Source organism: Malania oleifera, chromosome 11, assembly GCF_029873635.1.
Source record: "Malania oleifera isolate guangnan ecotype guangnan chromosome 11, ASM2987363v1, whole genome shotgun sequence".
Lineage (NCBI taxonomy): Eukaryota > Viridiplantae > Streptophyta > Magnoliopsida > Santalales > Ximeniaceae > Malania > Malania oleifera.
In genome coordinates this window covers 5,407,603-5,479,691 of record NC_080427.1, presented here as the reverse complement: position 1 = coordinate 5,479,691, position 72,089 = coordinate 5,407,603, and the positions used below count along the sequence as shown (strand labels likewise).

General features: G+C 36.2%; 1 protein-coding gene across 1 annotated transcript; it reads left to right on the top strand.

Moving 5' to 3' along the window:
- The first annotated feature begins 17,697 nt into the window (after nt 1–17,697).
- Nucleotides 17,698–69,725, top strand: LOC131168408 (uncharacterized). The gene is made up of 3 exons (XM_058127794.1): nt 17,698–18,039; nt 43,330–43,560; nt 69,636–69,725. The coding sequence occupies exons 1-3, from the start codon at nt 17,698–17,700 to the stop codon at nt 69,723–69,725; spliced, it is 663 nt and encodes a 220-aa protein (XP_057983777.1).
- Nucleotides 69,726–72,089: the final 2,364 nt, after the last annotated feature.

Here is a 72,089-nt window from a genome sequence, read left to right as displayed (position 1 = left end):
TTGTGATTAAGCAATATCCTCCACAATAAATCTTTACCATACTATGATCATATCCGGTAAAGATTCATTTATTATAGGCTCATACCCTTGCTTCAAATTGAAGACATACTTATAAGATACCGTCCAATAATCGGATAATTAGAAATAACTAAAGAGCATTATTCAAAAATTAATATTCTCCCAAGTTGCTCTTTGGCCTATGTAGTTGGATATACTCACTTTCAAGAAAATGTTTTGAATATTGTTCACTCACAATAAATAATCTTCTGAACTTAAAGATAATTAAATTATTAAGAGTATTTGCAAAATCTCACTTCACAAGCTTTCAAACTTCAAGCCAAATCTATTAGAAGATTTTGAATATGTCAAATGGCTAAGTTATACGCTTTCAATATATATGATAATGCAAATGACTAGGAAACATGTGCGTTGAGATCCATAAGAAAAGAAGCAATATAGACTTATGACCATGTAGTAAAATTGTTTATGACTTTTTGGTCCTCTGAGCTAAAGCAGGTAAAGTCAAGTATAAATCATTCAAAATCTTAGAACACTCGGCTAAATTGGTGAAGAATGATTACAAGGAAAAGACATAAGAATATGATAAGTGTATAACTGTAGGGGAGCTGAGCTCCATTCCTAGAGAAAGAGCATAAAGAACCCTTGTGCATCATAGTATTGCTCTGGTTGATCTAAAATAGTTTACAATGACTGCTTCTATGGTTTTGAACAAGTAGTGACATTAATCTTTGATAAGTATAAGCATTTCATTTCATCTACGCAAGTATTCAAATTCATAGGGGAAACATCACAAAGAATCGCATATTATGTTCACGAACTAAACATATAGAAATACGACATCATTTTCTTCGTGATCATGTGCAAAAAGGAGATGTGACACTTGAGTTTGTATGCACGGATGAACAATGGACAGACATATTCACGAAACCACTTGCGGAGGATAGGTTTATCCAAATTAGGCATGAATTAGGTTTGATGCATAGTCGAGAGGTTGCCTAGAATTATATTAGATGACATAATTCAAGGGGAGCAACGTAACTTGATATTCACAATTTGTTAAAAAAAAAAAAAAATTTCACTTTTAACTCATTTGTTCTCATTTGATACCACATTTGTTAACATTTGGTATCACATGTTAATCATCACATAATCTTTGAAAATTATCACACTATGTATGTTCACATTGAAATTTAAATTCGGCAACACAGGTGGTTGCACTAGCATGGGGGAGATGTAAATTAAAGTAACATAGGGAGATATGTTTCATAGTAAAATCCTTTCACAGATGTTGGTTGAATAAGTTCAAAACTTTAAGAGTTAAAGGGGGAGAAGAATATAAGACTATCACCTTTTTGTTGATGTCAAAAGGGGGAAAAAACTTAGGAGCAAAAATTGTTGGCAAAACTAATTGTGCAAAAGGGGATAAGGATAATAACAAAAATTTGTTGGAAAAATTAGGAGCAAAACTTGTTGGAAAAACTAATTGTGTAAAGGGGGAGAAAAATTAGGCTATCGGAGAAGAATCAGGCTACACAACTTGTGTATGAACAAGAGCATATCTCATTTTTGGAATCAGGCTAAACAACGTATGTATGAACATGAGCATATTTCATTTGGCATGAGCATATTTCACTTACTGAATATTTGATGCATTATTTGAGGGGTAGCCTTGTTAGGCGTAACTCATTTTATTCTATATTTTTGCTCTAGTATTTGTCATCATAAAAAAAGGGGAGATTGTTGACTCTATGAGTCCAATCCGGTTTTGATAATGACAAATTACTTGGTATTTGATCTGTGCATTGAGATTATGAACATGAACAATATTTAGCATGCACGGAAAGATAACAAGTCATGGAAGCCATGAAGATTAAAGCATACACATCTTGGAAAAATTTACATATCTTGGCACAATCCATGGAACTCAAAGAGTACAAGAATGAAGATGCAAAAAACAAGTTCAAGAATGTCATGGAAATGGGTATTTAGAACTTATGTATTCACATGTTTCATATGATTTAATTTGAGGCTCAACATATACCCTAGAATGACCTTAGGACTCATGCATTTCATGAACATCATTAGAGGATATCTATGGACTTGGATATATTTTCAAAACCCCGAAAAATATTTTTATAAAAAGGAAAAGAAAGAAAGCAAAACAAATTTTTGAGATTAAAAATAAAAATTCAGGTATTGGTCACTTCAGTAGACCAAACTCGACATTCAGTTGCCTGAAGTTGTAACGCTAGAAGACCGAAGTTAAGCTCAATTGTCTGAAGAATTTCTTCAGAAGACTGAAGATTAAGTTTAGTCACCTGAATAATTTATGGTAAAACACAGAACCTAACATAAGCACCTCAGAAGACTGAACTCAGACTTTAGTTGTTTGAACCCGACACTTCAGAAAACTGAACCCCAACTTTAGTCGTCTGACCCTGTGTCCAGGTTGAATTTTTGAAGCTCTAAGCAACTTCAGTCGTCTGGGCCTTTAACCTCAATCATTTGAACCTGCAAGAAAGTTTTAAAATTTTAATTTTTAATGAAAGAAGACGTGAGCTAATCTTTGATCCAACGGTTAAGATTTATCCTAAGGGAAAAACACCTATATATTGAACATCTAAACCCTAATTCTAAGGCTAATATAAACAAGAACAAGAAGAATGATAAGAAACAACTACAAGAGGAAGAAAATCAAATCTTGGGAATATGATTGAGCATATTAGCACAACTTGGGAGATCACACTACTGAGGTTGTGATTGGGATTTCAAATCTTATACTACACATTTGAGCTAAAGCTACTTTGATCCTCAAAAGGTTTTCATGTGATTATTGTACAAGTTTTCTTTGATATTGAGGTTTGGTAAATCACACTACTTGTTAATATTTCGCCTTATATAGTTCTTCGTATAAACTGATCTACTTATTGATATTTAGTTTTCAAAGAACTTTTCATCTCTAAATCCATCTTTGAATATTCGTTAAGAGGTTGTTCTTGAGTGTGCATATATAAAATTATTTTGATAAGATTATCACTTGAGAAAAGCTTTTGTCATTTGATTAGTTATTTTTGATTCAAGTGAGTTTTCATTCAAAGAATTGATATTTTCAATATTTCAAAACTATTTTATTGAATATCCTTAGTGTTCATACCTATATATATTATTGAGGGATATTTTCTAAAAATTATTACATTAGGTTTTTGATATTTGGAATACATATCGTATATATATTTGCATATTACAAAGATCGCATTGTGGTTGAATAGTTGGAAGTAAATTTCTTGATTTTTATCCTCATAATATTCAAGACAAACTGTTTTAACAAGATCATATTTGATATTTGAGCATTTTATCTTCAAAGCTATTACTCATACAAATATTTTGGAAGATTTGATAAAAGAGAAATTTGGTGAAGCATATTCATTCATTAACGATTGTATCGTTACATACATATTGAACTTCATGTTTTATCATATGATTATGTGTTAGGAATTTCAATTGTACTCACTAGCTTTATTTGAAGCAACATTGAGTGTTTTGGAGATTCGATATTATTTTGTAATCAAGGTTCGAGTTGTGAACCGGGTTTGAGGAGATAGTTGTATCTCTTGTAAGTAGTGGATTAGGAGGAAGCTGTACCTCTTGTAAGTAGCGGATGTAAGGAAAGCTCTATCCCAATTTAAGGAGCAGGGATTATAGTGGAATCCTTGAGTGGATTGCTCAAGGCGATGACGTAGGCCAGGTTGGCTGAACCTCGTTAAATCGTGTTTGCATTCTCTCTTCCCTTATCTTTGTGAAATTAGGAATAGCTTCCTAAAGGGGGGGGGGGGCGAATTGGATTCTTTTTTATTTTAATAGTTTTTGAGCTTTTGCTTATGATACCAAGAAAAACACAATTAATAACTTATAATCACACTGGAAAATTCTGAAATTTAAATTCACAAGCCAATCAATGAAATCAAAACAATTCAACCACTCAACCAAGAATACTTCTACTTTTGTCAATTTCCCTGTGATTGTTTACCACCTTCTTTGAGTAACTTCTTCGTATGCACTTCTCTTGATCACAATTTTCGCATATTAACCAACGTACTCCCTTTTGGGTTTCCGCAAATGATTAATCAACACGTACTTTTTAAATATCAAGAGTCTTTGTTTCTTTCTTACTTTAAAACCCGCAACCTGCACTTTTAAATCATACAACAACAGCAAGTAAAAAATATAGAAAGTAAACAAAAGAGAAAGACACAAGGTTTTTATGAGGTTTGGTTTCAACACAGCCTACGTCCTTGCCCTTGGCAAAACACCGAAGGGTTCCACTATAGCAGTTTCGTTACCAGGTTGAACAACGCCTTTTTACAATCACTCCTTGGCTAAGGCTAGAGCCCGCCTTCTCCAAACAATATACCCTTGTTTGGTCAACAATCAAACAACCTGGATAGTCCAAAATCTACAAGAGAGATATCAAAAAGCTGGTGTACAAGAGAGGCTCACACAAAGAGCGGATTAGTACAAATTGAAACTATGTACTTCAAAAGATAAATATCAAGAAAGAAATACACTTTTGAAGCTTTACAATAATTTCACCAAATTCCTTTTCTCCAGATGAGAAATCAATAATTTTTCTTTAGGAATTGATGAGCAAGAGTATCTGAACAACAATACTTTCAGCTTGCAAGAGATTGATCAAGGAGAGATTTTGAGAGCAAAAGAGCTTGAGAGATTTTCAATGCTTGGTGTATATATTTATTTACAAGAACCATGTATTTATAGGCTTTAAAGCAAGTTTCCTTGTTGCAAGAGTTTCCCAAGTTGTTAGAAAATTTGGGGTTCAAACGGCTATAATTTAAAAAATAAGATTTTTAAAAAATTTACCCGTTGAATAGTGTTCAGATGTCTGAGGATTCGAGGTCAAACGTCTGAAGTTCCTGAAACCCTTTGAAAACTTAACTAGACACAGGGTCAGATATCTGAAGAGGAGTTCAGACGTCTGAGGTGCTAGGATCAGATGTCTAAAGTTGTGAGTTCAGACGTCTGAACTGCAACTGCCTATTTCTATTTTGTTCCATAAAATCTTCAGATGTCTGCACTTAATCTTCAGATGTCTGAACATGAGTGTTAGTCATCTGAAGTTGTCACTTCAGATATCTGAACTAAAAAGCTCAATCATCTGATCTGCCAAGAACCTGTTTTAAAAAATATTTTTCTTTAAAAACTGATTTGCTTTCCTATGACTTTAACAAGACTTGTTTCAATATAATTAAATAGGTATTTAAGTCCTTATAATCTCTTGAAAGAGTTTCAAAAAATATTTCGAACGATATTTTAGCTTTTGAAATACTTAAAATATATTTCCTAAAAACTTTGTATGACAAGCTTGATATTCTCCTCAATCTGGCTTTTAAAATCCTCTGCTTGAGCTGCAAATATCATAGTTTCTCCTTGTATCATTGATCAGTCTTGATCTTTACTTGAACCATACTTTGAGCTTTATTTGAACCATGCTTGAACTTTACTTGAACCATACTTGAACCATATTTCCTGAAACATAAAAACTCAACCTTTCCAAGTTAAATAGTCCTTTGTTATCACCAAAACCGATTGAAAGACCTTGTTACGCCAACAATCTCCCCCTTTTTGATGATGACAAACAAGGGGTAAAGATAAAGGTTTTATGAAAAATGAAGTACTCCCCCTTACTATGAACATTAATAAACAAGCCATATAAAAATGAAGTACTCCCCCTTTCTATAAGCCATAGAAAATTTATCATGTGTTCCATGTGTCATATATCCATCCATTGTTTATATCAAGTTCTTTCATTTGTTCATATGTGGTTCATTAAGTGTTGTTCATATGTGGTTCATCAAGTTCTTATATATAGTTAATTCTTAATTCTATTTATTTTATCTTTACTAAACACTCTCTCCCTCTTTTTCATTAGTCAAAAAGAGTACCAAGAGTTATGAAGAACCATCAAAAAGTCATTCTTATAAAAAAAGGTTATCAGTACAAAGAAGCAATACATAGAAGTTTCATATGTTCCTATACAAAAACAGAAATACAACAAAAAGTTGCATTGTAGCATGATTACAGACATTTGAGGTACATAAGACTTGAGACTTATGACAAACAAAAAGTTTCATAATATCCTAAGCTAGATAGCTTATCCTAATATTCTTCTTCAGAGCCATCTCCTTGCTCTTCTTATTCTTCTCCTTCTTCTTGAGTTCCTTCTTCTTTAGTATTTCCTTCATCACCTTCTTCTTCTTCTTCTTCTTCTTCAGAATTTCCTTCTTTTTTTGTAGAGTCGTCATCATCATCATCATCTCCACTTGGAGGAGCAGAACTAATGTCCATAGGATCACTTCCTTTAGAAGATTTTGCATGATATTGTTCTATATGAGTGACCCGCTTATCGAGTGATGTGACTTTTTCTTTAATATTCTGAAGTCTAGTGCTTACTTCTGAAGAAAAGTTAGAGAAATCCTTTTGAAAGGATAAGAACCATGAAGGTGTGTCTTGAGATGAACCAAGGTCCTGTGTAGAAGAAGATTGGGCAGCTGTTGATACTGGTGTAGAGGCTGAGGTTGAGGCTGAAGCTAAGGCTACTGCAGAGGCAGGTGGTGCATATGTAGTCCTTCCTGTTTTCAAGTACCATCCTGAACTTCCCTTGTCATACCCCATTTTCTTGAGAGAAGTCTCATTGAAAAGATTATATTGAGTTCTTTTTATGAAAAATTCAGAGATATTGGTAACATTAAGATGAGTAAAGAGTAGAGTAAGAATTCCTCCATAACGAAGAATAACTCGATTAGATTCCAGCTTGGTCCACATCCACCTAACGATTAAACTAGCCAAGTCTAGTTTCTTTCCTTTAAGCAGACACCAAAGAACAAAGCATTCAATATAAGACAAATGATCAAAAGAGCCTTGTTTTGGTATGATATTGTTTGAAACAAGTTTATGGAGAATTTGGGCTTTTAAGTTCAATTGCTTGTATAGCGGAGGATGTGCAAAATAGATAGGCTCATTTTCCATAATTATGGGAAGAAAAGCTTCAGGAGTGAATCCTTGTTCTAGGATCCAAGATTGAGCAAATATAGGACAGTTAAAATCTGTTGGAGTAATTTTGAAAATGGGAGACAATATTTCAGAATTCAACATAATTTTCTTTCCTTTAACTTCTGAAGAAAAAATCCCATTTTCATATGTCATATTAGCATAGAAGATTTTGACAAGTTGAGGAAAACAACCTTTGGGTTGTTGAGTGATGAAATCAAGCCAACCAATATCATGAAATAATGAAAGGATATTTGGAAACTTAGTAGTGAAGAATGATACATCTAGAATTTTACCTAAGATTGGTTCTACAGAACTCAGTGAATTTCAATAACGGATTCGAGCTCGAGGAGCAACCAACCATTTGTCAATATATTGAGCATCCTTCCCCAATGAAGAACCCTTGTTTGCAGTATGATTAATCCAAGGCATGAAGATACGAGATTTTGGATGCCCTAGGTTTCGTGAGGTGAATCCTTGTAGGGTAGAAGCTTCAGATTGAAGTGAGAATGAGAGAAGATGAAGAGAGAGGCGTTCGAATGAGTGAAGCAAACAACTTCAGAAGTCTAAAATTAGGGTTTAGTGTGCTAGAAGTATTTAAACTCCGCGACTTAAGATGTCTGAAGTTTTTAAAGCATGGAATTTTAAAAGTCAGTAGGCGCTCAGATGTCTAAAGTCCTAGGTTCAGTCATCTAAACCTGTCTGCTACAGTGCTCAGATGTCTGGGGTGTGAAGTTCAGACGTCTGAAGTGCATAAAAATTTTGAAAGTTCACTTCTAATACACTTCTTTGCTATGGATTAGCCCAAGTTCTCTCCTTATATGTATAAATCTTTCTTCACTTAAGGGTTTTGTAAATATGTCAGCCCATTAATCACTTGTATTTATAAATTCAAGAATTATATCCTCCTTTTGAACATGATCTCTCAAAAAATGATGTCTTATGTCTATATGCTTAGTTCTTGAGTGTGAAATTGGATTTTTTGATATATTTATAGCACTTGTGTTATCACACTTTATTGGTATTGTTTTATACTCTAGATTGAAATCTTTTAATTGTTGTTTCATATATAAGATTTGTGCACAACAACTTCCCGCTGCCACATATTCAGCTTTGGCGGTTGATAAAGTTATAGAATTTTATTTCTTTGAGAACCATGATACTAAGGATTGTCCTAAAAAGTGACATGTGCCACTTGTACTTTTTCTATCAATTTTACATTCGACTTAATCAGCATCGGAGTAACTTATCATATTAAAATCCATGTCCTTTGGATACCATAAACCTAGATCAAGTGATCCTACCAAGTACCTAAGAATTCTCTTAACAGCTATTAAGTGGGATTCCTTGGGTGTTGATTGAAATCTAGCACACATACTCACACTAAACATAATATCAGGCCTACTAGCAGTTAAATATAGTAAACTACCAATAATTCCTCTATAGTGTGTTATGTCTACTTGTTTTCCTTTTTCATCTTTATCAAGACTTGTGCTTGTACTCATTGGAGTTCCTATGGGTTTACTTTGTTCCATATCAAACTTTTTGAGCATATCCTTGATGTACTTAGTTTGATTTATGAAAGTTCCATTTTTAGCTTGTTTTATTTGTAATCCTAGAAAATAATTTAGCTCCCCCATCATACTCATTTCAAATTCTTTTTGCGTACATGTGGCAAATTCCTTGCATAGATCTTCATTTGTAGCTCCAAATATAATATCGTCCACATATATTTGAACTATTAGCATATTTTTGTTTTTGGATTTAATGAATAAAGTACTGTCAACCATTCCTCTTGTAAAATCATTTTTAAGTAAAAATTTACTTAACCTCTCATACCAAGCTCTTGGAGCTTGTTTCAAACCATAAAGACCTTTTGTCAATTTGAATACATGGTTTGGATTTTTAGAATTTTCAAAAACTGGAGGTTGTTTGACATACACTTCTTCATTTATATATCCATTTAAGAATGTACTCTTTACATCCATTTGATATAACTTAAAATCTTTATGAGCTGCATAGGCTAAAAGCATCCTAATTGCTTCCATCCTTGCCATAGGGGCAAAGGTTTCATCATAATCAATTCCTTCTTCTTGATTATACCCTTGTGCTACTAGCCTAGCTATATTTCTTACAACTCCATTTTCATCCTTCTTATTTTTAAACACCCATTTAGTTCCTATGATTGATTTATCTTTGGGTTTAGGAATAAGTTCCCATACTTGACTTCTTTCAAATTGATTTAGTTCCTCCTGGATAGCTATAATCCAAGAATCATCATTTAAAACATCTTCAATGTTTTTAGGTTCATCTTGGGATAAAAAGGCATAATGATTGCAAAAATTTTTTAGTGAGACTCTAGTGGTTATTCCTTTTGATGTTTCAACAAGATTTTGTTCTTTTGGGTGATTTTTGTCATATTTCCACTCTTTATGAAGTTTCATATTTTCTGTAAGGTTATTATTTGGAGCATCATCATTATTTTCTTCTTTTATTTAAAGATCTTCTTCTTTTTGTGAAGTATCTTCTTTTTCATCATTTATATCTTTAATGTCATAATTATTTCATTCATCAAAAGTTATATGAATTGATTCCATAATAGTAGTAGTTCTTTTATTATGAATCCTATAAGCTTTACTATTTGTAGAACAACCTAGGAAGATACCTTCATCTGACTTTGCATCAAATTTCCTAAATCATCTTTAGTATTTAGTATAAAGCATTTACACTCGAATACATGAAAATAGGAGATATTAGGTTTTCTATCTTTCCAAAGTTCATATGGTGTTTTATCTATTTTTGATCTTATTGATACCCTATTTACAATATAACATGTTGTATTTATAACTTCTGCCCAAAAATATTTAGGTAGATTATTTTCATTAAGCATTGTTCTTGCCATTTCTTGTAAAGTTCTATTTTTCCTTTCAACAACTCCATTTTGTTGTGGAGTTCTAGGTGCTGAAAAATTGTGAGTTATTCCATGTTCATTTCAAAAATTATCAGCTTCCTTGTTTTTAAACTCTCTTCCTTGGTCACTTCTAAAGCTTGTTACATTATAGCCTTTCTCATTTTGTAATTTCTTGCATAAGGTTATTAATTTGTTACAAGCTTAATCTTTGTTTGCTAAAAAGATTACCTAAGTAAATCTTGAATCTACTATTACAAAAGCATATTGTTTTCCACCTAAGCTTAAGGTTCTAATTAGACCAAATAAGTCTAGGTGTAAGAGTTCTACAGGTCTTTTGGTGGATATGTATTTTTTATTTTTAAAGCTTGTTTTTACTTATTTTCCCTTTTGGCATGCATCACACAACTTGTCTTTTATGAATTTAGTATTTGGTAGTCCTTTTATAAGATTTTTCTTAGATAATTTGGATAGTATGTCCATGCTGGCATGACCTAATTTCCTATGCCATAACCAACTTACTTCATCCATAGCTATTAAACAAGTTATGTTTTGATTTGCTAATTTCTCAAGATTTATGCAATAGACATTATTTATTCTATGAGCCATAAACAAAGTTTCTTTATTTTTAGGATTTTGGATAACACATTTTTCTTTCATGAAAATTACTTTGAACCCTTTATCACTTAGTTGACTAATACTTAAAATATTATGTTTTAGTCCTTCCACTAATAGCACATTTTCTATAGTGAGTGAAGGTTCTTTACCAAATTTTCCAATACCAATAATTTTACCTTTGGCATTGTCATCGAAGGTGACGACATATCCCCCCATCTTTGTGTTTTAAAGTGGTAAACTTGGTCTTGTCACAGGTCATATGCCTTGAGCACCCGTTGTCCAAGTACCATTTGTCCGTTGTTGTTGTTGTCCTAAGGCTAACCTACAATGAGGGATACTATGTGTTAGTTTTTGGAACCCAAATTCTTTTGAATTTCTTTGTTTTGTTGTTAGTTCCACTATTTGCTTACCATTCTCCTTGAACTTTAACATATTTTATTTTTAATGGGCAATTAAACATCACATGACCTTTAGTCTTGCACATATAGCAAGTGGTGTGTTCATGTTTGTTATTTGATGAAGCGCTAGCATAATACTTAGCTCCCTTAACAAAGTATCCAATGTATAGCTTTTTATTCCTTTTATTTGCTTTACCGTTGTAGCCTATTCCTTCTTTACTCTCATGAAGTCTTTGCTGTCCAATCATCTTTTCAAAGTTTTCTTTTCCTTTGGTAAAATTATAGATGATTTTTTATTATCCTTAACTACCTTTTTGAGTTCATTTATTTCTAGATCCTTCTTATTCAAGTTATCTTTATGAGTTTTATCTAACTCTTGTTTTGCTACATTTATTTTTTCTTCCAACTTCTTAATATAAGTATTTCTTTCTTCTTCAATAGTTTTGAATGATTCAAATTGCTTCACTAGTTCTTGATTTTGATCTTTCAAAGTTATATTTATCTTGGCAATTTTTATGAATCTTTTATGTAGTGAGAATAACTCAGCTTGTAATTCCTTATAAGAAGGCAAGCTATCACACGACTAATCACAAGACTCATTTTGAGATTCGGTTGAAGAGTAGTAAGAATTTACCTCTTCGTCATTCGCCATGAAGCATATATTTGTCATCTCTTGTTCACTTGATTCGATTTCAGTTTTGCTGGAGCTTGAGTCATCCCAAGTAGCCTTCATAGCCTCCTTCTTTTTCTTCTTGTCTTTATTGAACAACAGGCAGTCCGATTTGATATGCCCTGATTTCTTGCAATGATAACAAATTGGTAGTTCATTCTTACCTTTATTTTCTTTCCTACTTGTCTCTCCTTTTTCGGTTTTCTTTTTATTAAACTTTCTAGGAAATCTTTTATTTCTTCTGTAGAATTTTCCTAGTTTCTTGGTAATGAATGCCAATTCATCTTAATCTAAGTCACTTGTTTCATTTTCTTCTTCACTAGTGCTGTGGCTAGTTGCTTTTAGTGCTATAGATCTTTTATGCTTTGGTTCAGGATTCATTTCTTTCAAGGCCATTTCATAGGTGAGAAGTAAGCCTATGAGTTCATCCAAAGAAGTAGTCTTAAAGTTTCTACCTTCTGTGATAGCTGTAGCCTTTGGTTCCCAAATAGAGGGAAGGCCTCTTAGAAATTTTTTTGATCATTTCATAGGTAGTATAAGTTTTTTCCTAAGGCACTTAAGGAGTTTATTATGTGGGTAAATCTGGTGTACATGCTTGATATTGTTTCATCAAAATTCATCTTGAATGATTCGTATTCGCTTGTTAACATGTCTATCTTATTATCTCTAACATCAACAGTTCCTTCACAAGTTACTTCTAGTTTGTCCCAAATCTCCTTAGCTGTTTTGCAAGCCATGACTCGGTTAAATTCATTAGCATCTAATGCACAATATAATGCATTTATAACACTTGCATTTATTTGAAGCATTTCATAATTTGAGTCAATCATGTCTTTCTTGTCTTTTGGAATATGTTTTCCATAAACTATCTTAGTGGGAATAAGATTTCCATCCATAACAACTTTCCATGCTTTCCGATCCATGTTTTGGAGTTATATTTCCATTCTCTTTTTCCAAAAGGTATAATTGTGTCCACAAAAGATTGGTGGATGGGTTGAGGATTGGCCTTCACCAAAGGGTGCTACGCCAATGTTTGCCATTAGATCTTTTTATAGTTTCTTGTTAGGAATTTCTATAACTAGGCTCTGATACCAATTGAAACTAGGAATAGCTCCCCAAGAGGGGGGTGGGTGAATTGGATTCTTTTTTATTTTAATAGTTTTTGAGCTTTTGCTTATGATACCAAGAAAAACACAATTAATAACTGATAATCACACTTGAAAATACTGAAATTTAAATTCACAAGGCAATCAATGAAATCAAAACAATTCAACCACTCAACCAAGAATATTTGTACTTTTGTCAATTTCCCTATGATTGTTTACCACCTTCTTTGAGTAACTTCTTCGTAAGCACTTCTTTTGATCAAGATTTCCGCAGATTAACCAACGTACTCCCTTTTGGGTTTCTACAAACGATTAATCAAAACGTACTTTCTAAATATCAAAAGTCTTTGTTTTTTTCTTACTTTAAAACCTGCAACCTGCACTTTTAAATCATAGAACAACAGTAGTACAGAATATAGAAAGTAAAGAAGAGAGAAAGACACAAGGTTTTTACAAGGTTTGGCTTCAACACAGCCTACGTCCTTGACGTTGGCAAAACACTGAAGGGTTCCACTATAGCAGTTCCGTTATCGAGTGGAACAACGCCTGTTTACAATCACTCCTTGGCCAAGGCTAGAGCCCGCCTTCTCCAAACAGTATACCTTTGTTTGGCCAATGATCTAATAGCCTGGAATCGTCCAAAATCTATAAGAGAGATATCAAAAAGCTGGTGTACAAGAGAGGCTCACACAAAGAGCAAATTAGTACAAATTGAAACTATGTACTTCAAAAGATAAATATCAAGAAAGAAGTACACTTTTGAAGATTTACAATAATTTCACCAAATTCCTTTTCTCCAGATGAGAAATCAGTAATCTTTCTTCGGGAATTGATGAGCAAGAGTATCAGAACAACAATACTTTCAGCTTGCAAGAGATTGATCAAGGAGAAATTTTGAGAGCAAGAGATCTTGAGAGATTTTCATTGCTTGGTGTATATATTGATTTACAAGAAACATGTATTTATAGGCTCTAAAGCAAGTTTCCTTGTTGCAAGAGTTTCCTGAAAGAGTTTCCCAAGTTGTTAGAAAATTTGGGTTCAAACGGCTATAATTTAAAAAATAAGATTTTTAAAAAAATTTCCCGTTGAACAGTGTTTAGATGTCTGAGGATTTCGAGGTCAGACGTCTGAAGCTCCTGAAACCCTTTGAAAACTTAACTGGACACTGGGTCAGATATCTGAAAAGGAGGTTCAGACGTTTGAGGTGCCAGGTTCAGATGTCTGAAGTTGCGAGTTCAGAAGTCTGAACTGCTACTGCCTGTTTCTGTTTTATTCCATAAAATCTTTATACGTCTGCACTTAATCTTCAAATGTCTGAAGTAATTCTTCAGATGTTTGAACATGAAGTTCAGTCATCTGAAGTTGCCACTTCAGATATCTAAACTGAAAAGTTCAGTCATCTGATATGCCAAGAACCTGTTTTAAAAAATATTTTTCTTTAAAAACTGATTTGCTCTCCTATGACTTTAACAAGACTTGTTTCAATATACCTAAATAGGTCTTTAAGTCCTTATAATCTCTTGAAAGAGCTTCAAAACATAAAGTAAGAAAAGCTTGAAGACCAATTTATTCTTCAGCATTGTAATATATTTATATTGGTCTGTAATAGTAAGTAGGTATTTGGTTTGTAATAAGCTCACACACATCACATGTATAATTTACTACGTAAGCTCAAACAAACCATGAATGAGAAAATGACCATAGAAAGACCTTAGGGTTTTCCCTTGGTCGACCGACACTGGACTTTTTTGGTGTCTTCAAATTGGACCCCAAGTGCCCATAGGACACACACATTTACACATATGTTTTGTTAGGCACTTGAATAGGACTTGTTTGGTTCAATACGGGACCAAAATGCACACTTGGTGCACCTTCCGTCGACCGGCCAATACAGTTCACTTTGGCCTGGTCGACCGAACCAACCCTGGGTCAACATTTTGACCAAGGCTCGGTCGATCGAACTTCACAGTTCATTTCTTTCCGGTCTACAAAAACCCTCCTGGGTCAACAGTTGACCATCTGGTCGACCGAGAACATTTGTTCTCCAACTACCTGGTCGACCGAAGGGTCCTCGGGAGAATTCCCAGCAGCCTGGTCGACTGAACCAGGAAGTTCAAAATGCCCTGATCGACTGGAACTCAAAAAATTAAGGAATTGCTCTATTCTGGTCGACCGAGCCTTCAGTTCAAAAGTCCCCTGGTCGACCGAACCATTTGAGACTTGGTCGACCAAACCTATTCTGGTCGACCGGACCTCTCGAGTTGCCCTGATTTTTTACCGCAGTTAATATTTTTTAAACAGGGTTAAAATACTTTAAACATCATTAAACTTTTCTAATAATACCCAATAGGTCCCCAACGGTCATATTTTCTCCCATGTCTATATATATGAGTTCATTTAAGAAAATTAAATATAGATTAGCCACTTTGATTAGGGAAAATTCTCTGAAAATTCCAAAGTTTATAATACTCATTTATTGAGCCTCCAACACTTATTCTTACCAGATCTTCCACTCAAACATATTTTGTAAGTGTGATTTAAGTGTTGTTGCTTTCTATGGTTGCTCTCCCAAGTGTGTTAATTGTTTGTGACGATTTTAATTGAGAGCCAACCCGAGTATTCTTAGGGGACTTTGTTAATAAGTCTCTCCTAAGAAGACTTATATTAAACTTCCAAGTATTGCACATTCATTGCAATATCTTGTGAAGTTTGTATTTGTTTTTGGATTGCAAAATCTCTTCAAACATTTCCAAATATCTTGTGGGATTTATCTTGATATAAATTTGAATAAATATTTTTTTATGTGATATTGATCTATGTTGCAATATTCATTGACCTACATATTATTTGCTGAATACAAAGATTGAATATCTTTTTGCAAACCAAACATATACATTACTAGAGCATCATACGATTGAGAAAACCCGCTTATTGAAATATACACACACACACACACATATATATATATATATATATATATATTGTTTGGCTAGCATCTTTGTGTGAACATCTTGCCTGAATATCTTGTGAAACAAAGATTGCTTGATTATTACTCTCACGCACTCATTACACTGATAGTAAATACATATATCTGAGAGTTGAAATATTGGACCACACTGAGCTTACATATTATTTCATATTGTGGTGTATGTGATTGAATGTAATTGGGTACAAATATGCTTTACTTGAAAGCTTATTCATTGTACCATTTGATTGTATTTCAAATACTATTGTATTTCCAGGCACGGGCATAAAGAGGGAAACTAGCCTTGGAATAGTCCCGGATTGGCTTTGACTCGGTTAGGAAAGCTAGGTGCGTCGTCCTGTTAAGGCGTGTAGGTTGAGGTCAGCCCCGCTAATTGACCTGGTTAAGGTTGAGGTCAGCCTTGTGTTAATTTGACCTGGTTGTAAACAGTGACGCTCCACCCTTAAATGAGCTATTAGTGGAATCCTATGGCTTGCGAGCTAGAGGCGGGGACGTAGGCACAGTTGGCCGAACCCCGATAACATATCGTGTGTCTATTTACATTTCAGCACTTTATATTTATCGCACGTATATGTTATTGTATGAATGACGTGCATGATTTAAATTCCATGTATTTTACTTATCAGCACATTTGGAATTGTGTAGAAAGACCCTAGGTTACCAAAACTTATTGACTTCTGACTTAACCTAGGATAAAAGTTAAAATTTCCAATTCACCCCCCCTCTTGGGAATACACCTTTTCTAACACATCTATTTTTAAACTTCTTATTGTATTCCATCTTATTCTTAGGGATAATTATTTATGAATCAACTATAACCTTAGTGTAATTAGCTTCCCCATGTACATTGGTAGATTGGAGTCATAATATGGTTTGATTCCATTTTCACATACACTTGAAACTTAGCTTGGGGATACAAGAGAAGAAAATATAGGGCTTAACTAATTTGGGTAGGAGGCTTCCTGCCTAAGAGAGCTGAGAGACCTTAATGAAGAGACTAAGTGAAAACAAAATCAAAAATTTGGGCTAGTGACATAACAACCTAAAGTTTGGGGACTAATACGCAATAAAATGGCACAGCGGGGGCCATAGTTTGGGGAATGATGGAGCAATTTATCCATAAAGTTTTTAAAAATTAAATACAAGTAAAAAAATCTTATTTTTTATCTTCTATTTTATATTCAGTGCTTCAAAAATGGGGCAGATTAATAGGGTAGTTTGACTTTTATTATTCGGAATGAATTTGAATTGACTTTCAAAGTCAAATCTGCAACATGGGCATGCACTTTTAGGATTCATATGGTGAGAGAATTTTGAATGCATTCTCTTTAGGTTTTCCCCTTCCTCATAGATCTATTTCCAATTTTAGTAACACCTATGATCATTATATGATGGTTGTCCCTATCATTGCACCGATTCTTATTATTGTCATTTATATTACTTATTACTAACGCATACCAATTGTGTTGAGTTAGCTATTCTAGGATGCATTTGTACATGCCAAATTTTTTGGGCTATGTAGATTGGTTTGATCTCTGAATTAGTTGTTGATCTTTTGCTGAAACCGTTGACAACTTGGCTTGGGAATCCAGCACAGATTTTCAAAATTTGAATGTGCACGTTACGTTAGTTGGGTGTTTGGAGGAAAAGCCTTTGTGATGTTTGTATATACATCAGTTTGGGTGTTTTTTCATTGAAAGAAAAATCTTGTAAGTGTATTTGAGACAAGATAGTAAAAGTTCTTTACCAATTGCTCCTGTGGATGTAGGCATTACTGAACCACGTAATTCCTTGTGTTGTTCTTGCTTTCATTTGATTACTGTCGTTGTGTTATATATTTGTACTTTATTGATTGTTGTGTTGGACTTATGCTATGCAAATTCATATGTTTTATACAACAAATTGATATCAAAGCAATTTTTGTTATGGCATCAGGTACTTCATCTGCGAAATTTGATGTTGTCAAAATTTATGGAACTAGTAACTTCGGTTTATGGCAGAAAAGGATGAAGGATTTTTTTGTGCAGCAAGGGATGGTGAAGGTCGTGTATGGTGTTCAATTGGATGGCATGAATGGGGCTAATTGGAAGGAAATGGAGGCGAAGATGGTGCCTACTATCAGATTATGTATGGCGAATGATGTGTTGTACAACATCATGGAAGAGGATTCTCTTGTGGCTATTTGGAAAAAGCTTGAAAGCTGGTACATGTCTAAATCTCTTGCGAATAAACTTTTTCTTCAGCAAAGGCTTTATTGGCTTAAGATGGTGGAGGGTTCTAATTTGAACCAACACATCAACACATATAGTCAAATCATAAGTGATTTAATGTGGGTTGATGTGGGATTCGAAGAAGATGATAAGACATTGATGTTATTGAATTCCCTTCAAGCGACTCACACGTATGAGAACCTGGTTACGACTTTTTCTTCGGGTAAAGAGACCCTAAATTTGGAAGCGGTGACAAGCACATTGTTGGGGTTTCATCAAAGAATGAAAATCTACGATGACATCTTACATGGGGAAGGGCTTCTATGAAAGGTAACCATGATTGTGGGAGAGGAAAATTTAAAAATGGATCAAGCAGAAAATCCCAATCTCAATCTATTGGCCTAACAAGGCTTAATCTCAGGTTTTGATAATAACAAATTAAGAATACTTAATTTATTTGTTTAAGTAAGGTTTTAGGCTTCAAAAGTGTTCATGAGATCAAGTTCAAGTGTTTAAAGAGAATGATTGAAGCTTGTGCTTAAAGCCCTGAGTAATGATAAAGTTAAAGCATATTGAAGAAAGATTTCAAGCTGGACACAAAATGGAAATCGAAGTTTGAAGACTTAGTGATAAAAAAGTTTTATTTTAAAAAGTCTCATGTAAGTACTTCACAATTTCAATATGGATGTTTGATGCTCTTAGGAAACATCAGTGACTTAGACACCTATTTTTAAATCATGGAAAATGTTTTCATAAAGTTTTAAATAAGTTCTCCAAGTTCAAAGTTGATATTTGAAATCAAATTTTGAAAAACAAAGTAGAAACAAGCAGGACAGGCGACTAAAGTTTTAACAACAGGCGACTAATATATTGCTTTGGTTATTTATCAAAAAACAGAACCAAAGCAGTCGACTGACCTTTTAAAGTCTGAATTAGCACTAGTTTTCAAAATACACTGAATTTGAGAAGCTCAGGCGACTGACTCTCGGGCCTTAGTCGACTAAAGTACATGTTTAAGTTTTAAACAGCGCTGATAAAAGTTTCCAAAATTGATTTCTTAGCTCCCAAACAAAGAGGAAAATTGGGGAAAATGTTAAGAAACTTTATTACTCTATATATACTTGATATTTTCAAAAATTAGGGTAACTCACAACTCACATACAAATCATATTTTTGAAATTATATTGCTGAAAGTTTTTGCAAGAGTTGTGCCCTTGCTAAAGTTTCATATGAAATTCTGATTCAAATCTTTCGATTTCTTCACTCTTAAATTAGAACCCTGGTGATATTATTCCAAGCTTCAATTTCTATATTGTATTTTGATTGAAGTATACCGAATTTCAATTGTACAAATCTACTTTAACTGAGAGTATTGCTTGTATTTGATTGATGATTCAAGATTGTTGGATCGTTGCCTAGTGAGAGGGGTTTTCTTGTTAGAGAGGGATCTCCACCTTGAATGGAGAGAGGTTGTAACTTCATCTGATAACGAAGTTGGAAAGGAATCCTCACAGCATGTTGCTTGAGGCAAGGACGCAGGCCGTTGGCCGAACATTGTAAAAAATCTGGTGTTCCTTTCTTCTTTCCTTAATCTCTTTACATTATTACAAGTATATAAACTGAGTGTATGCTTATTTAATTGTTGAAAACTTGTTGGATATTGAGAAATTATTGGAATACTGATTTGATTATCTTTGAATCAAAGAACTATATTGGTTGTTATTGTTTGGATTAAATTTTCCAATTAGATTTAATTACTGAATTTCTAAATATCACATCTGAGGTAAATATTGTGAAATTAATTATTCCATTGAAGGAAAGTTGCAGGGTACTTAAAATCAATCTTTTGAAATTAAAAATTGATATTATCATTGTTCATTATTGAAAAGAAATTCTAATTCTAAAGTTTGTTTATCTATTGAAGTATTGAAATTAAGAATTGGTTTATTATCTTCATACATAGGATTGTTGGTTGGTTTAAGTAAGGTGGTTGATAAGAATTCTTGTGATTGTGTGATTGTATAAAATTATATTGAAAAAGGTTATACTAAACTAAAGTTTTTGCAAATAAATTTTTAAAACCCAATTCACACTCCCTCCTCTTGGGAGTACACCTTTATTCTCAATTGGTATCAGAGTCAGGTTATAGTAAATCTTAAACTAGAAGCTACATAAAGATCCCTATGGCACACGTAGGTGTATCCCCATTTGAAGAAGGCAAATCTTCATCTAGACCACCTATCTTCTGCGATGTTAACTACACTTTCTTAAAATAGCAAATGAGAATATTTTTATAAACCATGGATTGGAAGGTCTAGAAGTTGTCACACATGGTGACCTCATTCCCACTAAAACTATAGACAATAAGGAGATATCTAAAGAAGAAAAAGAATTTACTGATAATGATATTAAGTTGCTGTAGATAAACTTAAGTGCAATGAATGCACTATATTGTGCCCTAGATTCCAATGAATTCAATAGGATCATGGGATGCAAATCAGCTAAAGAAATTTGGGAAGAGCTTGAAATTACTTATGAAGGAACAGATGACGTAAGGGATAGTAGAATTGACATGCTCACCTGTGAGTATTAGGCATTTAGGATGAACCCTGAAGAGTCTATCACTAGTACATATACTAGGTTCACCAACATAATAAATTCCCTTATTGCATTAGGAAAAAATTACTCTACTTATGAGATGATTCAAAAAATCCTTAGAGGACTTCCACCAATTTAGGAACCTAAGGCCATTGCCATAACAGAAGGTAAAAATTTTAAAAATACCTCCTTAGATGAATTAATAGGATCGCTCCTCACATATGAGATAGAAATAAATAATAGAAACACTGAAGGTAGCAAATAAAAGAAGTTAATTGCTCTAAAAGGTGTAAAAGAAAGTTCTAGTGAAGAAGAAGATAATGAATTAGACGATGATATATAACTTTAATTACTAGAAAACTTGGAAAATTATTCAAAAAGAACAAAAAATTTGCTCGGAAATTCAAGGGCCCAAAAGTTGATAAAGGTGAAACTAGTAAGAAAGAAGCAAAGAATGAACCTCCTACATGCTATAATTGCAAAAAAGGTTGGACATAGAAAACCTAATTTTTCACAGCAAGATGCTAAGAAGAGGAAAAGGAGGCGATGAAAGCAACCATGTGGGATGACTCAAGATCGAGTGAATCAAAAAATGAATCAAGTTATGAAGACATGGCAAACCTTTGCTTCATGGCAAGAGACGACGAGGTAAATTCCTACTGTAATGACCTGCTTAATTTCCACATATTTTTTTATAATACAATAAAACCCATATAATAAATCCAGCAGATCATAATCCACCTGGACCCTTGGGTACTAGGGATACAATAGAAACACAAACGGAAGCCTAAGCAGCAGGAAACATACAATCATAATATCATAAATACAAAATCATCCATTACAATACCAGAGTTACAACATCCATTATATTAAAGTATATACATCCCAAAAGAAAGACCTAGGGACATTTCCCACAAAATTCAACCATCCCCACCAAAACTTACCCTTCAAAGAGGGCAGATCAATAGTACTATATTAAAGGAGCTTTACCCGCTCTCCTATCATGGGCTTTTGAAATGTTTATAAAATTTTGGGGTGTGACACCTCTCAGTAAGGGAAATAAAGTAATACTAGTGTGTGGTAACATGAGTATCTTCGTGTTCCATATAAAACCATACATAAACATATCAGTATAACTGTCTGTATCATATATGGGAAACATATATTCTCATATCATGACAGAACATACATAATTTTCGTAACCATAATTCATCTCATATAAATATAATACGAAAACAATCCTGGTAGGTTAGCTGGCAGTTGTCATGTATTACTCCCACATGACTGGATTGTGTGGCCCAAAGGCGGGACCTAACAATGGTTGGCCGACCATTGCCAAGTTAAAAGTACAGTCTGTAAGTCCGATAAGCCTTCCAGACCTGGTCTATACACTAGGGGCACTCAAACTTCTTAAAACAACATCGACCATCCAATTTCACACCACTTCGTACAGCGGCGTTAACACAAATATCATGATGAATCATGAACACATAGCATCGGTACCGTGCAAGTGCTAGCCTAAACCAAGCTAATCAGGTTTTGATAGCATATAACATCTAATGAAACTATGATACATGGATATTTCATAGTATTAATTGCCAAATCAATATCATCATGTCGTTTTGTATATATACGTATATTATGAAAATCATCAGCCCATATGCCGGTATTTCACATTTTACCATAGCTTGGCCCATACGCCGACAAATCGTATCCATAGCTCAACCCGTATGCTGGAAAATCCTATATATAGCTCAGCCCGTACGCTGGAAAATCATATGAAATTAGGAATAGCTTCCCAAAAGGGGGGGTGAATTGGCTTTTAAAAATTTCTTTTAATTCCTTTTGAGATACCTTAAACTTCCTTTATTTCTTTTAACCAATTCTTGACTTGTTTGTTTAATTCTTTAATCAATCGAGAACTTAGTTCTTTATCCAATCAATAACAGAATTAAACAACCAATCAATTAAACAATATCTTTAAGCCAAACAATCAATTTATTTTCCAAGTACAAGTTAAACAACAAACAACCAAACCAAGATATAAAGTATTCAGCACTTTGGTAATATAACAACTCAAGATGGTTGTTTGTTTATATTTGCCAAATTTGAACCAAGCCTTGTAGTGAATGAGAATTTATGCTTGCTGATGTAAAGCCCTGTATAGATGAATCAAATCACTCTTTCCAAATATTTAGAACTCAAATAAACTCTTGGTAAATTTATCTTTGGGATGTTAACCAAGTAACGTACTCACGTAAGGTTTCCGCAAGATATGGTGTAACCAACATACTCCCTTTCGGTTTCTGCAACCCAAATAAAAATTAAACTTTAAGTTTGTTTGATTTCGAAATATATGTAGTTTATATGATTTTCAAATTTAAACCATCCACGCAATTTAAATATGCTGAAAATAAAGAGTAAGGGAAAGAGAGAATTAGACGGAGATTTTTACGAGGTTCGGCTTATACCCAGCCTACATCCTTGCCTTTGGCAAACCACCAAAGGATTCACTAGTTCAGTTTCGTTGACAGGTGGAACAATACCGATTACAACACTCCTTGGTTAAGGCTAAAGCCTGCCTTCTCCAAATGATATCCCCTCGTTCGGTCACTCCTTACATAGGCTAGAGCCCGCCTCTCTAAGCAATGTCGCCTTGCTTAGCCAACAATCCAAACAACCCTTGCAATGTCAAAGAACTATAAGAAACAAGATATAATCTACGTACAAGTATACTCTCTCAAAGAGCAAGTTAGTACAATTTCAGCACTATATACTTGAATGTAAAATATCAATATGCAATACAATGAAGCTCAAGTGTAGAATTCACCAATATCGTTCTTAGAAGAGGATTAACAGTAGGAACTCAGAGAAAGAAGGATTAGCACTTCAGAATTCTCAGCAAAATAATTTTTCATAGAGTGAACAAGAGAGCTTTGGAAGAACAAGAATACTTTCAGCTTTACAAGCAGATTTTTCAATTATTGGATGATTTTTGATTTGCAAAACCATGTATTTATAGGCTTTAAAACTTGTTTCCATGTTGCAAAAGTTTCCTTAGAGAGTTTCCCAACTTTTAGAAAATTTGAAGCTCAAACGGCAATATTTTAAAACATGAGAATTTAAAATTTTTTCCCGTTGAACAGTGTTCAGTCATCTGAAGTGTCTAGGTCAGTCAACTGAAGTTTCTTAACTCCTTAAAAAAATAGAACTGGATACAGGGTTAGTTGACTGAAATCAGGGTTCAGTCATCTGATGTTGTAGGTTCAGTTGACTAAAGTTGCAAGTTCAGTCGTCTGAATTTGCTGCTGTAACTCTCTGCCTATTCTGTCTTGTTCTTTTGTCAGTAGTGACCCTGCTTCAATGATTTGGCTATAAATTTTTCTATATAACTCCAAATTAGGTGTTCTTGGTGTAAAATGAAAGCTAAGATAAAATCCTACAACTTTTATGTTGACCACCTTTCAAAATAATGAGGTTTTGATAGTGAAACATGCACCTTAATGTGACTATATAAAAACTGACAGCAAATAGAAATACCCTTTTTGGTGCATTTTATTCCAAAAATGATTCTAACCCTTTTAAAATAATTTTTAGCCTTAGAAATATTTTTCAGGTATTTTAAAAGGTATCTAGGTCTAAGTTAACCTAAGAGCTTCAAAATATTTCAAACGATATTTTAAACATTAAAAGTACTTACATGAAAACTTCTAAAACTTTTCTCATTCTTGAGTCTTCATGTTTTGTTTCTTCAAGCTTCTATCTTTTCTTCAAGCTTTCATATTTTTTTAGCTTTATCACTTTGCCTTTCTTTGGATCTTTTAATATTCCTTGACTTTCAACAACTCATTCATGTCTTTATATTCTTCAAGGTTTAATATATCATCTTTAAATCCATGCTTGGACTCTTTTAAGCTTCATTTGATCCTCTTGAGCACTTTGACCTTTGCTTTCTCATATATGAGCCCTGAAATATCATTACTTATACAAATACATTAAATTTCACTTGTTTGATAGCATCAAAACAAGATAACAAGGTTTTAAGTCTTGTAAGGCCAACATCATGTCCATAGCTCGGCCCGAATGCCGACAAATCATATACATAGCACAGCCCGTACGCTGGCAAATCATATCCATAGCTTGGCCCATATGCCGAAAAATCATATACATAGCACGACCCGTACACCGGAAAACATATAAAAATCTCAGCCCGTATGCCAGTTTTTCATTATAAAAATCCATATCTTTATCATATTCCTAGAAAACAGTATTTCATTATAATTTCTACTCATGCCATACGAACTAGGTTTTTCGTATATTTAACATACCATCATTTTCATAAGTATTTCCCAAATATAAACCATATATAAATATATATTTAATTTTCTGAAATCAGATGCTGCAATAACATACATACATTTTCATAAAATAACTAGTTTAGTTTATCCCCTCACCTAATTCTTGAAAAGCCCCTAAGAGAAATACTCCTACACCCGCAGGGTTCCCCGTTCAATATCCTGGCAACAACATTTTCTAGAACTAAAGTTTAGTATTTCTACACGTACTACGCTTCCTACAACTTTCGAATAGCCAAATACTGAGTAGAAAACCTTACTCTGAATCTGGAATGGTTTCCAACTCAGCCCCACCAACAATTCACTCCAAAAAATTTGAAGAGAACTCTCCCAGGAGTGTCATGGTGGCTTTAGATCGTCGAACTGGCGTAAATTTGGCCCAGAAACTTAGAGAGAAGGAGGAGAAACTGAAGGGGGAGAGAGAGTGAATTCTACGGCCAAAATAAGCTGAAAATTGCGTTTAACCACTATTTATACACTCGCCTTCATCGACAAGCCATGTCACCTCGTCGATGAGGTCATGAAGACAACTCATCGATGAACTATCTCCTCATCGATGAAATTCAGAATCCCCTAAACCCCCTGCTTGGTATCTTCTCATCGACGAATCTTGTCCTCATCAAAGTGCTCCTCTTATGCCCTCGTCAACGAATCCCTTGTGTTTGTCGACGAGATGCTGAAAAATTCCTCGGGTTATTACATTCTCCTATCCTTATAAAAATTTCGTCCTCGAAATTTATAGTTCACGTAACTCATCATCCCTTACAAGAAAAGGGGTCTACTTATTTTATTACTTCCCTCACTTATGGCAGAGGAATACCGTGGTTACATTCCGTGTCCTAGGAAACTATATAAACAAAATAAAATTCTCCCAAAACTAAAAGGCTGCTTACTAACTAAACTTTACATGTACCCACATAAGAAATATTACTTATTTACTTACATATACTTGTCATATATTTTAAAATAAATGCGGATACTTCTGTTTTATCTGCTTCTTGGACTCCCAAGAAGCCTCTTCCACTGCATGATTCCTCCACAAAGCCTTTACCAAAGGAATCTTCTTATTACGTAACTCCTGCACTTTCCTATCTAGAATCTATACTGGTACCTCCTCATACACCAGTGAATCAATGAGCTCTAAATCACCATAGCTAATAATATAAGAAGGGTCTGGGATGTACTTCCTCAACATGGCAACGTGGAATACTTCGTGGATCCTAGAAAACATTGGTGGCAAAGCTAGCCTATAGGCTACCGACCCTATTTTATCTATAATCTCAAATGGACCGATAAACCTAGGACTAAGTTTACCCTTCTTCCCAAATCGCATAACTCCTTTTAACAGAGCTATTTTTAGAAATACATGATTACCCACATCAAATTCCAAATTCCTGCGGCGATTATTGGCATACCTTTTCTGTCAGCTCTGAGCTGCACTAATTCTATCTCTAATAAGCTGAACCTTGTCACGCGCTTGTTGAACAAGCTTTGGTCCCACTACTCACCGCTCACCTACTTCATCCCAAAATAAAGGAGAATAACATCTCCTACCGTATAAAGCCTCAAATGGTGCCATACCAATACTGGTCTAATAACTGTTATTATACGCAAACTCTACTAGCGGCATGAATTGAGTCCAACTACCCCCAAAATCCAATACGCATGCTCAAAGCATATCCTCTAATATCTGTATCGTCCTCTAAGTCTGCCCATATGACTAAGGATGGAATGCCGCGCTGAACGATAACTGAGACCCTAGGGCTTCCTACAAGCTCTTTTAAAAACATGATGTAAAATGTGGGTCTCAATATGACACAATCGATATTGGCACCCCATGAGAACGAACTATCTCCTGAGTGTAGACCTCCGCTAAATGGTTAAGGAAGTAGCTGATCTTGATAGGAAAAAAGTGGGCGGTCTTAGTCAATTGGTCTACTATTACCCAAATCGCATTCTGGCTATGTAACGCCATTGGCAGTCCTGACACGAAGTCCATGGATATATGATCCCACTTCCACTCTGCGATAAATAATGGCCACAACTGACCTGCGGCCTCTGATGCTCAACTTTTACCTACTGGCTCGTCAAACATTGCGCTACATACTCGATGATCTCTTTCTTCATACCACTCCACCAGTACGACTCTCACAGATCCCTATACATCTTCGTACTACCAGGATGAACTGTATACAAAGATCTGTGAGCCTCCTCTAAAATAGTCTTTCTGATCTCAGTATCAGTAGGAACACATAATATGGAAAGGAACCAAAAAGCTCTGTCATATGCAATACTGAATTCCTCCCCCTAAGCACACTGCACTCGATCTGTCACCTCTGCTAATTCTAGGTCTTCTTTCTGAGTAACTTTAATCCTTTCCTGTAAAGTAGGCTGCACTACTAGACTGGCAATGTGAGCCTAAGAACCATTTTCAACTATTTCAATGCTGAGTCTCTCCAGATCCATCATGATCGACACTGAATCTCCATAGCCGCCAACACTGATTCCCTAGATTTCCTGCTCAACGCATCAGCTACCACATTAGCCTTCCCTAGGTGGCAACTGATAGTGTAATCAAAATCCTTAATAAGCTCCAACCACCTTCTCTGCCTCATATTCAATTCATTTTGAGTGAAAAAGTACTTCAAATTCTTATGGTTGGAAAAGATCTCACACCGTTTGCCATACAGGTAATGCCTCTAAATCTTCAATGCGTGTACAACTGCAGCCAACTCAAGATCATTGGTAGGGTAGTTCTTTAAATATTTAACTGTATGGATGCATTCGCCACCACCCTGCCATGCTGCATCAATACACAGCCAAGTCCCTTCAAGGATGCATCACTGTAAATGACATAACCCTCACCCCTTGACGGGATGATCAACACTGGCGCCGTGACAAGTTTTTGTTTTAACTTTTGAAAACTATGCTCACAGCTGTCATCCCACTCAAATCTAACATTCTTCCTAGTCAGTCATTTTAGAGGCCCTAATAATGTTGAGAATCGCTCAACGAAACAACGGTAATACCCAGTTAGTCCAAAGAAACTTCTGATCTCCTGGACGTTCCTCGGTCTAGCCTAATTCACTACCGCCTCGATCTTATTGGAATCTATAGAAATTCTGTCTCCTAAGATAACATGCCCCAAAAACACAACTTTCTCAAGCCAGAAATCACATTTACTGAAATCAGCGCACAACTTTTTTTCCCGAAGCGTCTGCAGAACCTACCTTAAGTGTGTCTCATGCTCCTCATAGCTCCTCGAATAGACCAGTACATCATCAATAAAAATAACAACAAACTGATCTAAATATGGACGAAAAATCCTATTCATCAAATCCATAAATATGGTAGGAGCATTCGTCAAACCAAATGGCATAACAAGGAACTCGTAATGCCTGTACCTAGTCCTGAAGGTCGTTTTCGAGATGTCTTCTGCTTTCACTTTCACCTGATGATAGCCTGATCCGAGATCAATCTTCAAATACACCCGTGTACCCTAGAGCTGGTCAAACAAATCATCTACACGGGGTAGAGGATACTTGTTCTTGATTGTCACTTTATTAATCTCCCGATAATCTATAGACATCCTCATAGACCTGTCTTTCTTCTTCACAAATATAACTGGAGCTCCCCATAGAGATACACTGGGTCATATAAAGCCCTTATCAAGTAGATCTTGCAACTGATTCTTAAATTCTGCTAACTCCGCTGGCGCCATCCAGTAAGGTACTTTAGAAATTGGCGCTATACCTGGAAGTAGATCAATAAGGAAATCTACCTCACGATCGGGTGGCAAACCTGGTAACTCATCTGGGAAGACATCGATAAATTCTTTTACTATAGGTGTGCTAGAAAGTTTCAATTCATTCTCTAACACCTCCTTTACAATAGCCACAAACCCCTGGAAACCACTCATCAGTAGTCTCCTCGCCTGAATAGCTAAAACTAGCTGAGGCGGGGATTGCACTCGCGACCCTACGAACCTAAATTCTGCTATTCTTGGAGGTCTGAATATTACTTCCTGTGCATGGCAGTCTATACTAGAAAAATTAGCTGCTAGCCAATCCATGTTGAAGATCACATCAAACCTATGCATATCTAGCACTATTAGTTCGATAGACAAAATTTCCACCTACACATCAACTAACAATCCCGGAGCACTCTACTATATCTCGCTATTGACCCAGCCAGTGTAGATACCAATAGTTCAGTATCTAACAAATGTGTTTCCGCCCCACATAGTCTAGTGCACTTTGAAGACATAAATGAGTGTGTGGCTCCTGAATCAAACAATGTAATAACTTTAAAAGAAAACATACTAACCATACCTATGACCATGTCACCTGCCATCTCAGCATCACCTGGTGTCAGTGCGAACACTCTGGTTGAAGTCGTATTTCTCTACTGGCGCCCACGCGGTGCCTGATATCCTCCCCGGTATGGCCTGATATCCTCCCCGGTATGGTTTAGGAGCAGGAGCTGCATCTGGTGGTATAGGGTAGTCTCACACCATATGTCCCTGCCTACCGCAGTAGTAGCAAACAATTCCACCTGCGTGACACTCTCCCCAGTGTCTCCTCCCATAAGTTTGGCAGACAGGGGGACCCTACACTGCCTGAACCGTCCTCCAATCTCTTATCTCCGTCCTCTACCATGATTTTCTCTCCTCCACTGACTCGGTCTATGACCCTGCTGATAGCCTGTAGATGCAGATCTCTTCCTCTATCTCTGCTCCTCTGCATCCAGCTGCTTACCAACCCCTGCCAAGGCTGCTTTATCGACTAGCTCAGCAAAGTCGTGGATCCACAGCACTACCACCTGCTTGAATATACTCTGCCTCAAGCCTCTCTCAAACTACCTTGCTTTCTTCACCTCATCAGGGACAATGTACAAGGAAAAATGAGAGAACTCGATGAAACGCGCCACATACTGTTGGACTGATAACTGTCCTTGTTTTAGACTCAGGAACTCTTCCACTTTAGTCTCCCTAACAGTAGCTAGAAAATATTTGTCAAAGAATAACTCTTTAAACCGATCCCAAGTTATAACTAGTGGCATAGTCCTTTGCTACTCCAGAAGCCTCATAGCAATCCACCACCTCTCAGCTTCTCTCGTCAGTCTATAAGTGGCAAAGAGGATCCTCTGTTCCTCAGTACACTGCAACACAGGCAAGACTTTCATAGTCTCCTGCATCTAGTTCTCAGCGGCTGCAGGATCGACTCCTCTCGAAAAGGCCGAAGGATTCATCTTTGTAAACTTCTCTATAGTGCACCTATAGCCAACCAAAGGACCACCCAGCTCCTTCGACCTCCTAGCGATATTAGCCATAACCTTCTGAACCACGCTAAGTAATACCGTGTCAAAGTCAGTCCCACCTGCATCTGAGGGCCTTGCTCCATCACTGCCACTCGCATGGGCACTACCTCATTCTAGATCCATCCTGAAAAATAACAATTGCAACTCAGTAATCCTATCCTTATAATTTACCCGCTTAACCTAGCCTCTTATCTTAACACTCTCAACTTATTTTTAACCCCATTCCTACATTTTAGGAACATAACCTGACAATAGCTTACTATGGTTTTCCTAAAGTCGTCACCCTAGGAAAAACACATAAACTACCACGGAAGTCCTGCATCTAGATTGCAGAACAAAACCTTAAATCATTTCCTATACTCTGGAATTGTTTCCGCTGCATTCTAAAGTCTATAGAACCTAACAACCTAGGCTCTAATACCAAACTGTAACGACCTACTTAATTTCCACATATTTTTTTTAATAATACAATAAAACCCATATAATAAATCTAGCATATCATAATCCACTTGGACCTGTGGGTACCAGGGATACAATAGAAACACAAACGGAAGCCTAAGCAGGAAACATACAATCATAATATCATAAATACAAAACCATCCATCACAATACTAGAGTTATGACATCCATTATATTTAAGTATATACATCCCAAAAGAAAGACCTAGGGACATTTCAAACAAAATCCAACCGTCCCCACCAAAACTTACCCTTCAAAGAGGGCAGATCAATAGTACTATATCATTGGAGCTTTACGCGCCCTCCTATCAGGGGCTCTTGAAATGTTTATAAAATTTTGGGGTGAGACACCTCTCAGTAAGGGAAATAAACTAATACTAGTGTGTGGTAACATGAGTATCTTTGTGTTCCATATAAAACCATACATTAACATATCAGTATAACTGCCTGTATCATATCTGGGAAACATATATCCTCATATCATGGTAGAACATACATAATTTTCATAATCATAATTCATTTTGTATAAAAATAATATGAAAAAAATCCAGGTAGGTTAGCTGGCAGTTGTCATGTGTTACCCCCACATGACTAGATTGTGTGGCCCGAAGGCGGGACCTGACAATGCTTGGCCGACCACTACCAAGTCAAAAGTACAGTCTGTAAGTTCGAGGGGTCTGCTAGACCCAGTCCGTACACCAGGGGCACTTACAATTCTTAAAACCACATCGACCATCCAATCTCACACCACTATGTATAGCGGCATTAACACAAATATCATGATGAATCATGAACACATAGCATCAGTACCGTGCAAGTGCTAGCCTAAACCAAGCCAACCAGGTTGTGATAGCATATAATATATAATGAAACTATGATACATGAATATTTCATAGTATTAATTACCAAATCAATATTATCATGTCGTTATGCATATATACATATATCATGAAAATCATCGGCCTGTACACCGGTATTTCACATTTTACCATAGCTCGGCCTATACGCCGGCAAATTATATCCACAACTTAGCTCGTACGCTAGCAAATCATATACATAGCTCAGCTCATAAGCTAAAAAATCATATCCATAGCTCGGCCCGTGTGCCGAAAAATCATATACATAGCACAGCCCGTAAGCTGGCAAATCATATCCATAGCTCGGCCTGTATGCCGGTAAATCATATACATAGCACGGCCCGTACACCAAAAAACATATAAAAATCTTGGCCCATATGCCAGTTTGTCATTATAAAAGTCCATATCTTTATCATATTCCCAGAAAACAATATTTCATTATAATTTATACTCAAGCCACATAAACTAGGTTTTTCGTATATTTAACATACCATCATTTTCAGAAGTATTTCCCAAATATAAACCATATATAAATATATATTTATTTTTACGAAATCAGATGCTGTAATAATATACATACATTTTCATAAAATAACTAACTTAGTTTATCCCCTTACCTGATTCTTGAAAAGCCCCTATGAGAAATACTCTTGCACCTGCAGGGTTCCCCGTTCAATATCCTGAAAACGACATTTTCCAGAACTAAAGTTCAGTATTTCTACACGTACTACACTTCCTACAACTGTCAAATAGTCAAATACTGAGTAGAAAGCCTTACCCTGAATCTGGGATAGTTTCCAACTCTGCCCCACCGACGATTCACTCCAGTAGATTTGAAGAGAACTTTCCCAAGAGTGTCGTGGTGGTTTCAGATCATCGAACCAACGTAAATTCGGCCCAGAAACTTAGAGAGAAGGAGGAGAAACCGACGGGGGAAAGAGAGAGTGAATTATGTTGCCAAAATAAGCTGAAAATCGCGTTTAACCACTATTTATACACTGACCTTCGTCGACGAGCCACGTCACCTCGTCGACGAGGTCATGAAGACAACTAGTCGATGAACTATCTCCTTGTTGATGAAATTCAGAATCCCCCAAACCCCTTGCTCGGTATCTTCTCATTGATGAATCATGTCCTTGTCGACGAGCTCCTCTTATACCCTTGTCGACGAATCCCTTGTGTTCGTCGACGAGATGCTGAAAAATTCCTCAGGTTATTACACCTACTCTAGCTCACATGAAGAATCTAGTAATGAATCATGTAGTGACTTATGTGAGAGTATCCATTCATATAGAGAAATGCAAGTTGAACTATTTTCATTACATAATAGGTTCATAAAAGTATCCAGATGGTACATAGCACTTAACGAACATAATGAAGAGCTTATAAACCAACTAGAGACATCAACATCGGATGAAAAAGAAAAAGACTCACTTATTGATGAACTTATGAGTAAAATCAACAAAATGTCTCAAGATCTAGTAAAGCTGCAAGTTAATGGTAAAAATATGAAAGACATTGAAATTTGTGATCTTAAAAGTAAAGTTTAGGATCAAGCTAAAATCATTTACAATTTTACTAGAGGAAAGGAAAACTTTGATAAATAGGTTGGATCACAAAGAATGTCCTTGAATAAAGAAGGAGTAAGATATAATGGAGTTGAAAACAAGAAGAAAAAGAACATCTACATGGGTTACTTTGTAAAAGCCTCAAAACACTTTGCAAGTACATCTTCCACAAATGCATATGAACATACTTTGTGTTTCTTGTGTAAGAAAAGAGGGCACATAAAGTTTGAATGTCCATATAAAGAAAAAAATGTCAAAGTCAAGAAATTATGGAGAGTCAAAACTGAAACTAAAACTGAATCAAAAAGACCTAAGAAGGATTGAGTACTAAAAGTAACACATTGAAACCCTTTGTAGGTATGTTTTAGGTCCACTCCATCAAAAGATAAATGGTAGTTGGATAGTGGGTGTTCAAGACATATGACTGGAGACAAATCCAAGTTTACCTCATTAATGATAAAGGATGGTGGACATGTCACCTTCAGAGACGATGCTAAAGGAAAAATATTCGGCATCAAAAAAGTTGGTAAAGAACCCTCCCTAATTATTGATGATGTTTTATTGGTAGATGGGTTAAAACATAATCAGCTTAGCATTAGTCAATTGAGTGATAAAGGTTTTGATGTAACATTTAAACAAGACAAGTGCATAGTTGAACATAGAGAAAAGCATGACATCTTGTTCATTGCAAATAGGGTTGACAATGTATACTGCATAAATTTTGAAAACCTAATATCTCAGGAAGTTTCATGTTTCATAGCCTTGAACGAAGTCATCTGGCTGTGGCATAGGAAACTAGAATACGCTAGTATGGACTTGTTGACCAAATTAGCTAAGAGGAACTTAGTCAAGGGTCTACCTAGCACTAAGTTTGTAAAGAACAAGGTGTGTGATTCTTGTCAACTTGAAAAGCAAACTAAGAAAAGTTTTAAAAAGAAAAAGCACATCTTTACTGCTAGGATTTTAAAAATTATTCCCTTAGACTTGTTTGACCCTACCAGAGCCCAAAGTCTAGGAGGAAAGCAATATGTGTTCATCATTTTTGATGACTACTCTAGGTTTACCTGGGTACATTTCTTATCCTCCAAAGAAGAGGTATGTAAGATGCTAATTAACTTATGCAAGAAGCTCCAAAATGAAAAAGGGTACGAAGTTCTAAACATTAGAAGTGATCGAGGTAGTGAATTCGAAAATAAAGACATTGAGAAATTCTGTGATGAATATGGAATAACTCACAACTTTTTAGCACCTTGTACTCCTCAACAAAATGGAGTTGTTGAAAGGAAGAATAAGTTACTTTAGGAAATGGCTAGAACCATGCTAAATGAACATAATTTACCTACGTATTTCTAGGCTGAAGCGGTAAATACCACATGTTATGTGATGAATAGAGTCTCCATTAGGACAAGCCTAGATAAAACCCCCTATGAACTTTGAAAAAGAAGAAGACCACACATATCTTACTTTCACATGTTTGGATGCAAGTACTTCGTTTTAAATGATACAGATGACTTGGGAAAATTTGATGTGAAATCAGACGAAGGAATCTTCTTAGGATATTTAGTGAATAGTAAAGCCTTTAGAGTCTACAACAAAAAGGACCCTCTTAATCATAGAATCAGTCCATGTAGCTTTTGATGAGGCAAATCCATTCTCTAAACCATCTGATATCGAGGAAGCTGAAATTAAACAAGGAATAGAAGACTTAAAAATTCAAGAAATAAAATATGAGAGTAAGGAATCAAGCTCATCTTTAGATAATAGCTCCCTAGATCAATCTGAATTACCTAGAGAATGGAAATTTGTAATGAATCACCCAAAGGATCAAATCATTGGTGAACCTTCACAAAGAGTATCCGCTAGGTCTTCATTGAAGGATATGTGTAATCATTGCGCGTTCCTATCTTAGGAGGAACCCAAGAAGATAAACGACGCATTAAATGATGACTCATGGATAGTAGCTATGTAAGAAGAGTTAAATCAATTTGAGAGAAATAGAGTTTGGAAGTTAGTTCCTAGAGTTTGGAAGTATACACGATAGGTGTTCCATGGTGAAGACTACCCAATTCAGAGCGATGATGATAAAGATGAAGATGAGGAGGCAAATATAGTAGGTGGTGATGCACGTTCGGAAGGGTTACTCCAAATGTTAGGTGACTTGCAAATGGGGGTTGTAGTGGACACGGATGATGTCAGTGTGTCGTGTACTAGTGATGAATCTACTTTAGTAGGTACCATACCTTGCTATCCTAGTACATTAAATCGAATCAGTAAACCATTTTCTAATCATGTGAGGGATGCACAAGTGCCCCTATATCCAAACTGTACGAAATTCTAAAAATTGGGGTTCCTTATAAAGTTGCTTCATGGAAGGACAATGCATAGGTTATCTCAGTGCACATTCAACATGTATTTAAAGGTCATTAAGGCGGTGCTGCCTAATGATGAAACACTTCCAAAGTCCTTTTATAAGGCAAATACATACATGCATGAATTGGGTCTCGGTTACACTCCAATACATGCATGTAGGTATGATTGTACACTCTTTTATGGTGAACTTGAAAATGCGAACAAGTACCTAGAATGTGGTGAACCGAGGTATAAAACCATTCAGAAGAAGGGTAAAAAGATCCAAAATTTTTTTTTTGGTGATATTGTCCATTAATACTACATCTACAATGATTGTACATGTGCGAAAAGATTGCTATAGATATGAGATGGCATAAAAAGAAACGTCAACAAAAGGAAAACACCCTTAACCATCTAGAGGACTTGGAAGCTTGGGCCGAGTTTGATAAAATGCATCCGTGGTTTGCTAGTGATCCTCGCAACATCAAGCTTGCCCTTGTTTCATATGGGTTCAATCCTTTCAGTAACATGAACAACCCATATAGAATTCGACCAATTATGATGATGCCATACAATATGTCACCATGGCGATGTATGAAAAAACCCTTCATTTATATGTCTCTGCTTATTCCTGGACTAAGGATACCTAGTAATGATATTGATGTTTACCTGAGGCCATTAATTGATGAGCTAAAGGAACTATGGGAAAAAGGAGTGGAGACATTCAATGTGGAAACTAAGACAACATTTTAGATGCATGCAACATTGTTGTGGACAATTAATGATTTTCCCACCTACGACAATTTATTGAGCTAGAGCACAAAAGGTTACTTAGCATACCCGGTGTGTAATAAGGACGATGGATCCTTACCCTTAAAGCATGGATGTGAGTTATGCTTTATGTATCATCTTTGTTTTCTACGATTTGGACATCTTTGGAGGAATCGTGGTGTTAGAAGCTTTAATGGAAAACCTGAACGAAGGTTGCAGCCAAACTGACTAAGTGGAGAAGAGATATTAAACCAGTTCAGGTTGATCGGAGATGTGAAATTTGGGAAACCACCGAGCAAGAGAAAAATGAAATGTGCTGAGTAAGAGTTAAATTGGACAAAGATAAGCATCTTCTTTGAGTTGCCATACTAGAAAGATTATGCACTACGCCACAACTTGGATGCTATGCACATCGAGAAGAACATTTGTGAGAATGTCATTTGTACATTGCTGGATATAAATGGGAAGACAAAGGACAATGCAAATGCTCATCGAGATATGGAAAATATGGGAATGTGGCTTGAGTTGCATCTGATTTGTGATGGGGACAACCTTCTCATGCTATCAGCCTGTTACACATTTTCGAAGGACGAGAAGAATAATTTCTTCAAATGGTTGAAATCAGTGAAGTTCCCTAATGAATATGCATCAAACATATCTTGATGCATAAGCACAAAGGAAAGGAAGATGTTAGGAATGAAAATTCATGATTGTCACATCCTTCTACAATGGGTTCTACTTGTTTTCCTTCGTGGACACTTGACTAAAGATGTTCGCTCAGTGCTGATTGAGCTGGGGATCTTCTTCTAATAGTTGTGCTCTAAGAAATTGAGCATAAACGTACTTGAATGATTAGAGGAGGACATCATGCTCATACTATTTCCACCTACATTCTTCGATGTGATAGTCCATCTAGCCATCCATTTACCAAAGGAGGCCATAATTGAAGCACCGGTGCAATATCGTTGCAATATCGTCTTTAATGATTATTGAAACTATTCCATATATCGAGTACATGGTTTCGAACTCCTTACTTTGCATTGTATTTACATATGTGATGAGTCCCTAAAATGCATGATTTTAGACCCTCATCTACCTTTGCTTATCCTTACTTTATTATTTATTTACCCATTGTTATCATTGTTCAAAACTATGTAAAGTTTGTTGGCCTTTTCAGGAAATATAGGTTAAAACCAAGGAGTTAGGCATACGAGAAGCTAAAGGAGTATCTGGAGTACACAAAGCTCAAAGTCAGATTTTAAACCAAACTCCCAAAGCCTCAGATCATCAGAGAAAAGGAAGTCTTTGCCTGACCAAGTGGTGTATCAGCAACACAAGGGGCGACCTAGTCTTCCATTGCAAACTCTAAAGTTCATACTGAGATCGAAATGCTGCAAGGGTTGATTAAGTGATTGACCACGTGACCCTCAAGAGTGACTAAGGCAAGATGTTGAACTTTCTTGAGTCAATAACTACCAAGAGCATCAACCAAGTGGTCAATTAAGAGACCTTAAGGGGCGACTGTGTCGAGTTCCTAAGATTTATTAAAGATCGAGATCCAGAAACTCTCGACCATCAACTCAACCAGCAAGACCTTGAAGTGCAACTTAGTCGAAGACATTAAAGATTCAAATTCCTAATTTCCCATGAGTGTCAACCAGGGCATGCACAAGGGAAGCATGGGAGCGACTTGGTCGATGGCAACAATCTTCTGCGCAAGATTTGTTGCACGTTTTCCTAAACTAAAAACCAAACCTTGCAAACCCTAGAGCCTACAAATAATAGCTTTGACAATGTGCTTTGGGTTCCTCTTTCACCTTTTTTAGGTTAGTGACAAGCCTAGAACACCATTGAAAGCCATTAGTTTATTGCATGGACAGCCGTTTGTGAGGAACGACTTAAATAACAAGGAGTGATTTTTATTTTCTTTGTTAGATTAGATGATCATTCAGTTGTACAGGCAGTCATTAGTAGCAGACAATTCAAGTACAAAGGCTTGATCTTTTTACTTGCTTTCTCTTCATTGCTTTCATTTACATGCTTTCAATTTACTACTTTTGATTTATTACTTGGTCATGATGAAAGGTCGTTTATAAGGATAAGCACTACTACAATTTTAGTCAGTAGAAGTAGTTGGCTACGGATCCGCAGAGGTGATCACTTGATTGTTAAGAAAGGGCATACTCTAGTTCCTGACTGTGCTCTGGATGATTGGCGCACCCTTGCTACCCTATACCCTCGACTAACCCTCTCTTGCTTTGGCTAAGAACCTCGAGTTAGTAATCTTATGTATACCTGGTTGAACGTAGTCATAGGCATAACATCTAGCGTCTGATTCAAATCCAAGCATCACTTTATAGGAGTAGGGTACTTTAGCTTTTACTTGCTTGTTAGCTTTACCGTGATCCTAGGAGGGGGGTGAATTGGTATTTTTAAAATTTAACCCCTAGGTATTCCTCCTAACAACAATATGTTCACAAACCTATGGTTAATCTAGTGCGAGTAATATAAATATATCAGAAATTAAATGAAGCAATTTAATTAATAGCACATGCACCAGAAGAACAATAAAGTAAGAGTGACACAGAAATGTTATCGAGGTTCGGCCAATTGCCTACGTCCTCGCCTTGGCTAACAAGCACAAGGATTACCACTATCACTTGCTCACTTAACTGGGTGGAGTGGCACCTATACAAACCAGGTCAATTAGCACAGGGTTGACCTCAACCTTTACACCAATCCTTACCAGGCTGGATTACCGCCCCCTCAGGCCACGCTTGGAATCACTCAGATTTACAATCAAATGGCACAATGATATAGTGCTTTCACGTAAAGCAGATTTGTACCCAAATAATACGCTCAATCACATATGCATCAAAGGAAGGATATAGTGTAAGCTCAGTGATGCAAGGTTTGTTCTATCAATACTCAACACAATATAGTCAATATGAAGTTAAAGAGTATTCAACACAATACAATCAGTATGATGCTCAAGAATAATCAACACAAGCAATGACTTGGAATCTAAACAAAATATTTCAACAACACATCAATATTCCAAGTATACTATGCAGATAATCAAACTAGTTTCTAAATGATTTTCTTCATTGAAATGAACACAAAGCTAGTTTGAAAAGATTGCTTGCTTGTTTACAAGCAAAGCTATTGGATACTTGCAATGAAGTGCAAATCCGTTGGTTAAACCTAGGCTAGAACTCCCCAATAAAAAATATATATAACAATCATACAAATGGGAGAGTTTAGAACTGTATAACAGTCACAATAACACACGAAGAACTCTCACAATCTCAGATTTTATCAAAGGAGGCAAGTTTGAGAGTTTTTGGACAAAGAAGGGATTTTCAAGATAGAGAGAGTTTTTTTCTAATCACTTTTCTTAGTACCTTCTTAATTGAGCAAATGAACTCATATTTATAGCTAGGTAAAATATTATTACTGTTCAGGACATAAAGGGTATTATTAAAAAGTCTCAAAAGATGAAAATTCAATTAGCCCAAACTAACCCTATTTTACAGCGGTTAAAATAATTTTAGCCAAGCGAGGTTCGGGTGGCTAAACCTTGGTTCGGACACCCGATAAGACACAGTTCAAAAAATTTTTCAATTAAGTTCGGTTTCCCAGATAAAGGTTCGACAGCCTGAATCAAAGTCAGTAGCCAAGCTTCATGACTTCGGGTGCCCGGTCAAATTTTCGGTGGCTCGAAGGCAGGTGTTCGGTTGCCCGGGGATATATTTGAACTAAAACCATAGGGTGCCCGAGTTGGTGAATAGTACCTTTCGAAGGATTCGAGCGCCTAGGGAAGATGTGTGCATTTGAGGTTTGGTCACTCGAGGGCTGGTCAACATTTTGACTTTCAAAGTTTGGGCGCCCGAGGAGTTTTGTACTCCAAAGGTTCGATCGCCCGACTCCTCTTCTCTTGTTTAGATTTGTCCAATTTTAAGCACAATTATAACACACTTATATATTTTATGCTATGTGTGTGTGAGTGTTGGAGCCTAGGGTCTTACATGGTCAAGTTGAGCTCACACTATATCTTGTGTGCATGATGTGCAGGTGATAGGCATACAAACCATATCCTAGATTACTATTACAGACCTGATTACATAAATGACTAATATATTACAATGTAAATTACAAAGCTTCATGGTCTTCTTGTTTCTTCAAGTGCCATAAAGGAAGTTTGATTTGAACCTGCATAAACACTTAACAAACATCAAATATCAATATTTGTCATTATCAAAGCCGGGTGCGACCAATAAGGTCAACATTGCTTTTCAGTAGTTGATAGAAAGACACTCATTGCAAAAATACCACATTTTTCACTTTTCTTTTACAGAAGACATTAATAAACTAATTAAGAAAAGGCTTACACTTGCACAGTTTAGTCTCTGTGGATTGATACCCGACTTCCATACTTTCTACTGAACTTGGGATTGTTAGGTAGTATAAATATTATTTTTGGTAGTTAAGGACCCAAGCCTTGGCGAGCCTACCAAATTTTTGCACCATTGCTGGGAACTAGGGTACAGTTATTAGCCAATGTCTCATTTAGTATATTATTGCTTTGTTTGTATATATTTTTGTTTTGTTTTTATTCTCTATTTATATATTGAAGCTTTGAATCTCTGTGCTTAAAGTGTGTATGATTGGTCCGTGTTCTTTAGAGCCTGAGATAGTTGCTATAGATCCCGAGATTGAAAAAATATCGTAGGTCCCTTAGGAAACTTACCTCTAATCCAAAGAAAGCTGAGTCGGTCAAACTTAAATCCATGGCCGAAAATAATCCACCAGTTCTTGCTGCCCAAAACCTAGAACATCAAGCTCCCCGCCTACTTGTGGTGGGTGAGCAACCCCTTCGGCCTCTTAGGGACTACTTTGTACCTAATGCATACACCTCGCCATCTTGCATCTGGTTCCTAGATGTACAAGTGGTGCAATTCGAGATAAAAACTTCCATCATCTCGATGCTGCTCACCTTTGATGGGAACTCTACAAAAAATCCTTATTAGCATCAAGATGAATTCTTGGAGATTTTCTCCACCATCCGTAGACCCAATTTTAGTGATGACACTCTCCGTCTTAGGCTCTTTTAATTCTCTCTGAAGGATAAAGCCAAATACTAGCTGACATCCTTAGAACCAAACTTGGTGGTCAATTGGGCCACCATACAACACGAATTTCTAAAGAAGTACTTCCCAATTGGGAAGACTAACCAGTTTCGGAGAGCCATCACGAGTTTTTCACAGATGGATAGGAAACTTTTCTTTGAGACCTGGGAGCGATTTAGGGACCTACTCTGTAGATGTCCACATCATCAGGTCAATAAGTGGCTATTAGTGCAGACCTTTTATGAAGGGTTAGCAGAGAGAGATAGGTCAATGGTAAATACGTCATATGGAGGTACTTTCCTCACTAAACACGCGAATGAGGCATGGGTTCTCTTCGAGAACCTCGTGGAAAACTCTCAACGGCATGTTGAGGCTGCTCGTAAACCCTCTAAGCTTTCTATTTCTAGACCTAAAGAAGTTTACAAGCTGGCTGCAGGCCATGACCTTGCTCCTACCCTACACACCATATTTCAAAAGCTCGATCGGTTTTTGTCTCAAGGACAACAATTGCAATCCATGGCATGTTTAGAGGTGTGTACCATCTGTGCTGATCCTTCCCACTTTAGTTACAATTGTCCATACATACCTTCCCAACCTGAGCTCGTGCAGGAAGAAGTAAAAGTCACCCACAATTGGTATGATAGATTGTCAAACAACCCCTATTTCAATGCATACAATCCTGGGTGGAAACAACACTCTAACTTCTCCTGGAGGCTACAAACTCCAGGATTTCAAGCCCAAATACCTTAAGAAAACCCTAATGCTTCACCTCCTTGCCCGCATCAAAATTTTCAAAATTCTCGCACTTTGCCCATAAACGCTCATTGTTTGAACAATCATCTCCTCGACAACCTAAATCTGATTCCTTTCAGGAGATGATATTGAAAACCCTATAGAGCATTGAAGCCGATCGCCAGGTAAATCGACAATTACTCCATTCTCTGTCTCAATCCATAGCTAAGTTGGAAGCCACTATAGGGCGACTAACTATTTCATTGAATAGGAGAGATGAGGGTGAGTTGCCAAGTCAGCCTCAAGAAAAACCCAAGGGTTAATGTAGAGTAGAATGTGAGACCACAAAAAAACCTTCATCATATAAAGCACATGCCCAGGCTATAACCACTCTTCGGAGTGGTAGGGAGATAAACAACAGGGTCAGCGAGAAAATAAATCAGTAAAAGGGTAAAGAGAAGAAAAGGGATGAGCCTGTAGAAGAATTATGTGTCCCCCCTTCTCCTAATTTGGTAACGGACACCGAGACACCTACCTTTCCAAGGAATGGAATACTTCCCCATCATATCTTTGCAGCTCCTTACCCAATAGCTCTTCAGGTACCCTTTAAATCTAAGAAGGAGACCACTACTTAGTCCATCATGGACACATTAAAACAAGTTAAGGTCAATATCCCTCTCTTAGACGCCATCAAGCAAATACCTACATATGCCAAATTTCTCAAAGACTTGTGTACAAAAAAGTGAAAATCAAGGGTGTATATGAACAAACAAGTATGGCTAGCCAAGCATGTGAGCTCAATAGTACTTGGTCACCTCCTTCCTAAACTGAAAGATCTAGGCACCCCAACTATCTCATATATAATTTGCAATTACATAATTGATGGAGCTTTTTTGGATTTAGGGGCGAGTGTGAACCTTCTTCCATACACAATCCTTACGCAATTCAATTTAGGAGAGTTGAAACCCACCCCAATCACATGAAGCTCTATCGACCGCTCAGTAAAGAAACCCTAAGGTGTGATAGAGGACGTCTTGGTCAAGGTCAAAGATTTCTCTTATCCAGTTGACTTTGTGGTCTTGAATGTGGAACCTACCGACCCTACTAAGAACCATACCCTTGTCCTACTAGGTTAACCATTCTTAGCCACGGTTAACACCTACATTCAATGTAAATCAAGAATTATGGACATATCCTTTGGAAACATGCAGCTCCAGCTGAGCATTTTCCATGCTTCCAAACATCCACTTGATGAAGTTCAAGTTGTCGATGTTGATATGATTAACGAATGTGTTGAGGAAGCAACTCCCTCAATTTTGTGGAGAGATCCTTTGGAGGACATGCTTCAGCCTAAAAGCCTCCCTACCTCTAACCTGGAGGACTTTTATGAGAAACCTTTTGCAACTTATGATTCGGACTTCAGTTTACAGGAAAATTTCGGGGTAAGTAAGAAAAGAGGTGACAAGGAAAGAGGGGAGGATAATTTTAACTTCAAACTAGGTTAAGTTTGATGTGACCATTAATGTGTTTGGATAAAGATGGTAAACTTAAAGCTTTCAGGAGGTAACTCAAGTATTTTTCTTTCCTTTTTGAGTCCTTCGATTGTACATTGTAAGGTTATTCAAATTTAGAGTCTTTAGAGTAAGTTTTAGAAAAAGTTAAGGGTGCGACTTGAGGGGCGACCAGCATGCACATAGGCGACCTAGTCCTGTCCTTCTTCACTGATATCTAAAAATATCGAGATGCTAGACCATGTTTGCAACTAGTGTTAAGCTGATACATGACTTGGTCAGGAGTTTATGCATCAAGATTTAAATTAATGGGTGTGACCAAGCACGACTAGCACAAGAGCTGGTGCGACTTGGTCGGGATGATCAAACTCATTTAAAATCATATTTCATACCTGACTCTTCAACTCCCTCCATCTCCTAGCCCTAGTCACCAGAGCCCAAGCCCTACCTTTAATCCTCCAACGTCCATCCAGCCATCATACATAGCTCAAGCGAACCCCCTCATGATCAGATCTTTTCTCCTTGATCTAGGGTTTTGCTCCTTTGCTCCCCATGACTTTGTGCTTCTTCGTCATCTCTAGTCTCATTTTATCTACATGCTCGGTGATAATGGAGCTACGCTTAGGGAAGATTAAAGTGGAGCCAAAATAGTCCTTCTGAACTCCGGCTCGATATCATTGGCATCGAAGGGGAGAGCAGGTGGTGAGGATGCAAACTTCACAAGTGCCCCTTGAAGTTCCACCAATGCCAGCCAGTGTACCACCTACTACCTTAGGGCCGATGATATGGGATGCATTGGTAGAAGCACTCTGGAAGATAATCACTTCTATGGCAACCTATGATGGCCCTGACAGTTCCGCTGAAAACCTACTCCACATCCCTGATTTAGATTCAAAGACTGAGGAGAGTTAGGATGACACATTAGTTGCTTTTTTATGTACTGTGGTTCTGCAACACACCTTTTGATTATTTTCTTTTCTTTTCTTTCATTTTCTTGCACAACCCCATGTTTTTGTAGGAAATCACCGCACTTGTAACACTATCTAAATATTGTACTACCTTTTGTTAAAAATGACATACATGGTGTTTTTGGATGCACATATATCTTTTGTGCTTCAGTATGTTCTTGCATGCATGTTGTGGTTGGAATTATATGTATTTTTAGCAAGTACAACATTTGATCCTCAATGCACCATGTGTCGTGTTTCCCCATTCATTCCAAGTTCTTTTCTTTCACACTTCAGTGAGGACACTAAAGTTCCAAGTTGGGGGTAGGGGTAGGTAAACACTACATGGTATTGTAAGCACAAAATGACACAAAAATTTAAATTTTATAGTGAACACTATTATTTTATGCCACGATTAACACTTATGTATACCCTTTACATACTTTCATATAACCTAGAATTTACATGTTTAGGCCCATCACTGACATGACCCTGTTATGCTCACTAACAATGTAGTGGGTTACTAGTGTTTTGTTTCTCATTATATGGCTAATCTAGGATTTGTAACTCTATGTAGGATGACTAGTGGTTCATCTGTGTTAATCTAGCTATATAAACTCTTGTATTTACATGGTAACTTATGAGGCTAGAAACGCATTTACATGAGATTCGTAACACTTAGGGTTCCTTGAGAGCATTGAGAGAACACTTGTGATGACTATCACACCCTGTGAGGTACTGTTGAGCCGTTTGTTCATTTCTTGAGTTATTGATGTTAAACTCTGAGTTCTTGAAACTCAACTTTCCTTTTTCTAGATATTCTCTGAACACTAGTTGTCAGCCCGGGTGTGCATCTAGACGGGGTGAATAGACGTTCTTTGCAGATAATGATTTTTTTCTACAAACACAAAAATTTCTTGGCAAGACCATAATATATTTCAAAGCAAGCAAACACAAAAAGTAAGAGAGATAGGGAAAGAGAAGCTTGACATAGTGATGTTAACGTGCTTGAGCACAAAGCCTACGTCTACACCTTGAGTCCAACTCAAGGATTCCCAAATCCACTAAGCAATCCCCTTTAAGATAGAGAAGCCTTTACAAGAAGGGTACACAACCCAGCTGCTCACCAAGAGCTACACCAAGACGTTCACCAAGAAGCACCATTCAATGGCTCACAAAGAACCTTCAAGATTTACAAACAACAATAAACATAGGGTTTACAAGATGATGCTCAATTTTGAGCTGATGATACAAATAAAGCGTTACACTACTCTCTTTCAGCAAGTGACATGTAAACTAGAATAGAGTGCAAGATAGCTTGAGCAATGTCAAAACCTAGAATGAATGCTTCATTAATTATCTCAACAACCAAATGCACAAAACCAATATGAAATGAATGCTAATGAGGTATATTTATTTCCAATAGGATGAGCATGTCGCTGGCTAGTTTTTAGGAATTAATGGAGAATAGACAAGGAAAAAACTAGCGGTTATCGTGCATTTATTACGGTTAGCTTGAGGCTACTCATCAATGAGTCCACAGACTAGTTGACGAGTCATAAATATGCACTAGTCGACGAGTGCCCTATTCTCATCGACGAGCCTTCTCTACAGATCTCAGATAGGTCTTGGTATCCCATCATCGACGAGTCCCCTGCTCTAGTCGATGAGTCCCTTCTGCAATCTCAAGTGGTCTCGAGATTTCCTAGTCAACGAGTCCCTTGCTATCGTTGATGAGTTCCCTTAATAGACTAGTCGACGAATCCCCTATATTTGTTGATGAGTCCCTTTGTTTTACTACTTAAAGAAAGACCTAAATGTACTAGGACAGGTTCAAGTAAAGTGGTTTTGTTCTAATTAAAATCCAACCTTATCCAATAGTAATTTTGACCAAGTAAAAGATGTCTTGATTGATAAAACATGTTTGAAAGTCGTTTTGACATCTTATGCAATTATGTGACTCGGCATGCATGTGTTAAACTTGATTTTAAAGTTTTAAATTGATATGAACTAAGTGCATATGCAATTGGTCAGCTCTTGCAAGATATTCTCAAACACTCATACGCACAAGTATTGTTAACCTTATAGGTCGCACCCGATTTTGATAATGACAAATACTCAGGTTTTTGATAAATGTCAAGTGTTTGTGTAGGTCTAAATGAATATCCCAATGAAGGACACTTGAAGCAGCTAGAAGACCTTGAATGGCTTTTAAATTTGTAATTGTAAATTCAATATGTGTAATGTGGGTCTATAATAGTAACTTAGGATGTGGTCTGAATTTACCTTACCTGTACATCATGCATATAAAATATATGGTAAGCTCAATAAGGCCATAGTAAGACTCTAGGTCCCAAATCTCACACAAATAGCATATAATATATAGGAGTGTTGAAATTTTTCTTGAATTGAACATTTCTAAGCAACTTGAGAGAGCTCGGGCAACCGAACCCATGGAGTTCAAAACTCTTCGGACGCCCGACTGTTGACAAGTCAACAAGTTGATCAGGCCCTTGGGCGACCAATCCATTAATACACATACCATCCACGGGCGCCCGAACCCCTTGAAAGGGATAGTCCACTAACTCGAGTGACTAACTGTTTTAGTTCAAAAAGGACCCTGGGCAACCGAACACATGGATTCGAGCCACCGAATATAGGACCGGGAACCCGAAGTCACGAAGCAATGCTACTGACTTTGATTCGGGTCTCCGAACATGAAATCGAGTGACCAAACTAAGTTTAATAAAATTTATTACTAAGTCTTGTTAGGCGACCGAACCTCGGTTCAACCACCCGAACCTCAGCCAATTAAAATTAATTTAACCATGGTAAAATAGGGTTGATTTGGGCAAATTGCATTTTAATCAATTAGGACTTTTTAAATTATTTCCATCATGTCCCAACTAGTTATATTTCTACCCCTAGCTATAAATATGAGTTCATTTGCAAGATTAGCACAAGATTAGCAAATAGATTAGCCAAAATATCATTTCCCTTGAAAATACATATTTTGGCCAAATACTCTCAAATCTCTGTTCATTTGATATCTTCTGAGTTTGTGTGAACATTTCTAGAGTGCTTAAGATTGCTAGAGTTTGCTAGAAACTCCCATTTGAGTGATTGCCTGCTATATTTCTTTTGGGGAGTTTTAGCTTAGGTTTATCCCATAGATTTGCTCATTATAAATCTTGTGTGGGGATAAACCAAGTAAGCTTAGGATATTTGTATCTTTGTTGCAAGTGTACAATAGTTTGATTTTTGGTATGCAAAGATTTCTCAAACAAGCAACTATTTTCAAAGTAGTGTTGTGCATCTTTCATTGAGGAAAACTCTTTTTGAACTAGTTTGATTATCTTATTCGTATACTTGGAATATTGATGTGCTATTGAAATACTTTGTTTTGATTCCAAGATATTGCTTGTGTTGAACACTTTTAAGCATCATATAGATTATATTGTGTTAAGTATTGATTGCATAAAACTTACATCACTGAGCTTACACTATATTCATGTTATTGATGTGTATGTGAATGTGCGTATTTGGGTACATATCAGCTTTACATGAAAACACTATTTCTATACCATCTATTTAAGAGAATACTATTGTATTTCTAGGCGTGGCTTGAAGGGGCGGTAATCCAATCCCGTAAGGATTGGTTGTAAAGGTTGAGGCCAACCCTGTGCTAATTGACCTGGTTTGTATAGGTGCCGCTCCACCTGCTTAAGTGAGCAATTATAGTGGTAATCCTTGTGCTTGTTACCTAGGGACATAGGCAATTGGTCGAACCTCGATAAAATTTTTGCGTGTCACTTTTACTTTACTGCTTTCTAGTGCTTGTGTTGTTAATTAGATTGTTTTATTTAATTACTGGTATATATTACAACTGATCTACATTACTGCACAAGATTGACTATAGGGTTGTGAAAATACTACTATTAGGAGATTGACCTAGAGCTTAAATTTTAAAACTACCAATTCACCCCCCTCTTGGGCTCATGGTAAAGCTATCAATTGGTATCAGAGCCACGTAGCATAGACTAGCTATTATTTTGCAAAAAGATCACTTATGGCTTATAGCTCTGTGACCCCTTTTCCTGACACACCATCTTCCATACGACCTCCTGTTTTTAGTAGTGTTAATTACACCTTCTGGAAATAGAGGATACGCATCTACCTTCAGAATACTGATTGGAAGGTGTGGAGGATTGTCTCTAAGGGAAATTATGTCCCTATGAAAACTAAAGGGGCACGACTAGAGTTCCTAAGATTGAAGAAGAACATAATGACGAGGATATGAAAGCTGTTAGTTTAAATGCCACTGCCATGAATATTTTGTACAGTAGTCATGATGTAAATGAATTTAACAGAATTATGGCATGTTCTACTGCAAAAGAAATATAGGATAAGTTAGAGGTCACATATGAGGGTACTAAAGATATGAAAGACACTAGGATAGATATGTTGACTAGTGAGTATAAGGTCTTTAAGATGAATATAGGTGAGTCCATTCAGAACATGTACACCAGATTGACACACATTATAAACTCACTGCATGCATTAGGAAAGACCTATCCCACATATGAGATGATTAGGAAGATCCTTAGAGGCCTACCTTCTATCTGGGAAGTCAAGGCTACGACCATTGCTGAGGGTAGAGACCTTAAGGCCGTGACTCTAGATGAATTTATAGGTTCCCTGATCACCTATGAATTTGCCATAAATGAAAGACTTAATGAGCATAATAGGGCTAAGAAAGTGAATGCATTAAAAACCTCCACTAACTTATCTAGTAAGTGCAGCGAACCCGATACTGATGATGATATGGCAATGCTAACTAGAAAGCTTAGTAGGTTTTTCAGGAAGAATATAAAGCCATACAAAAAATATAGGGAGTCTACATTTGAGAAGGGAGAGTCTAACAAAAGAAAAGAAAATTCAAATGCTCCCACGTGTTATAACTGCAACAAGGTCAGGCATCTTAAACCAAATTGCCCACTGCTGAAAAAGGAGGCTAAGTAAAAGAAGAAAGCCATGAAGGCTGGGACGTCATAGGACAAACTTAGTAGCAACGACTCAGAATTAGATCACAGTGACTCAGAGGTCGCTAATCTATGCTTGATGGCACACAAGGATGAGGTATCATCTTCTAGTTCATTATCTTCATATTATTCATCTTATGATTGTGATTCTGATTGCATGCCTTCATTTACAGAGTTGCAACTTGAATATATTCGTGTATCTAAATTGTTAGGAAAAATGACCAAAGAAAATAATGATTTGAAAAAGAAATATGAAAATTGGTCAAAATTGTTTAATATAGCAAAAACTTATTATGCTTCCATTTTAAAAGAAAAAGATGCTACTATTGTTGAGCTTGAGAGGAAGTTGAAGGATAGCTCCAAAATCATTTTTAAATTCACTAAGGGAAAACGTAATTTTGAAAAACTACTTGATCCCTAAAGAAACTCCTTAAGTAAAGAGGGTTTTGGTTTTAATGGTATTAAAAATATTAGACGACCTGATCTTTACTTAAGACATTTTACACATGAGTCAAAGTCTCATGTTCCTCCTAGAGATCCTAAATGTAGATTAAGATGTTTTAAATGTAAAAAAATTGGTCATATTCAATTTGATTGTCCACTTAGGAATAAGCGTGCTAAAATTAGGAAAGTTTGGGTAATTAAGGGAGATCCAATCACTAACCCCTGTGGACCTAACAAAATTTGGGGACCAGCATCAGTTACTTAGTGTATTTGGCAGGTATGCCTAAGATCGTCCTCCTATAAGGACCAGTGGTACTTGGATAGCGGGTGCTCACGGCACATAACCGACGACAAGGAAAAATTCACTTCAATCTTTCCCAAGGATGGAGGCTATGTGACATTTGGCGACAATGTGAAAGGACGCATCATCGGGGTTGGTAAGGTTGGTAAGAATTCCTCTCCTACTATTGATAATGTTTTATTAGTTGATGGGCTGAAACATAATTTACTTAGCATAAGTTAGTTGTGTGACATAAGATATAAAGTATCTTTTGAAAATGACAAATGCATAGTAGAAAATAAATCAGATCACAAAGTGCTTTTTACTGTCGATCGCCATGAAAATGTGTATACTACTTCTCTTAATAACTTAGATTCACAACAAGTAACTTGTTTTTCTGCTGTAAATGAAGCTAGTTGGTTATGACATAGGCTCTTAGGACATGCTAGCAAGGACTTGTTGTCTTAACTTGTCAGAAAAGAACTAGTAAAAGGCTTGCCTAAGATGTCTTTTATAAAAGATAAAATCTGTGATGCACGTCAAATGGGTAAGCAAACAAAATCTAGTTCTAAGAAAAAAAAATTCATATCTACTACTAGACCACTTGAGATGCTTCATTTAGATTTGTTTGGTCCTAATTCTGTGCAAAGTCTTGGTGGTAAATCATATGCTTTTGTAATTGTGGATGACTTTTCTAGATTCACATGGGCGTTGTTTCTTGCATATAAAAATGAATCATGTGAACAGTTCAAAAAACTTTGTAGGAGAATCTATAATGAAAAGGGATATAAGATAACACATATAAGAAGTGATAAAGGCACGAAATTCAAAAATGAGAGCATAGAAAAATATTGTGACATAAAGGGCATATCACATAACTTCTCTGCACCTAGGACACTTTAATAAAACAGACTGGTAGAAAGAAAGAATAGATCACTACAAGAAATGGGCAGAATTATGCTGAATGAACATAACTTACCTAAATATTTTTAGGCCGAGGCCATAAATACTGCATGCTATGTTATGAATAGGGTGTTGATTAGACCATCAATAAATAAAACCCCTTATGAATTATAGAACAACCATAAACCTAATATTTCCTATTTTCATGTGTTTGGTTGTAAATGTTTTATGCTTAGGGATAATGAACACTTAGGAAAATTTGACTCTAAATCTGATGAAGGCATTTTCCTAGGCTATACACTTAATAGTAAAGCATATAGGGTTTTTAATAAAGGAACACTGACTATCGTTGAATCTATTTATGTTGTGTTTGATGAATATAATCCATTTTCTAATAAAGGTGATGAAGATGATATTGATATTAGAAAATACTTAAAAAATTTATCTATTGAAAACAATGCAAGTGAACACCAAGAAGTAAATGAAAAATGATCTAAAGATAATGAAAATGAAAATCAGGAGTTGCCTAGAGATTGGAAATTTGTTAGAAATCATCCTATAGATCAAATCATAGGAGAACCGTCCCGTGATGTAGCCACAAGATCCTCCTTGAGAAATCTAGTGAATCATTCTGCTTTCTTATCCCAAGAAGAACCTAAAAATATCAAAGAAGCCATAGAGGATGAGTATTGGGTAATGTCCATGCAAGAAGAACTTAACCAATTTGAAAGAAGCAAAGTGTGGACTCTAGTTCCTAGGCCTAATGATCACACAATTATTGGAACTAAATGGGTGTATAGAAATAAGAAAGATGAGAATGGGATAGTAACTAGGAATAAGGCTAGACTAGTTGCCCAAGGGTATAACCAATAGGAAGGGATAGACTTTGATGAAACATATGCTCATGTTGCTAGGTTAGAAGCCATTCGTATGTTACTTGCTTTTTTCGCTTTAAAAAATTTTAAATTATTTCAAATGGATGTTAAAAGCGCTTTTTGAAATGACTTTATTAATGAAGAAGTATATGTAGAACAACCACCCGATTTTGAAAATCATAAATATCCAAATCATGTTTGCTGGTTGTCTAAGGCCTTTTATGGATTGAAACAAGCTCCTAGAGCTAGGTATGAGAGGCTTAGCAGGTTTCTACTAGAAAATGGGTTTACCCATGGAAAAAATTGACACTACACTTTTCATCAAATCCAAAAATGATGATATGCTCCTTGTTCAAATTTATGTGGACGATTTCATTTTTGGAGTTGTGTAATGAGTTTGCCAAATGCATGCAAAGTGAATTTGAAATGAGCATGATGGGTGAACTTAGTTTCTTCTTAGGGCTACAAATTAAGCAAGCTAAACATGGAACTTTCATATGCCAATCTAAATATATCAGGGACTTGCTAAATAAATTTAACATGGAAGATTGTAAAATTCTTGGCACACCTATAAACTCTTCCATTAAGCTTGATAAAGATGAGCCAGGAATCTCTATTGATATAAAATTGTATCGTGGCATGATTAGGAGTCTCCTATATCTCATTGCTAGTAGGCATGACATTATGTTTAGTGTATGTATGTGTGCTAGGTTTTAGGCTACCCCTAAGGAATCTCATCTAAAAGCTGTTAAACGAATCCTTAGGTATCTAGTTGGGACTATAGAGTTAGGCTTGTGGTACCCTAAGCATACTACTTTTCAGATTGTGAGTTATACTGATGCTGACTTTGCCAGTAGAAAAAGTACCAACGACACTTGTCACTATTTAGGACAATCTTTTGTTTCTTAGTTCTCCAAGAAACAAAACTTAGTTGCCTTATCCACAACCGAAGTAAAACATATTGCATCTGGAAATTGTTGTGCCCAAACTCTTTATATGAAACAACAACTTATGAATTTTGGATTACACTATGATACAATATCGATTAAATGTGATAATACTAGTGCAATCAATATTTCTAAAAAACTTATCTCACATTCATGAACTAAACACATTGAGATTATACATCACTTACTTCATGATCATGTGCAAAAAGGAGATGTTGCACTTGAGTTTGTATGCACCCATGAACAATGGGTGGACATATTCACTAAACCACTTCTCGAAGATAGGTTCACACAAATTAGATGTGAGTTAGGTTTAATGCACAATAGAGAAGAAGCTCAAGTGAAATTTACAGGTCTTAGCAACTAATACTATTGTTGATATGCCCTATTTCCTTAGACTTTGTAAATATTGCTTATTGCTTATGTGTATAACTCTTATATTTATAGCATGATAATATTGAGCTTTATGTTTTACTGGTTGATCATACTGGAACTGTTTGAGTAGTTGTGGATAAACTTCTAGGATTTATAAACTCAAACAGGCTAGTATTTATACAAGATATGATTTTGGAAAGTCCCATTTTCAAACGGCACTCTGCCAAAATTTTTCTAAATCTTTCCAAAACTTAAAATGTATAAATATTATACTTACCCATTGCCTAGAACTCTTAACTCTTATGGCCCTTTTTTCCGTTGCCAAAAGGGGGAGATGTAGGGGCAAAAATTGGGTTAACCTATTAAATAGAATTATGGATTGAATTGAATTGAAAATATTATTTAGAACTTTACATGATGCACATTGTTAGGGGGAGCCTCTTAAGGCTATACCCATTTTTTGAATAATGTATTTGTCATCATCAAAAAGGGGGAGAATGTTGACCTTATAGGTCACACCCAATTTTGATAATGACAAATACTTAGGTATTTGATAAATGTCAAGTGTTTGTGCAAGTCTAAATAAATATCCCAATGAAGGACACTTGAAGCAGTTAGAAGACCCTGAAGACCTTTTAAATTTGTAATTGTAAATTCAATATGTGTAATATGGGTCTGTAATAGTAACTTAGGATGTGATCTGAATTTACCTTACTTGCACATCATGCATGTTGACCTGATAGGTCATACCCGATTTTGATAATGACAAATACTCTTGGTATTTGATATCTTTCAAGTTTGTGTGCAGGTATATAATTAGCAGAACAACTAATGACACATGAAGACTCAAAGTCTAAAGACCCCAAAGACTTCTTTTGTGTAATTTATATTATATAGGTATGTAATAGTAATTAGGATATCGGTCTGTAATACTCTCTACATGTTATGCATGTTGGTTTTGTAAGCCAAAAAATATCGTAGTTTGACCATAGGGACTGAATGACTTTAGGGCACCCTTCGGTCGACCAACGCCAGGTTTTTGGGCGTACTTGAAAAGACCCTAGGTTCCTATACATTGTGCACAAAGTCCCCATAATCACTTATATTATTAGGGGAAAGAATTGAAATAAAATTGGACAAAATAGGGAAAGTATGAGAGAGCTCGGGTGACCAAACCCTAACTGAACAAATCACCTTGAGCACCCGAACTGTTAAGAAGTCAACAGTTTGACCATGCTTCGAGCAACCAAAGATATTTTGAGTGTATCTCTCTCGGGCACCCGAACCTATGTCAGGTTCCTTTTCAACTACCCGGGCACCCGAACGATCACATTCAAAATAGGGCTCACGTGACCAAATTAGCTAGTTCGGTTAACCGAACCTAGAACCAGGCACCCGAACCTACGAACAAATGTTTCTGACTTTTGTTCGAGCTACCAAACCTACACTTAGGCTACCAAAATAATTTAAAGGACATTTATAACTGTGTCTGTTCAGGCGACCAAATCATGGTTCAGCCACCTGAACCTCGTCAGGTTAAAAATAATTTAACTGCGGTAAATTGAGTTAATTTGGGTTAATACTCCCTAAGCATTTTAGAACTTTTCTAATAATACCCTATAGTTCCTAAACGGTTATATTTTGGTCTTGGCCTATATATATTATTTCATTTGTGTGGATTAGGGGGTGATTAGTAGAAAATCTTTAACAAAAATCCTCTCAATTTCAAAATCTTATTCTTGCCCAAATACTCTCTAAGCAACCTGAGAGAGCTCGGCCGACCGAACCCCTGGAGTTCAAAACTCCTTGGACACTTGACTGTTGACAAGTCAACAAGTTGACTAAGCTCTTAGGCGACCGATCCATAAATGCACATACCATCCACGGGCGCCTGAACCCCTTGAAAAGGACAGTCTACCGACTCGGGTGACCGATTATTTTAGTTCAAAAAGGACCTCGGGTGATCGAACACATGGATTTGGGCCACCGAATATAGGACCGGGTACCCAAAGTCACGAAGCAATGCTACTGACTTTGATTCAGGTCTCCGAACGTGAAATCGGGTGACCGAACTAAGTTTAATAAAATATATTACTTAGTCTTGTTGGGCGACCGAACCTCAGTTCAGCCACCTGAACCTCAACCGGTTAAAATTAATTTAACCGCGGTAAAACAGGGTTAATTTGGGCAAATTACATTTTAATCAAATGGGACTTTTTAAATTATTCCCATCATGTCCCAACCGATTATATTTCTACCCTTGGCTATAAATATGAGTTCATTTGCAAGATTAGCACAAGATTAGCAAACAGATTAGCCAAAATATTCTCTCTATTGAAAATACATCTTTTGGCCAAATACTCTCAAATCTCCATTCATTTGATATCTTATGAGTTTGTGTGAACATTTCTAAAGTGCTTAAGATTGCTATAGTTTGCTAGAAACTCCCATTTGAGTGATTGACTGCTATATTTCTTTTGGGGAGTTTTAGCTTAGGTTTATCCCACAAATTTGCTCATTATAAATCTTGTGTGGGGATAAACCAAGTAAGCTTAGGATATTTGCATCTTTGTTGTAAGTGTCCAATAGCTTGATTTTTGGTGTGCAAAGATTTCTCAAACAAGCAACTATTTTCAAAGTAGTGTTGTGCATCTTTCATTGAGGAAAAATCTTTTTGAACTAGTTTGATTATCTGATTCGTATACTTGGAATATTTATGTGCTATTCAAATACTTTGTTTTGATTCCAAGATATTGCTTGTGTTGAACACTTTTGAGCGTCATACGGATTATATTGTGTTGAGTATTGATTGCACAAAACTTGCATCACTGAGCTTACACTATATCCATGTTATTGATGTGTATGTGAATATGCGCATTTGGGTACGTATCAGCTTTACGTGAAAGCACTATTTCTGTACCATCTGTTTGAGAGAATACTATTGTATTTCTAGGCGTGGACTAAAGGGGCGGTAATCTAGCCCAGTAAGCATTTGTTGTAAAGGTTGAGGTCAGCCCTGTGCTAATTGACCTGGTTTGCATAGGGGCCGCTCCACCCGCTTAAGTAAGCAATTATAGTGGTAATCCTTGTGCTTGTTAATTGGCCGAACCTCGATAACATTTCTGTGTGTCACTCTTACTTTACTGTTTTCTAGTGCTTGTGTTGTTAATTAGATTGCTTTATTTAATTATGCTTTATTTAATTACTAGTACGTATTACAACTGCTCGACATTACTTGCACTAGATTGACCATAGGGTTATAAAAATACTGCTGTTAGGAGATTGATCTAGGACTTAAATTTTAAAAGTACCATTTCATCCCCCCTATTGGGATCACGGTAAAGCTATCAAGTGTTATAGCAAAAATCCCACCTCACACACAACCCAACATATATGTAAAGAACACAAGCTTTCACAAATGCTCAGGTTGGTGGTGCTTTGGGTATTTCGTGAATGTACCTTGATTATAACCCTTTGCTCATTGCTTCTTTGATAAACATCTAACCATTACGCTTGCTTTGGTATTGTCTTGTTTATCTGAACTGAACTTGAGGAAAAATGTTAGCTAACCTAAGAACCATTAATAGGTTGTTATCATCAAAACAAGTTGGAATGAAGAAGCTTAGCTCGTGGCTAACATTCTCCCCCTTTTTGATAATGGCAAACCATTAGTGTTCTTTTGAAAGATTTTTCTTAAAAATGCTCCCCCTCAAAATATGTATACATGTTTAAAAATTTGAATAATTCCTCCCCCTTATTGTATGCATTATATGACCATTATATCATATTTTATTTTGGAAAAATCAAATAGAATTTTAGCAACATGCCTTCTATAAATATAGCATTTTTGCATAAGAATTATATATACAATCCTGATTGAATTAAGCAGTTCAGTATACACACCATTTCAGCAAAATTCCTTCCAACATAAGTCATTCAGTATACATGAGCATTTAAGTATTTCCAACAACAAATAGTTCAGTATGTTCACCCAAACAAGCAGTTAAGTTTAGTAATGCCTATCAAAGATTAAACAATGGTTAAGCACAATGGATCCTACAAAAAGTTGTGCTTCATTACATAGTCTTTCAAGACAGAAATAAGTAAACACGCAAATGTCAAGTGTGTTTGGCCAGCTAACAATACAAGTTTCGTTTGCCCCAACATGAAGCAGACATACAAAAAGTTATTTTCCATGCAAAAAGTTCTTTGATTCCTTTGCATACAAACTTTCAAATGCAATTTCTTCTCCCCCTTTTCTATATAAAAAAGAAGGGGCTCCTACTATTGGTGATGCAAATGGTCAAGGATTGCGGCGAGTTGAGCGTCGAGGGAATCAAAACGGGCATGATTTATTAGATCCATTTGTGCCATGGCCAACTGAATCCCATCCAGGCACTCAATGGCTGGATCAACTGGCTATTCCTCAGCTGCAGCATCCTTTTCCATAGCGGCTTCAATTTCATCTACTGGTTCCCTACCTTCTTCAAGCTTCATCGAAGTGTTGGTCTACTCATCCTTCACAAAGTGCATATGATAAAGAGTGGCTTCTGTGTATAAATCATCCTTAGTGGGTACCGCACTAGCTATGCCAGCATGAGCAATATCAAAATGATCAAAGAATGTGGTAAGCATTTGACCATATGACAAACACCCTCTTAGCCTTTTTAAGTTTTCTTCCATATGCTAAATAATTACCATTGACAAATAGATTCCCTTGCCATTCCACAAGAAAAACATAGCGAATATATCTCCCAGAGTTACCTAGTCTCGCCCACCCTTTCGTGGCAAAAGATTATACGTAATCATATGGTGTAATACCTTGAATTCAATCGTTAAGTCTTTGGATTTGGGTTTTGCCACTTTTGGAATATCCAATTTTTTCAAAGCCTCATGGGGATTAAACCTGTCATAACATGTAACCACATTGCCTTAGGAAGGCTTTGCACAGGGTAAAATGCACACGACATGACCTCAGAAAAATGTTGATTAGTTAATCGAATGGTTTTCCCTCTAACAATAGAGTACTTTGTACAGCCGAGAACATATGGAACAAAATTTGTATAAAATTTTTAAACTAAATCAACGTAAACAGGCACATCTAGAGAGAAAAAAGTGTCCCACCCAACAGCTTGGAATTTCCCTAATATAGTGGGGAAATTTTCTTCAAGAAATTTTGAAGGAACTATCTTACCGTGAACGATAGTCCGCTTTGAGATGTCATTTCTGTAGCAGGATGCAGCTTTTGAGGACAAAAATCTCCCATCTGTATCTTCAGTCCATTTTCATGGTTGCTTGAAGGTAGGGTTTGGAGAAGAACCCTTGCCAGTCTCAGCTTGTTGGGAAGAGTCAACGACTCTTTTCTTGGTGCGTGGTGCCATGGAATCCTTAAGGTTTTAGGGTTTGAAGGGATGATATGGATTGGAGGAGAGGAGTCAAAAATGGAGAGAGAGAAGTTAGGGCTCGAAAGAGGGGCCAGGGCTCAAAAAATGATAGATCTGGTGCACTGGAATTTTAATTGCCCTGTCATGACTCGTCGATGAGTGATGTACAGTAGTAGACAAGTTCCTCTTTACTGATCATCAATGTGTGATATACGATAGTCGATGAGTGGCTCTTAAGTTCTCGTTGATGATAGCCTCTGGATCATCGACAAGTGCAGTTAAAATTGCTCCCTTGGAATTTAGTTTTGAGCCATTTTAAGAACAAAATGATTTTGGGTGTTTTAATCATAGGTCTTTTGAAGTGCATATACCCAACTCATGTCTAATTTTACTAAATATTTCTTCATTTAGGGGTTTTTTCAAAATATTGGTCAGTTTATTTTCCGTATTCATGTATATTAATTCAACATCCACCTTTTGTACGTGGTCTCGAATAAAATGGTGCTGGATTTCAATGAGCTTGGTCCTATAGTGCAGGCACAGATTTTTCGAGATGTTGATGGTACTAGTATTATCACAATGGATTGGTGTACCCTTTATTAAAATTTTTAATTCCTCGAGTTGCTACTTCATATACAATGCTTGAGCGCAACAACTACCGATGACTATATATTCAGCCTCGATGGTTGAAAGGGCGACTGAGGTTTGCTTCTTGCAAAACCATGAAACAAGTTAGTGTCCCAGAAAGTGACACGTACCACTAATTCTTTTCCTATTGGTTTTGCACCGCCAATAGCCAACATCAGAATAACAGGTGAGATCAAATGGAGCATTCTTAGCGTAAAAGAACCCTAAGTTATGTGTTCCTGTTAGGTACCTAAATATTCTCTTAGTGGCATTAAGATGAGACTATTTGGGACATGATTGGAATCTAGCACATAAGTAAACATCGAACATAATGTCTAGCCTGCTAGAAGTGAGGTATAGTAAACTACCAATCATTCCTCTATATAATTTTTGGTCAACATTCTTTCCTTTTCCATTACTGTTCGTTGTTATGCTCACAAGGGTTGCTTTGGTTTTTCCTATTTCAAGTCCAAATTTCTTGAGCATGTCCTTGACTTACTTGGCTTGGTTAATGAATATTCCATTCTTCATTTTTTTTTTATTTGCAAGCCAAGGAAGATGGTTAATTCACCCATCATACTCATCTCAAATGTTTCCTGCATTGTTCAGGCGAATTCTTTACACATATTTTCGTTTGTAGCCCCAAAAATGATATCATCTACATAAATATGTATGGTAGGCATATAATTTCCCTTATGTTTTAAGAACAAGATAGTATCAAATTTTCATCTTGTGAAATCATCTTCCAAGAGAAACTTACTTAAATGTTCATACCTTACTCTTGGTGCCTACTTGAGTCCATATAGGGTTTTTGAGAGTTTATATACATGTTCAGGGTAAGTGTGACTCTCAAAACCTAGGGGTTGCTTAATATAGACTTCTTCATTTATGTATCCATTTAGAAAGGACCTCTTTACATCCATTTGAAATAATTTGAAGTCTTTATAGCAAGTGAAAGCAAGTAGCATCCTAATGGCTTCAAGTCTTACTACATGGGCATAAGTATCATCATAGTCAATTCCTTTTTTTTGGTTATACCCTTGTGTAACAAGCCTTGCTTTGTTTCTCACAATGTTACCATCCTCATCTTTCTTATTCCTAAACACCTATTTTGTGTCTATTATCGTTGTGTTCTTGGGTTTATGAACCAATTCCCATACTTTGTTTCTTTCGAATTGGTCAAGTTCTTCTCGCATGGCGATGATCCAACTCGTCTTTTTCAGCCTCCTCAAAGTTCTTAGGCTCTATTTGGGGTACAATGGCTATATGATTACATCCACTTCTCAAGTGAGACCCAGTACTAACTCCTTGGGTTGGATTACCTATAATGAGATTAGTTGGGTGATTTCTAATTAATTTTCAAGCTCTAGAGAGTTCCTGGTTTTCTTCTTCAAGTTTTACAGAATCTACCTTAGGTGATGACTCCTGATAATCATTTTTTATTTCTTGGGAATTTTTAGTTTGTTCATCATTTATCTTAAGTTACTCAAGTTCCCTTTCAACTCTCATGGTAGTCACTTGTTCATCCAAGTCAACTGTTACTTTGGGTACATATGGGTTAGCTTCATAAAAAACAACATGTGTTGACTCTTGAACAGTTTGGGTCCTTTTATTAAATATTCTATAAGCTTTACTGTTCATTGCATACCCAAGGAAAATCTCTTTATCGGATTTTGAGTCAAATTGTGCTAAATGGTCTCTATCATTTAAAATAAAGCATTTGCATCCAAAAATCTTGAAGTGGGAGATGTTTGGTTTTCTACCCTTCCATATCTCATATGGGGTTTTGCCTATTTTGGATCTAATAATGACACGATTACTAACATAGCAAGTTGTACTAACGGCTTCAGCCCAAAAACATTTTGAAAGTTTATGTTCATTAAGCATTGTTCTAGCCATTTCTTGGAGCGTTCGGTTCTTTCTTTCAACTACTCCATTTTGTTGTGGAGTTTTAGGTGTGGAGACATTGTGTGAATAACCATTTTCAGTACAAAAATCTTTGTAACTCTTGGTTTCTAAATTCTTTTCTCCTATCACTCCTAATGTGGACAATGGGTATTCCTTTTTCGTTTTGTACTTTTCCACAAAAGTGAATAAAAACACTGCATATGTCACTTTTGTTTTCTAGAAAAATAACCTATGAAAATCTTAAGAATTCATCAACAATAACAAATGCATACAATTTTCCATTTATGCTTGCAACATCATTTAGCCCAAATAGATCAAGGTGTAGTAGTTCTAAAGGTCTTGATGTGGAAATCATTTTCTTAGTTTTGAAAGATGATTTACTTTGTTTTCCATACCGACAAGCATCACACACTTTGTCTTTATTATAGTTGTCCTTAGGTAAGTCATTCACCAGTTCTTTATAAAATAATCTATACAAAAGGTCCATGCTAGCAAGAACCAACCTCCTATGCCATAACCAACTAGTTTCACTTGTTATGGCCTAACATCTAATATCACAAGAGTTAATATCATCAAATTCAACTGTGTAGATGCTTGATTCACGCCTACCTATTAAGATAGTATTTCCATTCAAGTTGGTTATTAAGTATTGTTTAGATTGAAATGAGACATTTAGTCCTCTATCACATAACTGACTGACACTTAACAAGTTATGCCTAAGTGTATCTACAAGTGCAACATTATATATAGAAAGAGATGAATTACCAATTTTACCTTTACCGATGATTCTTCCCTTGGCATTGTCTCTGAATATCACTAGTCTTTCTTTCTTGTAGGAAAGAGAAATGAAATTGTTGGTATCTCCTATCAAGTGCCTTGAACAGCCGATGCCAAGGACCCACTTGCTCTTCATCGAAGAGGTCTTCAAACAAACCTACAAATAGAGTTAGGTGATTTGTTTTGGTACCCAGTTTTCCTTGGGTCCTATGTAGTTAGAGTTCTTGATCACCCATACGTACTTCTTTCCTTTTCCTTTTTTTCCTCTAAAAGGACAAGTGAAGCATACATGACCCTTTCTCTAACATTATAGGCAAGTTTTATTAGCATGCAAAGAGTTTGGTTTGGGTGCTAGATTTTTGCTTGGTAATGAATTTATTTTTACATGTAAATTTATAAAACCAATAAATTTGGAAGTTGAAAACCCATAACCTAAACCTTCTTTGAAAATCCCAAATCTTTGAGCCCCAAGTAATTTTCCAAAATTCTCTTTTCCATTGGTAAACTTGTAAATAGTCTTGCCTTGGTCCTCAATTTTCTTCTTCAAAGACAAGTTTTCCTCAACACTTTCATCAATTTGATTTTTCAAATTTTCGATTTTATTTTGAAAAAACTCATGATCTATTCAAGAACTTTCATTAAGGTCTTCAATTTTAGCATTCAAAAATGCATTTCCTTCCTTTAAAGAAAAAAAAATACATGCTTCCTTTTTCTTGCATTGTGCTTTTCTTCAAGATGTTTATTTCTCCTTTTTAGTTGCAATCAATTCATTTCAAAGTTTTCTACAAGTTTATTCTAACTCATCATATGAAGGAAAGTATTCATCATCAGAATTTACCTCATCTTGCTCATTCGCCATGAAGCAAAAGTTTGCAACTTCTTCGTTTTCTCCATCAGTAGAGAGTCCATCAAGCTCATCCCACTCGATTGCATTCATGGTCTTATATTTCTTTTTATCCCATTGTTGATTGTTGCCCTTTTTGAATTAGGGACATTTAGCTATACGGTGTCTGGGCATCTTGTAATTGAAGCACCTTATGCTTGATTCTCCTTTATCCTTTTGTTTACTAGCCTTTTTGTTCAATAAGAATCTTATAATTCTCCTCGTGATAAGAGCTACTTATTCATCATTGTTGTTGACTTTTGAATCCGATCTCTGTTTTGATGCTGACAAACCACCAGTGTCTTATGTGTGTACTTAGTTTGTGAATAGGTTCATATTTCAGCACACACATAATGTTTAAGGGAAATGGAGTCCAAGACGGATCTTAATACACATATACCTGGCGTACTCTATGAAGAGAAGAGCAAAAGATCAAGAAGAAGACATTTAAATTTCATGGTATTGCATTTAAGTTTTAATTTGGTCTGTAATAATTGCATGGCATGCATGATATGGATAAAAGCTCACTGATTATTGTAGAATAACCATAGGGAACCACAGGACCTTAAAGGTCACCCTTTGGTCGACCGACGTCAGATTTTTGGGACTAATTAAAAAGCTCAAAGACCATAGACTGACTTTAGGTCCCAAATTATCACATGAAAAGTCCCCTATTACTTAAAAATAAAAATTATGTGAGAAGAGGTGACTTTAAATGGAAATCGGGACTTGAATGCACAAGTTTAGTGCGTTTGGTCGAATGAACCAGAACACTCATAGACTTTCGGTCGACTGAACCTCACCAGGGTCAAATGTTGTCCATTTGGTCAACCATCTTAAAATGAACTCCAATGCTCTAGTCGACCGAACTGGCATGTGGGGAATTCCCAATGCTCTGGTGGACCAAACTTACGAAATTGGTTAACCGAACTTGAGCTGGTCGATCGAACCTCGGAGGTTCAAAATCGCCTAAAAAATGGTCAACCAAAACCTCAGTTCAAAAATGCCCCGGTCAACCGAACTTAGTAATCTGGTCGACCGAACCTTGAATCTGGTCAACCGAACCTCTCGGGTTGGCAAAATTTTTACCACAATTAAACATGATTAATTTTTGTTAAACATGTTTAATCATTTTCAAAAATACCTAGCGTGTCCCAAACGGTCATAAATTTCCCAAAGTCTATATATGCCCCCTCATAACTCAAACTTAGTAAGATTATTAGTCAAAAAATCTTCTCAAATTTTCATATCATGTTTTCATCGTCCTAAGCTTGTTTTTCATCCTCTCTTTGTTATTTATTCGAAAAATCATTTTGAAGAGTGTATTCTTTATCTTGGGCATTTTATTTTTTACAAATCATATTGCTTATACTCTCATATCCCATTATTTTTTAAAATCATTATCTTGAAAGTAAATCCTAAGTTTTCTCCATATATTTTCATTGATAAATATCTTTGGAGAAAAACTTGTGTATATTTTATGAATCTTGCACACATATTGCAAGATTTCAATGGCTCATATATTCTTCATTGCAAAATTATTTTTGAGTAAGAATCCTAGTTCCCCTAAGCTTTATTTAAAAAATTAGTTTTTGGGAAAACTCTTGACATATTGAAAAGAGTACCTTGAGCATATTCTTATTTAATATCTTTGCTTGGAAGGTGTCTTACTCTTATTAGTTAGAAAATCATTTTTCACACTCGATCCTTATTAAGAAATATTTTTTAGTGAAAAATACACATCCTCACATTGAGCTTTAATTCATGTCATACGTGAGTGTATTTCAGAGCGTATTTTTGTACACATTTGCGTGTATTAGAAGCACATTTGTTTGTACACAAAAAATTTTTTGATTATCTGATGTATTCCCGATGAATGGTCAAAAGAGGGAGACTAGCCCTGTGAATAGTCTCGGACTGGTTCAGACCTGGTTAAGAGAACTAGATGCACCATCCTGGTAACATGTTGTAAACGGTGTCTCTCTACTCGTGAAGTGAGCAACTAGTGGAATCCTCTTGCTTATGAACTTAAGGCGGGGACGTAGGTAGTTTTGGCCAAACCCTGATAACATATCCATGTCAATTTGACTTTCTGCAATTTACTTTCTGCACCTGCATGTTAATATTTATTGCTCTAAATGTTTGATATGCTGATTTTGCTTTGATTGCTTATATATCTACTCAGTAGTTTATCTATTGAATTGGTATGTGTTTTAGACAAACCATAGGTTGAGGTATACTGCTGTTGGATTAGGTATACCTAGGAAGAAATAATTTTAAATTTCCAATTCACCCCCCCCCCTCTTGTGAATACACCAATTCCAACAATTGTCGCTCTCTTCTTCTTCATTAATTTCCTTTTTGTTTGCTATCTTTAAAGCCATATCCATTATTTTTTTTGGCATTTTCTAGTGTAGCAGTAGTATTCTTCTTATTGATCTCATAAGTTATGAGAGACCCAATGAGCTTATCAAGAGTGACCTTGGATAGGTCCTTTTCTTCTTCAATTGTCATAGACTTTGCATGCCACGATTTCGACAATGAACGAAGAACTTTCTGCACATTGTCTTCCATAGAGTATTCCTTACCAAGTGCTTTTAAGTCATTTGTTATATGTGTAAAATGTGTAAACATGGAAGTAATTCACTTACCTTCTTCCATTTTAAACATTTCATATTCTTTAACCAACATATAGACTTTTGACTTTTTAACTTGAGACGTACCTTAATACGTTACCTGGAGCTTTTCCCACATTTTCTTTGCAGTGTTGCTTCCACAAATATGATTGTACTCTTCATCACTCACAACACAATAGAGAAAATTTTTTGTTTTGAAATTTAGTTGCATCAACCTTAAGTTGGCGTCTAAAAACTTCTTGATTGGTATGAGCTCACCTTCGTCATCTTTGAATACGTAATCTCCTTTGGTGATCACATTCCATATTTTCAAGTTGTATGATTGGATGAATATTTTCATTTGGTCTTTCCATGCCAGGTAGTTGCTTCTGCTAAACTTTGGTGTACGATAAACAGAATGTCCTAGGGAAAACATATCCACCATTTGATCTTTGTGCTCTAGATGTTACTCTGAAGGTCTAGTGATTAGCTCTAATACCACTTGTCAGCCCAGGTGTGCATATAGAGGGGGTATGAATAGACGTTCTTTGTGGATAATGAATTTTTCTACAAACACAAAAATTTGTTTGCAAGACACAAGAGTAAAACACAACAATATATTTCAAAGCAAGCAAACAAAAACAAGAAAAGTAAGTGAGATAGGGAAAGAGAAGCTTGACACAACGATGTTAATGTGGTTTGGCATCAAGCCTATGTCCACGCCTTGAGTCCAACTCAAAGATTCCCAAATCCACTAAGCAATCCCCTTCAATACGGAGAAACCTTTACAACAAGGGTACACAACCCAGCTGCTCACCAAGAGCTCCACCAAGGTATTCACCAAGAAGCACCTTTCAATGGCTCACAAAGAACCTTCAAGATTTACAAGAAACAATAAACTAAGGGTTTACAAGATGATGCTTCTTCTTGAGCTGATGATACAAATAAAGCCTCACATTACTCTCTTTTAGCAAGTGATATGTAACCTATAATAGAGTGCAAGAGAGCTTGAGCAATGTCAAAACCTAGAATGAATGCTTCACTAATTATCTCAACAACCAAATGCACAAAATCAATATGAAATGAATGCTAATGCGGTACATTTATTGCCACGAGGATGAGCATGTCGCTGGCTAGCTGTTGGGCATTAATGGAGAAGAGACAAGGAAAATACTAGCCATTATCGTGCATTTATTATAGTCGGCTTGAGGCTACTTGTCGATGAGTCCACGAACTAGTCGACGAGTCATACATATGCATTAGTTGATGAGTGCCCTGTTCTCATCGACGAGCCTTCTCTACATATCTCAGACAAGTCTTGGTTTCTCTTCATCAACAGGTCCCCTGCCCTAGTTGATGAGTCACCTTTATACACTAGTCGACAAATCCCCTGTATTAGTCGACGAGTCCCCTCTGCAATCTCAGGTGATCTTGGGATCTCCTAGTCAATGAGTCCCCTGTTATCACCAACGAGTTCCCTTAATAGACTAGTCGACGAATCTCTTGTATTCATCGACGAGTCCCTTTGTTTTACTACTTAAAGAAACACCTAAATGTACTAGGACAGGTTTAAGTAAAGTAGTTTTGTTCTAATTAAAATCCAACCTTGTTCAAAAGTAATTTTGACCAAGTATAAGATTTATTGATTGATTAAACATGTTTGAAATCCATTTTGACATCTTATTCAATTATGTGACACAGTATGCATGTGTGAAACTTGGTTTTAATGTTTTAAACTAATATGAACTAAATGCATATGCAATTGCTCTGCTCTTGCAAGATATTCTCAAACACATCATACGCACAAGAGTTACAGCATAAATCCTACCTCACACACAACCCAACATATATGTAAAGAATACAAGCTTTCGTAAATGCTCCAGTTGGTTGTGCTTTGGGTATTTCGTAAATATGCCTTGGTTATAACCCTTTGCTCATTGCTTCTTTGATAAATGTCTGACCCTTATGCTTGCTTTGGTATTGTCCTATTTATTAGAACTGAACTTGAGGGAAAATGTTAGCTAACCTAAGAACCACTAATGGGTTGTTATCATCAAAACAAGCTGGAATGAAGAACCTTAGCCACTAGGGCTAACACTAGTCTCTATTTTTTGAGTTTCTAGCCTAGAGGTGATATCTAGTGGGGAGATAGAAATCTAGGTCTTATAGCCTTCTCAAGATGTGAAGACTGAGCCGCCCCTAGAGATAGACTTAGTTCATGGATTTCTGTTCGAGTTTAATTCCCATTGGTGGTATGAAGACACAAAGAGTTGTAATAATTGTCATAACTGACCATGAAAAGGAAGAAAATGAAAATAATGAGTAGAAGAAGAGAAATAGATGCAAAAGAATGAAATGAAAAATATATATATCTGTTCCAAATGAATATAAAAGGGTTAAGCTAGGGACGCGACACCACACTTCTACACGTATGAAAAGTTTTCCGCTGACCAATGCATTTGTTGTATTCATGCCTAGTCTACGAAGTTGATCTAGGGTGGTCTTGGTTGGATATGGCAAGTAGGGGAGAAGATTTTAGGGTGAAGGACCCGACACCTCCCAAATAGGCTAGATTCCCTTCAGACTAGTTCATTCTATATCTTTAGTGTTTCTTCCTAGAAATATGTGGGATGTTTGATTATGACAGTCCTCCTCACATATGATAAGTGAACCTAGCTTCTTGAGTGATTTTGAGGATATACCAGTGAGGCTAAGTCAAGACGACCGTTCTGTAGGTGTTCATGGTTATTCTGAGTGTAACGAGTCATGCACTTTACACATGCCTTATGTTTTCACCTATTTATACTTGAATTTATATTATTATAATAACTCTAAAGTGTAATTTTTGGATAAACCTATGAGTAAATGCTGTTCTTGATGGTTGTATAATGTTGAGAATCGCATGAGTGATTTTCTTTGGAGTTGCGTGTATAGCAAAGTTATGTATGAAAAAGCTTATATGTAATGAAGTGATATTCTTGTATGTGAAATGGTATGTGTTGCATGTGTTTTCATTTAATGTTCATTGAAATTAGTGTTTGTGGGTATTACCCTGGAAGCCCTCACAAGACTAGAACTCGTCCACTAAGACTAACCTAGGGGTTTAAAGTCTTATTGCATACGGTAAATGCAACTATGTTTCCCATGAAAGACGAGGCAGATAGGATTTTAGAATTTTCTTAGATTTTTCTTTGCTCAAGGACTAACAAAGTGTAAGTTGGGAGTTGTGATGAGTCCCTAAAATGCATGATTTTAGACCCTCATCTACCTTTTCCTATCCTTAACTTTTATTATTTATTTACCCATTGTTATCATTGTTCGGAGCTATGCAAGGTTTGTTGGTCTTTTCAAGAAATACAGGTTAAAACCTAGGAGTTGGGCATACGAGAGGCTAAAGGAGTATCCGGAGTACACAAAGCTCAAATTTAGAAGTTTAACCAAACTCCCAAAGCCTTGGATCATTAGAGAAAAGGAAGTCTTTGCTCGACCAAGTGGTGTGATTAGCAACACAAGGAGCGACCTAGTCTTCCATTGTAGACTTTGGAGTTTAGACTAAGATTAAAATGCTGCAAGGGTCGACCAAGTAGTCGACCATATGACCCTCAAAAGAGAATAAGTTGAGATGTTGAACTCTCATAAGTCAAGAAATATTGAGTGCATTGACCAAGTGGTCGATCAAGAGACCTTGAGGGGCGACTATGTCATCTTGAGATTTCCTGAAGATAGAGATCCTGCAAGTCTCGACCATCAACTTGACCAACAAGACCCTGAAGTGTGACTTAGTGAAAGACATTGAAGATTCGAATTCCTGATTTCCTACGAGTCTCGACCAGGGTGTGCACAAGGGAAGCATGGGAGCGACTTGGTCGATGGTAATGATCTTTTGTGCGAGATTTGCTACAAACATTTCCTAATTTGAAAACCAAACCTTGTAAACCCCAGAGCCTACAATTAATAGCTTTGACAATGTTCTCTGGGTTCCTTTTTGGCCTCTTTTAGGTTAGTGACAGGCCTAGAACACCATTGAGAGACATCACTTTGTTGCAAGTACAGTCATTTGTGAGAGACGACTCGATTAACAAGGAGTGATTTTTATTTGCTTTGTCAGATTAGATGATCATTTAGTTGTACAAACAAACGTTAGTGACAGACGATCCAAATACAAAGGCTTGATCTTTTTACTTCATTTCTCTATACTGCTTTCATTTACATGCTTTCATTTTACTGCCTTTGATTTATTGCTTGGTTATGATGAAAGGTTGTCTATAATAATAAGCACTACTACAATTTCAGTCAGGTAGAAGTAGTTTGCTATGGATCTGTGGAGGTGATCGCTTGATCGTTGAGACAGGGTATACTCTGGTTCCTGACCGTGCTCCGGATGGTTGGTGCACCCTTGCTACCCTGTGCCCTTGACTGACCCTCACCCGCTTTGGCCTGAGAAGCTCAGGTTTGTACTCTTATGTATACCTGGTTGAACATAGTTAGAGGCACGACATCCAGTGTCTAAGTCAGATCCAAGCATCGCTTTTGTAGGAGTAGGGTACTTTAGCTTTTACTTACTTTCCAGTAGTTGATAAAAACACACTCATTGCAAAAATACCACCTTTTTCTCTCTTCTTTTACACAAGGCATTAATAAACTAATTAAGAAAAGGTTTACAATTGCACGTTTTAGTCTCTATCGATTGACACTCGACTTCCCCACTTTCTACTGAACTTGGGATTGTTAGGTAGTATAAATATTATTTTTGATAGTTAAGGACCCAAGCCTTGGCGAGCCTACAAATATGCATATGTATATACACTTAGTTGACATTAACATGTACTATTGTTGCATATAGTGAACATAAAGCTAAACTTCCGACCCAAAATGAAAGGAATGTTGACAAAAGACATAAAAAGGAATTTTTCAATTGGTTTGGAGCCGTGTAAGTAACAAATATTATGTTAGTTCAAATCAATGTACATTTTCAATATTTATGGTTTACTCATCTAAAATCCTTTCTAATTTATAGATGAAAGTCATGTATTATAATAAAGAACCAATGGCAAGTAAAGATTTGTGCACGTTAACACGTGGCACTGATCAACGAGTTCACCGCTATAGAGGCTGCATTTTCAATGGCTTACGATTTCATACGAAGTTCCTCAAATTGCATATAAGAACCCAAAATTGTGGGGTTGCGGTTGTTGGCCTTACAAGGCTTAAAATCTTGTTATCTTGTTTTGATGCTAACAAACAAATGGAATTTAACATATTTGTGTGAGTAATGTTGTTTCAGGGCTCATATATGAGAAAGCAAGGTTAAAGTGCCCACAAGGATCAAATATGATGAAAACAAGGTCAAAGTGCTCACAAGGATCAAATGAAGCTTAAAAGAGTCAAAGTATGGACTTAAAGATGATATATTAAAACTTGAAGAATATGAGGATATGGATGATTTGTTGAAAGCCAAAGAATGTTAAATTCAAAAGATCCAAATAAAATAAAAGTGAGGAAGCTCAAAGAATATCAAAGAATGTGAAATCTTGAAGAAAAGATGGACTCAATCCAAGGACAAAGCATGAAGACTCAAGAATCTAAAATGTTAGTCTTAGAAGTTTTCATGTAAGTACTTTAATGTTTAAAATATCGTTTGAAATATTTTGAAGCTCTTAGGTTAACTTCTTAGACCTAGATACCTTTTAACATACTTGGAAAATATTTTTATAAGGTAAAAAATTATTTTAAAAGGGTTAGAATCATTTTTGGAATGAAAAGCACAAAAAAGAGTTCTTCCAAATTCTGTCAGTTTTTATACAGCCACATTTAGGTCAATTTTCATCTATTAATATCTCCTTATTTTAAAATTTGTTCAACATGAAATTTGTATAATGTTCTCTATGATTTCTTTTGACACCAAGAACACCTAATTTGGAGTTATACAGAAAAAGTTATGGCCGAAACACTGAAGCAGGGTCACTGTTGTCAGACATCTGAACACTGTTCACGGGAGGGACTTCATATGACTGAACAACACACAGAACGACCTCAGACGTCTGAAGATTAAGTACATCTGAAGATTTTCTGGATAGAATATAAAGAAGGAAGTAGTAGTTGAGACGTCTTAACTCGTGACTTCAGACGTCTGAACACTGTTCAACGGACAAATTTTTAAATCCTAATATTTTAAAATATAGCTGCTTTGAGCTCCAAACTTTCTAAAAACTTGGGAAACTCTCTAAGAAAACTTTTGCAACATGGAAACAAGTTTGAAAGCCTATAAATACATGGTTTTGCAAATCAAAATACATCCAGGAATTGAAAAATCTGTTTGTAAAGTTGAAAGCACTCTTGTTCTTCTAAAGCTCTCTTGCTCACTCATTGCAAATCTCCTTTGTTGAGATATTCTGAAGTGCTAATCCTTCCTCCTTTGAATTCCTACTACTAATCCTTGTCTAAGAAGGATAT

What these genes read in the sequence shown, in the direction of transcription:
- LOC131168408 (XM_058127794.1), top strand. Translation starts at nt 17,698, where the DNA reads ATGGCATCAGGTACTTCATCTGCGAAATTTGATGTTGTCAAAATTTAT. An exon ending in GGCTTTATTGGCTTAAGATG is followed by an intron (nt 18,040 to 43,329) that starts GTGGAGGGTTCT and finishes GGAAACATGCAG; the next exon opens with CTCCAGCTGAGCATTTTCCA. An exon ending in GTTTACAGGAAAATTTCGGG is followed by an intron (nt 43,561 to 69,635) that starts GTAAGTAAGAAA and finishes GGCCTCTTTTAG; the next exon opens with GTTAGTGACAGGCCTAGAAC.